Genomic DNA, 72,089 nt, shown 5'->3' with positions numbered 1-72,089 from the left:
CTCACTCATATATTCAGTCATGCACCTACTAAATCCTTCGTCCAGACACGTATACTTCCACTGTCATTTGAGATGTCATCAGTGATGTCATCAGTGATGTCACTGACCATGTCATGAATGATGTAATATGTGACATGATCAGCAGTGGATTGCGGGTGCGCGATATATAGTTAGTGCAACTAACTAACTATATATGGAATTTCAATGGTTTTGTGTGAGTAAAAAACGTTTTTTTAAATGCTAATTCCTAACTATATATGGTCTATAACCTATGGTTTTTTCAGTGAATATATATATATATAAATATAAATATATATATATATCTATATGCAAAGTGATCCGTGAGCAAGGCCGTGTAAGGCTGAAACGCGTTGGTGGGGTGAAAGTCTTGAAATAAATAAGGCTTAACAAAGACATCCTGATTGTGCCGCCTCCTTTGTTTTCCAAAAATATATATATATATATATATATATATATATATATATATATATATATATATATATATATATATATGGAAAAAAAGCTCCTCCTTAGCATGCTCTGCGCTCGCAGACACCGCTTCCACGCCAGCAAGTAGAGGGACGGACCAGCAAAGTCAGCAAGATGTTATTTATTTAACAAATCCCACAGAACCAGCGACGCGTTTCGGGCAAAGGTGCCCTTGTTCACGCTGCAACATAGTCAGAATTTGAATGCTTTTTTATATACTTTTGTTGAAGAATATCACCACCCCCTGGTGGTGACCTCCAGTGTCACGTGTAAACATACTATCCATGTAATTTAAAAGAAGCCCCAAATTACAATCAATAGTAAAACATATTCAGAGGCTAATGTTTGCCAGTCATCAAAGATCTGAATTTCTTTAAACTAGCAAAATATATAATGACAGTATAAATACAATAATCATGATCCTCTGAGCAACTAGAAGTTGAATAATTACCCCATCAGGTCATTTGTAGCATTTCTTTTAACATGTGCAAATCTGTGCATAAGCAGCGAAAGGTAAAGTGCAAAAAGTGTAAAAAAGTGCAAAGTGTAAGAGTCAGAAGTGCAAAGTGCAAGAATCAGCCGCATTACCATCCGAACGGAGATACCATCAAATTTCATACATACATAACTTCTCAAATTCCTAAGTTCATAAATAACTGTATGACTGAATTATTGGTTCCCTAAAATTACAAATGGGAAAAAAGTATCAAAAAGTTAAAAATGGGCATATGTAAAAATAGTACCATACCCCATAAATAAGTACATATCATGACACACTATAACTTAATCTAAAATACTCTAGAAAAAGTGGAAGAGATTTTATAATATTCCAATATAAACAGTCCATATGTAAACATCAAGGGAAATAAGTTAAAAACTTAAATACAATGATATATACAAAAATATAATATAAACCTAAAGAAATAGAAGTGTATATTACAAGAAAAACTTCACAATAAGATCTTTGTCTAATGTGATCACGTAATTTTACCACCCAAGGCTCACTACTCATGCTAACAGCTCCACTGGTGTTTAGATCTGGTTTCTCCTAATAGGGAACCTAACTAGGAGAAAAGGCACCAAGAGTGGAGAAACTGAACGGCCAATAGACAAACTCTGCAGTATCTAGATGTATAAATTCATATACTACAGGAAGTGGTGCATTTCTTCAATATTATTGATCCCGTTCGGCCAACGGCTATCGAGCTCTAAAATGAATTTGGTCTCCAATTTTCTGAGCTGAAGTTCACGATCACCCCCTCTTTTATGAAATGTGACTGCTCCAATCACAAAATAACTCAAGCACGTCAGGTCATTGTTGTGGACCCTTTTGAAATGACGGGCGACCGGATAGGCCGGGTCACTGTGTAATATTGCCCGTAAATGCTGCAATATCCGGACATGCACCTGGAGCTTAGTGCTGCCAACATATCTAAGCCCACAGGTGCATGTCAGGACGTAAACAGCATGGTCTGTTTTACAAGAGAAGTTACCCAAAATCGGTTTAGCAATAGTGCTAAACGGAGTGGAGTAATGCGAGATAGTGGTGCCAAATTTACAAGCACGGCAGCTTGAGCATCTAAAAAAAACCCGAGCAGGTCGTAGCCAAGGTATTTTAGATTTGAGCTCAGGGGCTGCTCTATCCAGGGAATTACCCATAGTTTTGGCGCGTCTGAAAGTAACAGTAGGGGAAGCAGGCAATCTGGCATTAAGTATATGGTCACTAAGGACGATGGGCCAGTTTTTATTAATTATGGACTTAAATTTCCTATCCTCTCTACTGTATGTAGTGATCAGGCGTGGGCATTCAACTTGAGGCTCTGTTACGATAGGGGTTTCTGCCACAGGAGTTATCATCGGAAAGAGACTTTCCCTGGACCGAGATAAAGATTTTTCAATGGCTGTCTTCAGGATGGTATCAGAATAACCCCTCGCCTTTAGCCGTATCATGAGTTCTGCTAGACAAGTTTCGTAATCAGAAGGAGAACTGCAAATCCTCTTTAGCCTTAAGATCTCGCCATAGGGAATTCCTGAGATGGTGTGTCTAGGGTGAATGCTAGTTGCGTGCAACGTGGCATTGCCCGCGGTAGGTTTTCTGTGAAGAGTGGTATTAAGTGTGCAGTTTGTAACATACACCTCAACATCTAAAAATTGGATTCTGTTTTTGTCAATGTGCGCAGTAAAGTTGAGATCAAGGGTATTGTTATTTATCTCTTGAATAAATAAAAGGGCTTCCTCTTTGGTACCTCTCCAAGCTATAAAAATATCGTCTATGTACCTCAAGAAACAACTCACATGGCCATCCATCCACGCTTTGTGGCGCACATTGAGGACCTGCTCCTCCCACCAGCCAACGTGCAAGCACGCATAGCTGGGAGAGAAGCAGGCCCCCATCGCCGTCCCTCTAAGTTGTCTGAAAATCTCTTTACCAAAAGAGAAAAAATTATTGTGGAGGCACCATTCCATGAGACACAAAATGACCTTATTATGTTCATAATATATGATCGATCGCTTGGAAAGGTAATGCTTCACTGCTGAAAGTCCTTGTTCATGATCAATGCTTGTATAAAGCGCCTCTACATCTAATGAGATGAGCCACATGTCATCATCCCATTCAATAGTTGCAATTTTGCTAATAAAATCACTAGTGTCACGTGTGAAGCTTGGTAGTTGTTTTACAAAGTCTTGGAGAAAAAAATCGATGTATTCCCCAACTTTTTCACCCACACTACCAATAGCAGACACAATAGGCCTGCCAGGTACCGGTTGCACAGCTTTGTGTACCTGGGATAAGGTAAAGAGATGGCAAAACAGGAAAATTAATACACATAAATTTGTACTCCTCTGATGAAATTAAGCCCTCTCTTTTCCATTGGCCCAACATCTTGTGTAATTTACACTTGGCGTTGTCATATTCTTTGTGTGAGGCTTTGACGTAACACAGGGGGTCGTCAAGTTGGCGTTTGGCCTCACTGATGTAATCCTGTTTGGGCCAAATTACTAGATTACCCCCTTTGTCCGATTTCTTGATCACGATTTCATGATTGTTTCCCAGTTTTTTCATCAACTTATCATAGGCGCGTTTGATATGTATCTCTTTTTTTCTGTGTTTGTTGTTGACTTTTGAATAAAGCTTTTTGATGTCGTTGGTAACGCAGTCGTGGAAGATGTCTATTGCATCTTTAGGCATTAGAGGGATATATTTGGATTTACTTCTAAATGGACTTAGGCCAGCACCCTTTTGAGAAATGGATATTTTGCTCAAGCGACTTTGTGTGGCCTCATCAGGATCCATTTCTGAATTGTTGGGAGAGTCAAGCAAGTCGTTTGCATCCAGAAAGGTGTGTGTGTCAGCGGCACATAGTTGGTTGATGTCGCTGGGTACATTTTCTACACCTAAAATGTCTGTTTTGTTAAGATCTTTAGCGGATTTCAAAGCGAAATGTTTTTTCAATTTTAGTTTCCTTATGAAACAAAATAAATGTATAGTAGGTAGGAACTCGCACAACCAGTTAAATCACGGAGTGGTAAGAAGTGTACAGTTGTAGTGTGCTGCTAGAGTAAAACACTGTCTGGCCAGGCAGTGCGAAATCCGAAGGAACTAATGCTTAGCTTTTTCAACGTGGAGAAAGCAACTCTGAGCACAACATAAAAGACCCGTAGGTCTAAATCCATCAATCCAAATGTAAATCACCAAATAGTGAATACCAAAGAGTTCATCCAGAGTTCAGGTTTTTATTCAACCATAGTTTATGGAGAAGTTGAATCATCCATCAAAACTAAATCATAATCCATAACGTGTATCCATCATTGAAAACACTCTTTAACGATGATCACACATCCCGATGCATTTCGGGCCACGCCCTTCCTCAGGGGATTACTCTACGAAAACAATCCAAAAATGAAAACTATTCAAATGCATGTAAATAGAATCTCTTGAATGTATATGATAAAAGGTGCTGAAATGAATTAAACCAGAAAGTGAAATGCCAAAGTGGAAAACGACCAACAGCCAAATTGACGACACCAGAAAAATCGTGTACAAATGGACATCGTAAAAACATATTGAAAACACGAAAACTGAATCGCTGATATAAGCGTGCAGAACCCAGAAGAAAATGGGAAAAGTACTGTGTGCCAAAAAAGTGAAAATACGTGTGGCGTAGGATACGCAAATCAATTACTGTGAAGGTAAAGAGAGAAAACACTGACCCCGGTTGGACGGTAATGCGATTCTGTGCTTAGGTGACGGCATTAGGTTTGCTCCTCAGCTCATCTTTGGTCCACTCGCAATAAATCCAACCGATCACATGGATTTATATTCATCTCTGTCATGCGCCTCCTCACTTACTGAAAACCATGATTTCAACAAAATGTTCTTACCCTCTCTTACTCTCCTTTCCTTTATTTGTTCCCCTGTGAAATGGATCCAAAAAAGAAAGAAAGACTTTGGCAGCAAATGTTATCTTTTTCTGACATTTTTCTATTCCGAAAGACAGCCGCGAGACGGAAAAAAAAAAAACATTCAAAGTACAACAAATAAAATAAAACAAAATAAAGCAAGTCAGAGTGGTCACAAAGTGGCCAGATTGGTTTTATTTACAACAGCACACATTAGCGCCACTTTGCAGAGTTTGCCAGTGAAGCGCTACTTTTGTTTTCTCATCTTTCTTTGAACAACATTGTTTTCCCTGGGTGGGGAAGTGCACCATTACTGGAGGTACTGCAATACCTGGTTGATGCGTAGAGTGGAAAACAATTAATGTGATCCTTATCTGCTTTTTTCCATATTTTAGTTTATAAAATGTGTACCGCAGCTTTGTGTTCAGGCATATGATCTTTTTAAACCATACTGCTTACGTTTTTGTATGGATATAAGCAATGGACACTGAAACGGGCCCAGTAGTCATGTCCTTAACTTTTCAGGCAAAAACACTCATTTATTTCTGAATACTAAGAGTGAAAGCATTAAGGTAACATGGTGTTCCTGCTTACCTTTCATATGCTTTACTTAATCTTGCATTCACTATGAATATTTGTGTTTTGCCAGGATGTTGTTACTTTTTTTTCAGCCAGCATATTACTCTTGTCTCCCCTCCCTCTCAACCTATTTTCCATTTTCTGGTTCTCCAGCACTTCAAGGTCATACGAATGGCAGTAGCGCTATTCAAATATCATCACTCCACTGCAAACAAATAAAACAAAAGCAGAAACAAAGTTATTTTCAACATCAAGAGTGCTAACTTTCACAAATGCAACACCAATTTAATTGCAAATGCTTGTTAATACATTTCAGTCACCCCTAGTGCTGGCCCCTATTTAAAAGGTGGACATGTATGATTAAGTTTTACATGTCCTGGTAATGAAAAACACTGACATTTGTTTTTCAATACTGCAAGCCCTACCTCTATCATAGGACAATATTGGAATTACCTTATTACATTTTTTAAGTGTAGTTTTTAAATTGGAACAGGTAAACCTTCGTATTTGTTTTCTCTAACGTCGCCATTTAAAATTCTAATTTATGGTGAAGTCAGATTATAAATACAATTCTAAAAATGCCACATCAAGAAAGTTGGCATTTTCTTTCCTTGGTGCTTGCAGCCTGAGTCACATAACAGGGCGTGGGTGACAGTTGATCTATATATATTCCTCCTAAACAACCATACACAATGGGGTGCTTAGGTGTGACTGGATGGGCCATCACTGGGAGGATGGGAGGTAGGAGCTGGCCCCAGCTCTACTTACACTAGAAAAGGCTGTGTCCACATAAAGGGCTGCATATCCCCTGTAGTCAGTCGGGATCCAGGGCCAGGAAGACAAGGGCACCTGTGCACTTCAAAGGCATGACACTAGATGCTCCTCTCCACTTCAAAGGCACAACTGCATATATGTACTGGACCTCAGACACAAAAACTTCAGTTCAGTTCTGGTCCATTGGATACTCTGTTAAGAAGAGGGATTGCTGCGCTGATACAAAAACTGCACTCTGCTGGACTGCTGCTCTGTCAGAACTGTTGACCTGCTGCCCTCTTGCCTGGGTGAGAAGGACTGGACATGCATCTCTTGATCCCAGAACCCATAGTGACTCCAAGGGCTAGTTGGCTGGCCTCCGAACCTGACGCCTCAGGGACACAACAAGCTTCCAACCACCTTGCACCTGCACTTGGACTCTGGCATCTGTGTGACCACCCTGTCAAGTGATACCACCCTAGTCATGGACCCTTTGAATTGGGCTTAAAGGACTCTGCCAACCTCTGTGGACCCAACAGAACCGGCATATCTTCTCTGCTGCAAGGCGCAAACCAGACAGAACTATCAAATCTCTGCTGCTGTGTGTATTGGACCCGTTGCAAAGACCTGCATAACTGTTGCAGTCCATCATAACTGCCACGGCGCGACACCTCTTTGGTGCAAGCCCTCACATCCCTTTTTGACAGCAGCCTCAATGATGAGCCTGGATTCTGCATCACAGCCTCACAGTTCTCCAGAAGTGATACATCACCCTGACTGCGCTGTGCATCCCTGACGCCAGACTGTGCATCACAAGCCCTGTTGATGGGTTCTTCCATGATGATGCAGGCCCTTACATTGCAGCCTAGCTACTACTTGGAACCGTACCATCACTTCGGCCTACCAACACATCTTCAACGCGGAACTTCGCAATGCTCCAAAAACCAGGATTTAAGGTACTTTGTTCAGCGTGCACCTCATTGCAGCAGCCTGAACTTGTGACGTTGTCCCGATCCAGCATAACCGGATATCCATAGTTGGCGTTTTGTGCTTTTTGGCACTATTTTTTCTAAATTCTTTAACATTGCATATCTCTGGTTCTACTATTTGGATTTTAGTTGTATTGATCTTCTTTTATTTATTAAAGCAAGTTCTATATTTCTAACTTAGTGTGTGATCCTTTTTGTGTGGTGTTTTCATTTAATTACTGTTTGAAGTGTTGTACAAATACTTTACACATTACCTCTAAGTTAAGTCTGACTGGGCTGTGCCAAGCTTCCAGAGGTTTGAGCACAGGCTAATTTGCTGTTGGCCTGTGATTCATCTTCACAAGTATTGTGGTTCCTGCTTGACCAGGGCTAACATCCCTGTCAACCCACTGCCCAATTTCTCACAGAGGAGAAATAGCTTAGTGGCTAAGTTGCTGATCTTTTTGCATGGGTGGTCCCCACGTTTTGCCTGATGCCTGATGTGATTTCGAACTGTAAGTGCAATGGGTCCCTGATAACCAGGTTCCAAGTGCCAGATCTCTTTCCCAAACCACTTTACCATGATTGGCACAGCTGCAGATACCCCTGTAAGTCCCTAGTAAGTGGTACCCCTGGTACCTTGAGCATGGGTACTGAAGAGGGTCCTCTGGGACTGCAGCACTAGTTGTGCCACCCCAGGTCTCCGTTACCAAGACTATTCACTCTGCCATTGCAGGCTGCATTTCTTGGTGCAGGAAAATCCGACGAGTCGACATGGCACGCAGCCCTGTGTGCCCTGCTTCCCATGCACTGCTTAAGATATATGCAAGTCACCCCTACTGCAGGCCATTAGCCCTAAGGCAGGGTGCACTATAGCCTTTGTGTGGGCATATCAGCATGGGTCGATATACCCCTAAAATGTCCATTCAGTTCTGTGATGTTGTAAATGAACAGGGAAACAATAAGGAGTACATGGGGTGAGTACTTGTCAACACGAGTTCCTAGCTCCATAATGGCTTCACTGATTTCTAAGATGTTTAGTACCAAACATCTTCTCTTCATGAATCCTCACTGATGTCAGTGATGGATTTATTAATAAATTCCCACAGGAGAACATTTTAGAGGGTCCCCTGAAACTTAACAAAACACTAGTGGGGTTTCTGGCCAGTTTTCACCAGTCTGCCACCACCAGACATGTTTCTGACCTCTAGGGTGAGAGCCAGTCCTCTCAGCGTACAGAAACAATACCTGCTCTGGAGGGGGTATTTTACACCTCCTCAAGAACAGGATGCTCTTCCCAGGCGGGAAGCTTCAAAGGCAGTGCCACCTTTCAAATACAACCGAGAAACCCCCAGATAGTGGGGGAGGTCATGCCCATTTATCTGCTCTACTTTTGGTATGAGGAAAGGTGGGGAAATTAGTTAGATGAGGAGAAGGGTTCCCTCTTAGTCTGTGCCATCCCTAGGTTGGGGCAGGCTCGGTGAACCCCTTTTTGAAATGTCACCATCTTCAGATGGTGAGAAACCTCCTATCGGGGCTAGGGTAGTACCCTTTCCCATACGAAATGGTCACTAAAAGGTGTAGACATCCTAAAAGTAGATTGCCTCTTGGCCATTACCTGTCTCCCCTTTTAATGCCCTTAAATTAATTATTTAGGTGGCTCCCCGAGACCTGAACCTCAGATTCATCGGACCAAAGAAGACCAGGACAAAGAAGATCCGCTGAACGAGAACTGAAGCCCTGTTGCAGAAGAAAAAGGCGGCAAACTTTTCCAGCTACTCCAGGGACCCGACAATCTCTGCCTTCTGTGTCGTCCTGAACCTGCAAGGACTTCAAGAACACCGGAGCACCTACAACCTTTGAGAAATTGCAGAGAAGCTCCCTTGAAGTGAAAGTATCACTCCCCTGCACATTACAAGCACCAATCCTTTGAAGTCCGGTTTGATGACTTGCTGCTCATCAACGACCTTGACACAGCACCAAAGCAATAAGAAGTACAACAGCCCTGGAGGGTCATATCTGCCTCGCCACCACGTTTGGGGGCACCAGGACTTACTGAAGCCACGGCGTACCAAACCCAGGGTACCAGCCTCCCACTTTAAAAACCAAGAAGAAGAGTCCACTCCAGACTCCTAAGTACCAGAAGCAAGCACCCATTGAGGGATGCCGAGACACCCAAAACCCACTTACTGAGTGGCCCAGCTGTCCCAAGATCGCTTCTCCAAGTTACTTCTCCTGACATAAAGACGCATGGCGCCCGGCTGACCTGTTCGCTCTGCACCCAGCCCCAGAACCAACCAACCAGCTAGGCTCCCATGGTCCTCAGGCCCTTGCAACCGGTAAGTACCCCTGTGCAATTCATTTTCAATTGACCCTCTTCATCATTGCACACCAGGTCCCAAGAACCTCAGCACTCTGCTCCTGCCTGATCCGGAATGCACCCAAACTTCTCCTGATGGAATTTGGCAACATTGACTTAAAACAAGAAAGCAAACTTTGTGAAAGCATTGCCTGATTTTATATGAATTTTTCCTCTTTTTCCTCTTGCAGTCCTGTGGTGCGTAATTGCGCAAAAAAGTTATATATTTTCCTAACTTTAAAATATCGTAACTCAGAAAGTACTTACCTTAGAACTGTGTTCTTGGTCTTAAAAATTGATAAAAAATGACTTTATTTTTATAAAGTGGTCTCCAATTTATTCTTCAGTGTGTGTCTCATTTATTAACTCTGTGAGTACAACAAATGCTTAGCACTACCCTCTGACAAGCCTAACTGCTCACTACACTCCCACAAATGGAGCATTAGAATTATTTGCTTTTACCTCTGTGTACCATTTGGGGATTCTCTGGACTCTCTGCACAGTGTACTTCCTTTTAGTACACTATAAAGAGAGCTAGCTTCCTACACCTATGTTCTCAAAACAGTTTTAGCATCTGAACAAAGCAATGAGTGTCTGGGTAAAACAGGTTCTACCAGTGAATTAGGATGTAAACATGGCTGATGTAATTACAACAGTATAATGTGCTTCCCCTTCAGATCCTTGTTTCTGCAATACATTGCCAACCAGAACCCAATAAGAGATAAAGTACCCTCTGTCATACATTATAAGGAAATTGCAAGTCCCCAAGGAGTTCTGCGACCATGTAGAGGAACAAGGCCTAGGGTCGAGTTCCATTATAAGGACATAGATAGAACTCTGAGGTGACTTTCAAAATACTTAGAATGTGTGGCAGAGGGTATTTTATTCTTTATCACACATGGGCACACCATCACCCAGCTCACAAACCACTTAAATCATTGACGTGTTATCTTGCTCTTTCATATGAGCGAGATGTTATGATCCTAGACAATATTAATGAAAGCCAAACGGAAACATATCCAAAAGCAGTTAGTAATTTGGTGCAAAAAGATATTAAAAATTCGTTTAACATAGCTCAAAAATAGTGAGGCTCACAACGTGTAGACAAATGTGAGATTCTACTTCCCTTTGTTGAACTTCAGGTACAAAGATCAAAATGTCGCCATAAATATCTCCCTTTCTGCTGATGACTGTTACTTTTTGAAAAAATAGATCAGAAGAACAAAAAACCAGTACTCTTTTGGTTTAAATTCCAGCTTAACAATGTTCCATGACCTGCTTTTCACCATGGCTACTGGCAGCAGACCTTATGATGTCACAATGCAACTGTAATAACTTATTACAGTTGTGTAGCTACATCATTTCATTGCTATCGGTGACTAGAGGCGATACAACAGCCAAGTAATAAGGCAATTTAGAGGCAGTCTTTTATACATGGATTGCAGACTCCCATGCATTATACAGTTCCATATACAGCACTTATTGTTTAATATGTACCCAAAAATGTTTTCTGTACATGTTTTAAAGCAGTTTGAACTAGGTATATCTTATTTCAAATATGCTAAGGCCCATATTGAGTACGCAAATCTTCTTAACTGTAAAGCATGTTCGCTCTGCCCCCATATCACCCATCTGACCTGTAATGGGCCAGATTTGTAAAGCCTGTGATCACCTTTTTTAATGTAGCATCCCAAAGTAAGCCTGCTCCGAGGGTTCTACACTTAATTTAATATCACAATAAAGCATTTGCATAATTTGATTAGATTATGTAAATTCTTTACTTTGTTATGAACCTTCTAAAATCATAATTTCATGGTCTAAATTATGCAAATATTGCACTGCTCTTCACAGCGGTGGTAAAAACACAGGCTGCATAAATATGTACCATGTGGTATCCCGCTGTTCTCTCTTAGCTCTTGGTTTACAAATGTGCTGCAGGACGAAAAAAATGCTAATGTTTATATTTCAAGTACTAAATGCTAGTAATTGCCTTCACTAATTTTAATGATATATTTCACATTTAAGAGTTACAATTTGAATCAGTTTTATCATACCATAAGTGTAATAAAATAGAGAATAGATAAAACTGAAACGAAACATTTTACGATGTTGAACTAAACAAACCAACAAATGGCCACACGTGACAATACATTCGCCCCAAGTGGGATGCATGAATGTAGTTGGTAAGTCAATAGAAATCATTGAACACAATTCGCGGCAATAGACCAGATATTTAAATAGTTATTTGCACTGCTGTTTAAAGTTCTGCTTGGGCAAGCCAAAAGGACGGATGTAGGCTAATTACATAGCATATACTTTAGTCTCACCTCCAGCATGTGTCATGTGTCTTCCATTTGAATTAGTCCCTATAGCAAATTACTATAAATCACACACATAACTGTATAAGCTATGGATGTCTCAGAAGTGTTGAGAACATCCTAGGCGGTAAACATCACTTACAACGAAACTTTTACAACGCACTACCATTACAACGCGGTCATTACAACGCAAACTATTACAACGCATTGCGCGGGGGGGCGCTCTAGGATAGGGAATAGGTTAATTTACTATCCAATAACCTTCCCTAGTGTCCACAGGGACTGGAGTTGGAATAGTAAATTAAACTATTCACTATCCAACACCCAAAAGCGCTATGCGTTGTAATGGTATGCGATGTAAAAACCGCGTTGTAAAGGCAGGCGTTGTAATAGCCTGCGTTGTAACGTCATGCATCCATCCTAGGCAGTAATCATTCGTTCTATCACAAGAATCTGTGTGATAAAAGAGGTATAAGGATTACAATGCCTGGAAGATCACCCTCCAGCACTATATTAGCTTGTACATTGAAGACCTCAGAACTGCTAAACGACACGGAAAGGAGATGGCAGACCAGCAAAAACATGACCTACAAGACTGCCTTCAACACAGCTCTCAACCTCTGCCACAGACAGTGGAGAGAATCGAAGAAAAGGCCTTAGCCTCACACATCAAATCAAGCTCCAGTAACAGCAAAGAACTCTTCAAAATCGTCAAAGAATTCTCCAACCCCTCAGCTGCAACAAACATTACCCCTTCACAGGAACTCTGCATTAACCTTCTTCTCCGACAATATCGCAAACATCTACTGAAACTTCAAACCCCAGCCCAGCGCCACCAACTTCTTTTAGCAACACAACAACCCCGCTACGATCACAGACATCTGACTAACTGAATGGAGCCAGGTCGTCCCACAGGATACTGCCTCTATCATGAACTAGGTCCACTCAGGGTCCCCAACTGACCCATTCCCACACCACATCTTCAACCTAGGTGAAGCCAGAATCAGCCACACACTCACCACCTTGTTCAACACCTCAGTTTCCACGGCCATCTTCCCAGAGGACTCTAAAACTGCAGAAGTCAACATCGTACTAAAGAAACCATTGTCAGACCCCAGCAAACTCAACAACTACCCACCAATCTCCCTGCTCCCGTTATTGGCAAAGTAATAAAAAATTAATAATAAATATATAAATTAATCTCCAGATAGCAGTGGATATCGAGATAGGTTGACGGCGGCGAGTTGCTGTGTATCTAATGACACGCAGCGTGAAGATGACGCCCCGCTGCTAATCTATGTGGCACACCCGATTCTCTGTGTGTTAACGGGCTCCTGGTGACTTCTAGGAGTTCACTGATACGGTGTAAAACCGTGAGTTTTTTAAAACAATTTTTTTTTCTAAATACATTTTTTTCACATATATATCCTCACGGAGTGGACGCGCCTTAGCGAGCACGGACCCCCCGGGGGATTTCACTTTATGGTCCTGAAGAAAGCTGAGCCGAAGGTGGCACGTAACAGCAGAAACATGTCGACCTTTTTTTAGGACACAGTGATTTCCAATAAAATCACTACATAGTCCACACCTGTTTTTAATGTGACCAGCTGGCCCATTAATAAAGTTTTTCTAGGTACTGCTGGGATCTTTTAAAAATTTTGCACTCACATCACTGAGCGCACTCTAATCGTTTCAAAACAAAACAGCTCCGCTGCAATTGCAGGCGTTGAGGCACACGGGGGGGGACAGTCGATCTCCCTCGTGGGAACCCTATGATGAAGCATGTCACCACTAGGGTGAGTGAGGGTTCTTTTTACCAATAGAGTTGTTCCTTTTACCAATAGAGTTGTCCTTTCATGTCTCCGTTCTTTCCTTTTCCCCTTGTTTTCGTATTTTGCACAGCACACTAACTGTTAGTCACTCTTTAGTTGTTGAATTAAAGTAATAAAAAAGCCATCAACCAACAACACTCATCACATCTGGAACCGAACCTCCTATTTGAGACAGTCCTCCTCACAGGTTCCAACGACATCCAAAACCTACTCGACTGAGCTCTGATCCTCCTAGACCTCCCGGTAGCCTTCAATATGGTCTCCCACCACACACTCATCACAAGGCTGCACAACATAGGTATCCCAGGAGCCACTTTCAAATGGATCAGCTCTTTCCTCACAGGAAGGATGCAAAAATTCCGCCTTCCCCCCTTCACCTCCGAACCCAAGTAAATCATCTGTGGAGTACCCAAACAATTCTCGCTCAGCCCCACCCTCTTCACCACTTATATGACATCTATGAACAGCATCGCCAAAACCCACCAACTCAACAACATATCCTATGTCAACGACACACAACTCATCCTTTCACAATACGAAGACACCACCAACCCCAAGACCAACTTCCACAACTGCATGATAGACGTCACCAACTTGATGAAGGACAACTGCCTGAAGATCAACATTGACAGGACAGAGGTACTGATTTTCGAAAACAAAATCTTTGTATGGAACGCATCCTGGTAGCCCTCAGAATTCAGACCTTCACCTCCTCCCCATTTACCATACTAGGAACGTAAGCATCATTCCGAACTACAAGCCAACCATGACAACTCAGGTCAACTCCGTCTCCTCCTCCTGCTTCTTCATCCTCAACGTGCTTCATAAGATACTCAAATGGCTATTCCAAAGCTCGAGAAGCACTATCACCCTGGCCTCATCTCCTGCCGACTAGACTATGGCAATGCTCTCTACTCAGGGATCACAGCTCACCTCCGACAACGACTACAGACCACACAGTATGCCACAGCCAGACTCATCTTGGAACTCTCTAGTCGAACCCACCTCACCCCTTCCTTCAAGTACCTCCATTAGCTCACTGTACAGAAAAGATGTCAGTTCAAACATCTGACCCATGCAAGGCCCTACACATCTGACCCATACAAAGACTGCGGAACCCGAAAATAACATCCACCTAAGAAACACTTTTTGGAGCAACAAAGTGAGAGCATGAGATTGCAAGCATGATAATCAAAACCTTTCCCAACACACAGTACATTTCAGAGGCAACTCATACAGGACCAATAGTAACAAGTGAGCAAGTAAAAAATTATCTCTTGGCTGAAAATGATGAGATAGCTCCTTGATTAACATAAGTGAGTAGAGTCCAAGCAAACATGAAAAAGAAGAAAAAAATATACATAGAAAATATAGGAACAACCCAAGCTAGCAATTGAAAAGGACTGCTACAGCAGCAGAGGACAGCACATTCAGACCCCAGAGGAAAGAACTCATGGCTGGACAGAAATCACCTTTTAAATAAGATACCCAGTAAAATGAGAATCCAAACTGAAGGAGGAACATTGTAAAATCTGTCTGTAAGAAGCAATACAAAAAAACATTGGCGCTGGCCACTGTTTGAACATTTCATTAAAATCCAATTAGAATTCCATCTTTAGATCAAATGAAAAAAATCAATGTAGAGCTCAGTGTGGGTCGCAAGCTCACCTAGCTTCTCAAGTGTATGGAGCTCCATGAAAAAAACTTCCTTTCAATACCATACAGTCCACTGGATGATTTCCCCTTTGAAAGGCACGATACAGTGTTAAAATAGCACTGCACCAAGGTAACCCTTATCTTGCTTCCGTCCGAGCCCAAGGTTTTAATCCTGACATTCTATCCCCAAGAAAGGGACAGCAATAACGCACCCTCAATCCTTGCCGCCAGAGAAAAGTAGAAGCACACCAATATCTGAAACCACCCTAATATCTAATAAGACAATTCATATCAAGTCATTCCAAAAACAGTTACTAGAACCCTATGCTGATGCAAAGCCAGAATTAAATTGCAATGCACTGTTTGATTAGTATTATAACCGATCATAATCAATGTATTACAAATCAAAATGTTTGAACTGACTCTACAATTGCATTCAATAGCACTTTTACCTATGTGAGGGTGTTTTCTGCCAAAAAACACGTAGGGTCCAAAATATTGCAAAACTGCAATCGTATCAAAAGTAATTGAGAAATCACAACATGTTGTGGCACAGGCTAGGGATGGTCCAGTGTGGCTTACACTGAGTTTGGTATAGATGTGCCTCTCTCTGCCACTGCATACGACCCTTGTTGTTCTTTTTCTTTGGCAAAGAAATAAACACACCTTTTGTCAGTCACGGTCACTCCTCGAATTTGCTCCTGGATTAGTTTAAATGCCACAACGTCTAGGCATTCTAGCAATGAGTTGACAGGCAGTTTTCTCTCGTGTGCCCTCTTGTCAAACAATCTTGGCACACCTGGTAGATTTACGTCGGCCCTTAGGCAGTACAGGTATTGTAGCTTATCATCTGAAGCGGAGGAAGCGGGCAGGGGTCTCATGATTTTCTCCCACATTTACCTGGAATGAACACATAAGGAACAGACAGACCAGTCAGAGGCCAATTCATTAGATTTTGTGTTACCCTAAACATTGTCCTCGAGTCAGCACACGTACAAGATATTTAGACTAGTAGAGGCTTTTATTGGAATACAAACAAGTACAGAATAAATGAAAAATATTGGTAGGAAATATCACACGCATTATGGCAGTAGGAAAAAATAAAGAACATACAGAACATGTAGAAAGCTGAGGTGATATGTGTACTTGTTCTGCCTTCAAAGCATCTCCTACTAATTGTGAACAGCTAAACACTCTGGGTCTCATTTATGAAAAGTGTTGCATCCCCATGTGAAAACAGCGATACAACACTTTTTAGTGCGCCCTCCTTACGACACCATGGATGCGCCGTTTTTACTGTAAAGCGCTCCATGTCGCAAAGATTTACAGATACGTCCGTATTCTGGACGTATCTGTAGGCGCAAAAGTGACACATTGCTGGGTTGTATCTGAAAACAGACGCTACTCCAGCAATGTGTCCTTTCACATGGGGCAATCTCCATGTGAAAGGGCCTGTGTCAGTCTTATACCTGCTGTGAGGGAGGTATAAGATTCTGACACAGTGTGTCACAGTGAAGTCTCACAGAGTTCACTGCAACACTTCTACAAGCCTTTTCTGCGGGGGAATGCCTACCCTGCATACATTATACCTCACACAGGTATAATGTAGTGCAGGGCTTTCTAAAGTGACGCATCTGTTTAGATGTGTCACTTTGTGAATATGGTGCAACGTGGTGCATTTTTACGCCGCTGCACCGTCACAAAAAGAGATGCAACAACGGCACAAAGGACTCATAAATAAGGCCCTCTGTTGTAAGGAGGGGATTACAGAAATCGCATGGTACAGAGCAGGAATATCGCCGCAAAAATATCGCCTAACATAAATATCGCCGCAAAAATATCTACAGGAAGAAATATCGATGACAAAAATATCGTCTGACCAAAATATCGACAGACAGGTAAGTAATATCGTTAACATTAATATAGTTGTAATAAATATCGTTTACAAAAACATAGTTTACAATAATATCGTTTTTTAAATCATTATAAGTAATGTAGTGTTTTTAATGATTATTTTTAGTCAAAGTACTATTTTTAGTAGTATATTATTATTTAATAATGTATTTTCAGTTGAATTTAGTATTAATAGTTCCGTAGTGGGTTGTGGGTTTATAGGGGAGTAGGGTGGGAAGTAATTTAAATATAATGAAATAATACATTAATTAATGTTTTAAATGAATATAAATAGTGTAATAAATAATAGTTAATTAATTTCAATTAGTTAATTGAATAATAATTATGTAATTAATTATGTTAATTTTTTAATTATTTTTAGGTGTGTGTACAGGATTTTTTTAGTGAAAATGTTTTTGGGTAAAGGGGTATTTTTAGGGTTCAGGGTCAGTTTTCAGTTTTTGGGTAAAGGGGTATTTTTAGGGTTCAGGGTCAGTTTTTAGTTTTTGGGTAAAGGGGTATTTTTAGGGTTCAGGGTCAGTTTTCAGTTTTTGGGTAAAGGGGTATTTTTAGGGTTCAGGGTCAGTTTTCAGTTTTTGGGTAAAGGGGTATTTTTAGGGTTCAGGGTCAGTTTTTAGTTTTTGGGTAAAGGGGTATTTTTAGGGTTCAGGGTCAGTTTTCAGTTTTTGGGTAAAGGGGTATTTTTAGGGTTCAGGGTCAGTTTTCAGTTTTTGGGTAAAGGGGTATTTTTAGGGTTCAGGGTCAGTTTTTAGTTTTTGGGTAAAGGGGTATTTTTAGGGTTCAGGGTCAGTTTTCAGTTTTTGGGTAAAGGGGTATTTTTAGGGTTCAGGGTCAGTTTTCAGTTTTTGGGTAAAGGGGTATTTTTAGGGTTCAGGGTCAGTTTTTAGTTTTTGGGTAAAGGGGTATTTTTTGGGTTCAGGGTCAGTTTTCAGTTTTTGGGTAAAGGGGTTTTTAAATATAATGAAATAATAGATTAATTAATGTTTTAAATAAATATAAATAGTGTAATAAATAATAGTTAATTAATTTTAATTAGTTAATTGAATAATAATTATGTCATTAATTATGTTAATTTTTTAATTAATTTTAGGTGTGTGTACAGGATTTTTTTAGTGAAAATGTTTTTGGGTAAAGGGGTATTTTTAGGGTTCAGGGTCAGTTTTGGGTTTTTGGGTAAAGGGGTATTTTAATTATATATATGTATTATTGTTGTTATATAAAGTAATGTGTAAAATTAATTTATATGTCCACATTTATTAATTTTATAATTAAAAAGTGTAGTAAATTTGTTTGAAATAGTTAAAAAATAAAAGTAATTTAATGTATTTTGTTAATAGTACTTATATTTATTTATTATTTAATGTAATTTTAATTATTTTAAAAAGTCGATATTTTTTACATCTATATTAATTACAACGATATTTTGGAGTCGATATTTATGTACTTACCTGTTTAAGTATAGGGTGTCGATATTTTTGTAAACGATATTTTTGCAACGATATTTATGTCAGCTATATTTTTGTTATCGATATTTTAACACCCTACCAAATCGCATACCTGATGCCTAACTAAAAAGGCCACAGCCTGTAGGAAGCCTTGTAAAGCAGACGTCCTTGGAGCTTCCTGGGGCAAATGATTTCCATCTTGGCCTGAACAGAGCATTCTATTTACAGTTTTTTTGCATGAGGAATATGAGAAGGTGTCTCTCCGATTTTGATGCATTGTAAAAAGAATATCATGGGAATTCAGACAGCCTATCAAAACCTGTATATGTATGTAAAGCAAAACTGTGGCACATTAGTTAAATGTATTTGCAAAATGTACACATATGATATTTATTCTATGTCAGTGAAGTGAAAATAAATGTGGCTTAATAACATGTTATTTGGAGGAACAAGTCTATTAATACATTTAAATATATGTATATTCACTGAAAAAACCACAGGTTTCAGGCACGTTATTGTTAGAAATTAGCATTTAAAAAACATTAGACATTCACTGAAAAAACCATAGGTTTCAGGGGTGTTATAGTTAGTTGGACATTTCACTCGTACAAAGCCATTGAAATTCCCCCGTTATAGTTAGTTCAGCTAACTACAACTCGCGCGCCGGCAATGCACTGCTGATGACATCACCTATTACATCACTCATGACATGGTCAGTGACATCACTGATGACATCTCAAATGACATCACTGATGACATCATCCAGTGAATATGTATTTCTCTGAAAATTAAATGTTTTATATATGTATATCACATGTTCGATGGAAGAATAAATGAGTATATAAGTGTCTAAATGGATGATTTGTTTGGAAAAATTGATTGTATAACTGACTAAGTGTATCTTAGTAAATACATGGGTTAGTGAGTAATGTTTAAATCTATAAATATCTGTATCAGTCTCTCGCTTTGTGTATAAGTGGCTGCATGGGTTGGTGAGTAGCTACGAGTGTCTATATAGGTTATTAGTTGTTTTTTTGAGTATCAGTCTGAGTGTCTGAGTGTCTGTATGGTTCGGTGGGGGGTATTACGTAGTGCATAGATGCGGATGAGCCCACTATTCGCAAACTGTTGATGACTTTGAAACCTTCCAATCACTACATCGACCCTCAGCCATCGAACCTGTTCCCGGAAGTGAGATCCACCTTACCATCACTCTGGATGATGATCGTCAATGCCTCTCTTATGCAAGGTGCTATTCCGGATTGCCTTAAATCAGGTCAGGTTACCCCGATCCTGCAGAAACCAAATGCGAATCCCACGGACATTCTTAACTTTCGCACAATCACGATCATCCCCACCTCAGCAAAACTCTTGGAGAAATGTGTGCTTGGCCAACTTTGTCATCACATCGACCATTTCCAACTCCTTGACCAATGCCAATCGGGTTTCGCCCAGGTCATAGCACAGAGTTAGCGCTAATGCACATCGTGGTTGATGCGCTTAGAATGCTGGATCACAATGAGTCATGCATACTGATACTTCTGGACCTTTCATCAGCATATGACACTGTCAAACATGATCACCAAATTTACCTCCTGGAACACAGGATGGGGCTGTCTGACCCGGTATTAAGCTGGTTCTCTTCGTTCCTTCAGAACAGATACCAATCTTTCAAGGTGGTCCAAACCCTGTCTCACCCTGCACCAGTCACCTTGGGGGTTCCTCAAGGTTCAGCATTGTCCTTCACACTGTTTAACCCGTACCTGGAGCCTCTGACAGAAATTCTAAAATCATCCAGCATTCGTTATCATATATATGTGGACCCAACTATACATGAAGATCACCTCCCCCGAAGACATTCAGTCCCTCAACTCAGTCCTGCTGGAAACACAAAACTGGCTGACATGCAATCACCTGAAGTTAATGCTCTTAAAACAGAATTCCTACTGCTCTCACCCCACAACCAATCCCTCGTCATGGAACAATGGTTAAACCAGCTGACTGCTCTTAACTGCAGACTGCACCTTATGGGCTCAGCATCATCTCTGGGTATCATTCTAGACAAAAGCCTGAACATGCAGAAGCACCTCAGTTTCCTCACCAAAGGAGCAAACTTCCAACTCAGGTTACTTAGGAAACCCAAACCCTTCCTCCCTGCTCAAGACCTTAAGGTTGCAGTACAAGCATTAGTGATCTCAAAGCTGGACTATAGTAGCGCAAAACACTCTGCGGCCTGCCCAGAGTGAGGAAGGCTCCTCTTAGAGCTATCCTCAATTCCGCTGCTAGGTTCTTAACTGGTGCAAAAAAATACCACCACATCTCCTCAGACTTTCGGGAACTAAATTGGCTTCCATATGAAGCTCAAAAGTAGCTAGAAATGGCATGCATGGCTTCCAAAGCCATCCACTTCAAGACCTCACTGTACTTCGTGCACAAACTTGAACTCTTGCACCATTTTGCTCGAACCTCAAAAATTCCAGAAAAAATAAATATAACAAGCCTTTTATGGGATGGCTCAGAGGATCTGGAATTCCCTTCCCCCCGAAGTCAAGGTGAACCCTTCTACTATCTTCTTCAAAAAAGAAGTCAGAGGGCTCCTGATGAAGAAATTTCTGCCTTAGCCTGGCACCGTCTTCTGATTCTGGGTCCATACCCGTTGACTCTGGTCCAGCCACCTAGTTCACGAATAGGTTGGACAATTCTAGACTTTGATTTTTGCATGACTGTGTGTTTGCTTCTCCCTCAAGAGATTGTTGGACAATTTTACACTCTGATTTTGTCACTTGTTTATTCTGTTTTGTATGCTTATACCCATGTGATGCATAATCTGTATTATTCCCTTGCGATGCATAATCTGTATAGCGTTCTGATACTCTCGGTGGTCATGTTCAGGCTATATAAAACTTTCTAAATAAATTGTGCTATCTTGCAGGACCTATAAATGTTCCATGACTCTGGGGAGCGTGGCCTGGTATCATGGCAGGCTAGACGTGCTTCAGTGGTGCTCCGGCCCCGCATGGTGATTATCCTTAAAAATCCTGGCATTATTGTGTCACTCCTGGTGCATACTGATACGAAAGCCTCCCCTACCTTGACGGTGTTTCCTGGAAGCAGCCTGCAGTGGAGAATCAGCAGTGCTGGCCGCGGCGACCCAGGGAATCCTGTCACACATAATGGCGGCAATTAGTAGACCCTGAGCAGGGGAATCCTGAGGGCAGCTGTGGCGTCCCCCGTCCCCAGGGGAGTCCGGATGTGAGGCGGATGCAGAGTTCCATCCCCAGGAGCGGGGACACGCACAGAAAGGTGGCGACAGAGAACGGAGACCGGTGGATGGATCTCCGCACGCAGACAGAGGGAAACTAACAGGAGGGTCCGTGGCGGTGAGGCCGACCTTCATATCGCAGACCGCGTCGGCCTGGTCGGACTTCTGGGCACAAAGGGTTGAAGGTCTCCTGGTGGCACGCAGCAACGGTCCTCGGGAGAGAGCAAAAGAGCCCGGGTGTCCCTGGTGAGCCCTGCTGCACGAATGCGCCCATAGTATAACTGCAGCTGCGGAGAAACTGTCCATGAGAGGGCGGAGGCGGCTGGAGCGACCTTACAGGCCGGCAGAAACACCTGCGCAAAGCCGCTGTGGTGCGGCCTGCATGTCATGGCGGACGGGCCTGAATAAGCCGAGGAGACCGCCTGGGGGCCCGGTGGCGGGCTGGAGGTGCTGGTGGGTTGAATTTACTGCCCGATTTATATGGAGTGTAACCCTAAGTGACTAACGATTGCCTGGACCCCCTGGATCCTTTGCATCAACAACTGGGAGGCCGGAGATAGTCCTCACCGGAAGCTGTGGGGACAAGGCGGGCCTACTTGCACTCCAGCAGGTTGGTTGGGAACGAGATCAGGCGACTAACTAACGGCTAAACAGTGGTCTCCTGTGCCAAGGACCGGGGGCAGTGCCCCAGGTGGTGAGCTGAGGGGTCCCCCTCCGTGTGGAATTACCCCCTTGGGTGTTGAGGCAGGCGTTCATTCCACTGTTCAGCGGAAGGCTGAGGGCGCTTGGGGGTGACACCAGGACTGTCCAGAGAGGCTGAAGGAAGGTGGCAGTAGGCCAAGTAACGGCGCCGAGTGACAGACGTGGGGCTTACTCGACACATACAGCGCTGCAGCTCCTGGGGGTGGTGGACTGTAGGAGGGAACCCCTTCCCTAGACAGTCGGCGGTACTGCTAGTTTTCTGGATGGTGGGGCCACAGCAGCAATCCCTAGGACGGCTTTGCAGAGAATGGGGAATGACCGTCCCCTAAGAGGTGCCCAAGCGAACAAAATCGTGCAATACACGGTCCCAGGGCCAACTGCGACGGACCGCCCTCGAGCAGACATGGAGCAGGGGGCCCACCAGGACTCAGCAGCTCGGAATAAAGCAGACATACTGGAAGCGATTTGAGACTCCAGGGTGGCACTCTAAACAAAACTGGATGGGATGGCCATAGATATTAATCATCTACGCTTGGATCTCCGGAAGGTGGCGGTAAGGGTTACTATTACCAAGGGGGACCTAAACGCTCTGCAGATGGAGGTCCGGCAGCTGCGGGAGACGGTGATGGCACTCCAGGACCATACGGCCAGGCTGGAAGACAGGGCGGAGGACGCGGACGGATGCTCTCGGAGGAACAATATCTGCTTTTTGGGATTCCCTGAAAAGGCGGAGGGTCTAGCAGCGGACCTGTTTCTGGAGGAATAGATTGGCGGAGCGTTCCCCCACCTTCGGTTATCCAAGATGTTGGTGGAAGAATGGGCACACAGATCGCTGGGGCCACCACCAAAACCAGGATGCCCGCCTAGAGCCTTGATAGCCCGGATGTTCAATTTCAGGGATCGGAACATGATCTTGCAGTATATCCGAACCAACGGCCCGCCTAGATTTGAAAACCATGACATTCACATATACCCCGACTATACTAAAAAAGTGCAAGACCTGCTAAATGACTTCCTGAGTGTTAAACGCTGGATGCCTAGCCACAATATTAAATACAGCCTGATGTTCCCGGCTAGGCTCCCAGTGCAGTATGCAGACAAAGTCCACTTCTTTGGTACCCCATCGGAGGCAGCAGATTGGATGGAGTCCCTGGGCCTGGCCGGCCTGGACCAAAAACAGGGATGGCAGAAGCAGAGGTGCAGAAGCCATCGACAGAGGAACCAGCAACGTTGGGAGCAGGGGCAACTGAGTCTGGAGCGAGACCGGATGGACGGGGGACGCATCCTGGTGCGACCGGACGGCACTCTGCCGGCAGGGCGAGAGGCGATCCCAACGCAGAGCCAGTTTTCTCTGCTTTGTCTCGTGCAGGAAACACAATCAGACTTGGACGGTGCCACGAGCCGGGCGGTAGAGGGCTCTGGAACCAAGTGAGTGGGGGGCCGGAGGTGGAGATTGGGAAGTGTTCCGCCATAGACACTGTGAGTACCGGGTTTAGCCCACGGGGCACTTGACTTTCCTATGGAACTCGTGTGAACGTGCATGGCGCCCAAAAGACGTGGAGGGGAGGGTTTCTGCTGGTTAGGTTTGCCGGTTGTGGAGTGTCGAGGTAGCCTGGCTAGACCTTGGTCGGACGGGGCTGCGTGGTGCCAGTCAGTCGGCTGTTTCACAGAGTCTAAGGGGAGAGAGGTTTAAACGAACTTGGGTGGGTAACCACAGGATTATTCGTGCTTTCAAGTTGAGAGAGGTGTTTTAGGGGGTGGGGGGAGCTTTGGGGCGGGGTTCGGAGTCCTCAAACCAGGACGGGTTACGAGAATGAAGGGCTACCGCCTGTGGGTGGGGGGAGTTGGGGTTTCCAGTTAGGGGTTTGTTGGGGTTGCTGTCGGGTCGGGTCCATGCTGGCATACCGGAGATTGAAGACGTCCTCCTTTTGAGGGGGCAAACAATGGCACTACAGGGGGGTCTTCACAACACGGACGGGGGACAGTGATACCACCAATTGTTTCCTCATGTCAGGGGATAACCAGAATTACAAACTGATTACATGGAATGTTCAGGGGCTCAATAAAGCAGATCCGAGTGGCATCATACCTTAGGCGCTATGGGGTCAGCATAGCTCTACTCCAGGAAACCCACTTATGGGGGAACTGTCTTAAATTCGTCCAGCGCAGGTGGAGAGGCCAGATGTTTGCTATATCCTACTCTGGGTTTGGCAGGGGAGCGCTCATTTGGGTGGCACCAGGGGTCCCCTTTAACCCCTTCGCTGCTAGGCCTTTTCCCCTCCTGTGCTGAGGCTTTTTTGGCGTTTTGGAGTAGTGCGCGCTTAGGCCCTTGTAACTTTTTGACCACATAAGGTATCCATGCCAAATTTGCGTCCTTTTCTTCCAACATCATGTGGATTCTAAAGGCGCTCAGGGTTTGTGGATTCCCTTGGAGGGGTCCCTGAAATTAACCAAAATATAGTGATTTTTTTGTTTTTTCAGAAAAATGGGAAAAACGGGCTGCAAATGAAAGCCTCTGGGTTTTTTCTTGAAAATGGTATCAAAAAAGGGTTTGTGGGGCTGAAATCTCCATTTTCTCAGCTTTTAGGGAATGACAGTCTTTTGTCAGAGAATCGACATTTTTCACTCAGTTTTGGCATTTTTCTGGGACATAGCCTATTTTTGCTATTTTTAGAGCTTTCCACCTCCTTCCAGTTAATGGTAGAAATAAGTTTGAAAGCAATAATGGATCCTGGAAAGCTTTACATTTTCGGAAAGTAAATTCTGAATTCAGAAAGGGGTCATTTGTCTAAATCCATGACGGTTTCGTTATAGAAACTAACAGTTAGATATTGGAATAATTGAAAATTTGTTGAAAAAAACAGCCTTTTGTCTCAACGTTTTCACCTATAACTTCTTCTAATTTTGACATCTCTTGGAAAGCAATATACCGTTACATCTGTTAGACCTTCCTGGTTGTGGGGATATATAGGACTTGTAGTTTCATCAAGAACCCCACGAACCCAGATCCAAAACCTGAGCAGCAACTTGCAATGGTATTTTTTCATTGACTGGGTATAGTGCACTTTGTCTTGGAAAATGTATACATGGAATAATCTGTATGAAAGACACCTATAAATTTCTGAATTGGGTACAAATTATAGAGTTCAGAAACAGTATATAATTGCACATTTTCAAAATTGGGAATACTCATACTAGCATGAGAATTATTGGTCATTTTTCAAAAAGATTTTTTTTTTACACAATGTCTTTCATTGAAAGGGAGAAATGCATGAAAGCTCAATAGGTAATAACAGTTGATTTACAAATCTGAATTACCCCAAGTGTCCCGATAAAAACGGTACCTCACTTGTGTGGGTCGGCCTTGTGCCTGCGACAGGAAACGGCGCAAAATGCAACGTGGTCACACCTAAATTTTGCAGTTACAAATTGACCCTTTTTTGGCAAAGTGTCTACCTGTAGTTTTTGCACCCTAGCTCTGCCGGCACCTATGGAAACCTAGCAAACCTATACATTTTTGAAAAGTAGACAACCAGGGGAATTCAGGATGGGGTGACTCGACTGCCTACCACCAGGTTTTGTTACCCAGAATTCCTTGCAAAGCTAAGATTTTGACAAAAAAAACACATTTTCCTCACATTTCTGTGGTGGAAAGTTCTGGAATCTGCGTGGATCAACAAGTTTCCACCCACCCAGTGTTCCCCCAGGTCTCCCGATAAAAACGGTACCTCACTTGTGTGGGTCGGCCTTGTGCCTACGACAGGAAACGGCACAAAATGCAACATGGTCGCACCTCAATTTCCCAGTGAAATCTTGCGCTCTTTGGACAAAGAGACTACCTTTTGTTTTTGAGCCCTAGCTCAGCCGGCACCTAGGGAAACCTAGCAAACCTATATATTTTATAAAAGTAGACACCCAGGGGAATTCAGGATGGGGTGACTCGACTGCCTTTCACCAGGTTTTGTTACCCAGAATCCCTTGCAAAGCTAAGAATTTGACCAAACAAAACACATTTTCCTCACATTTCTGTGGTGGAAAGTTCTGGAATCTGCGTGGAACAACTAATTTCCACCCACCCATCGTTCCCCCAAGTCTCCCGATAAAAACAGTACCTCACTTGCGTGGGTAGACATAGTGGCTGCGACACGAAACAGCGCACAACGCAACATGGTCGCACCTCAATTTCCCAGTGAAATTTAGCACGTTTTGGACAAAAAGACTACCTTTTGTTTTTGCGCCGTAGCTCTGCCAGCACCTAGGGAAACCTAGCAAACCTATACATTTTTGAAACCTAGACACCAAGGGGAATTCAGGATGGGGTGACTCGTCTGCCTACCCCCAGGTTTTGTTACCCAGAATCCCTTGCAAACATAAAAATTAGATAAAAAAACACATTTTCCTCACATTTCTGTGGTGGAAAGTTCTGGAATCTGTGTGGATCAACAAATTTCCACCCACCCAGCGTGTCCCCAGGTCTCCCGAAAAAAATGGTACCTCACTTGCGTGGGTAGGCATAGTGGCTACGACATGAAACAGCGCAAAACGCAGCATGGTCGCACCTTAATTTCCCAGTGAAATTTAGCACGTTTTGGACAAAAAGACTACCTTTTGTTTTAGCGCCGTAGCTCTGCCAGCACCTAGGGAAACCTAGCAAACCTATACATTTTTGAAAACTAGATACCAAGGGGAATTCAGGATGGGGTGGCTCGTCTGCCTACCCCCAGGTTTTTTTACCCAGAATCCCTTGCAAACATAAATATTTGACAAAAAAAACACATTTTCCTTACATTTCTGTGGTGGAAAGTTCTGGAATCTGCGTGGATCAACAAATTTCCACCCACCCAGCGTGCCCCCAGGTCTCCCGTAAAAAATGGTACCTCACTTGCGTGGGTAGGCATAGTGGCTGCGACATGAAACAGCGCAAAACGCAGCATGGTCGCACCTCAATTTCCCAGTAAAATTTAGGACGTTTTGGTCAAAAAGACTACCTTTTGTTTTTGCGCCGTAGCTCTGCCAGCACCTAGGGAAACCTAGCAAACCTGTACATTTTTGAAAACTAGACACCCAGGGGAATTCAGGATGGGGTGAGTCGTCTGCCTACCCCCAGGTTTTGTTACCCAGAATCCCTTGCAAACATAAACATTTGACCAAAAAAACACATTTTCCTCACATTTCTGTGGTGGAAAGTCTTGGAATCTGCGTGAATCAACAAATTTCTACCCACCCAGCGTGCCCCCAGGTGTCCCGAAAAAAATGGTACCTCACTTGCGTGGGTAGGCATAGTGGCTGCGACATGAAACAGCGCAAAACGCAGCATGGTCGCACCTCAATTTCCCAGTGAAATTTAGTACGTTTTGGACAAAAAGACTACCTTTTGTTTTTGCGCCGTACCTCTACCAGCACCTAGGGAAACCTAGCAAACCTATACATTTTTTTAAACTAGACACGCAGGGGAATTCAGGATGGGGTGACTCGACAGCCTACCCCCAGGTTTTGTTACCCAGAATCCCTTGCAAACATAAAAATTAGCTAAATAAACACATTTTCCTCACATTTCTGTGATGGAAGGTTCTGGAATCTGCGTGGATCAACAAATTTCTACCCACCCAGCGTGCCCCTAGGTCTCCCAAAAAAAATGGTACCTCACTTGCGTGGGTAGACATAGTGGCTGCGACATGAAACAGCGCAAAACGCAGCATGGTCGCACCTCAATTTCCCAGTGAAATTTAGCACGTTTTGGACAAAAAGACTACATTTTGTTTTTGCGCCGTAGCTCTGCCAGCACCTAGGGAAACCCAGCAAACCTATACATTGTTGAAAACTAGACACCCAGGGGAATTTAGGATGGGGTGACTCGTCTGCCTACCTCCAGGTTTTGTTACCCAGAATCCCTTGCAAACAGAAAAATTTGACCAAAAAACCACATTTTCCTCACATTTCTGTGGTGGAAAGTTCTGGAATCTGTGTGGATCAACAAATTTCCACCCACCCAGCGTGCCCCCAGGAGCCCGAAAAACATGGTACCTCACTTACGTGGGTAGGCATAGTGGCTGCGACATGAAACAGCGCAAAACACAGCATGGTCGCACCTCAATTTCCCAGTGAAATTTAGCACGTTTTGGACAAAAAGACTACCTTTTTTTTTGCGCCGCAGCTCTGCCAGCACCTAGGGAAACCTAGCAAACCTATACATTTTTGAAAACTAGACACCCAGGGGAATTTAGGATGGGGTGACTCGTCTGCCTACCCCCAGGTTTTGTTACCCAGAATCCCTTGCAAACATAAAAATTTGACAAAAAAAACACATTTTCCTCACATTTCTGTGGTGGAAAGTTCTGGAATCTGCGTGGATCAACAAATTTCCACCCACCCAGCGTGCCCCCAGGTCTCCCGAAAAAAATGGTACCTCACTTGCGTGGGTAGGCATAGTGGCTGCGACATGAAACAGCGCAAAATGCAGCATGGTCGCAACACAATTTCCCAGTGAAATTTAGCACGTTTTGGACAAAAAGACTACCTTTTGTTTTTGCGCCGTAGCTCTGCCAGCACCTAGGGAAACCTAGCAAACCTATACATTTTTGAAAACTAGACACCCAGGGAAATTTAGGATGAGGTGACTCGTCTGCCTACCTCCAGGTTTTGTTACCCAGAATCCCTTGCAAACATAAAAATTTGTCCAAAAAAACACATTTTCCTCACATTCCTGTGGTGGAAAGTTCTGGAATCTGCGTGGATCAACAAATTTCCACCCACCCAGCGTGCCCCCGGGTCTCCCGAAAAAAATGGTACCTCACTTGCGTCGGTAGGCATAGTGGCTGCGACATGAAACTGCGCGAAACGCAGCATGGTTGCACCTCAATTTCCCAGTGAAATTTAGCACGTTTTGGACAAAAAGACTACCTTTTGTTTTTGCGCCGTAGCTCTGCCAGCACCTAGGGAAACCTAGCAAACCTATACATTTGTGAAAACTAGACACCCAGGGGAATTCAGGATGGGGTGTCTCGTCTGCCTACCCCCAGGTTTTGTTACCCAGAATACCTTGCAAACATAAATATTTGACAAAAAAACACATTTTCCTCACATTTCTGTGGTGGAAAGTTCTGGAATCTGTGTGGATCAACAGATTTCCACCCACCCAGCGTGTCCCCAGGTCTCCCGAAAAAAATGGTACCTCACTTGCGTGGGTAGGCATAGTGTCTGCGACATGAAACAGCGCAAAATGCAGCATGGTCGCACCTCAATTTCCCAGTGAAATTTAGCACGTTTTGGACAAAAAGACTACCTTTGGTTTTTGCGCCGTAGCTCTGCCAGCACCTAGGGAAACCTAGCAAACCTGTACATTTTTGAAAACTAGACACCCAGGCAAATTCAGGATGGGGTGACTCGTCTGCCTACCCCCAGGTTTTGTTACCCAGAATCCCTTGCAAACATACAAATTTGACTAAAAAAACACTTTTTCCTCACATTTCTGTGGTGGAAAGTTCTGGAATCTGCGTGGATCAACAAATTTCCACCCACCCAGCGTGCCCCCAGGTCTCCCAAAACAAATGGTACCTCACTTGCGTGGATAGACATAGTGGCTGCAACAGGAAACGGTTAAAATCTTACGGTGGTGAATTTACATTACCTTATTGCAAAACTACCTTGATTTTGGGGGGGGCATCTGAGTTTGTGGCCCGGGGCTCGGTGGTATTCTTTGCAAAGTATTAAACCCAAACAGTTCTGAAAACTAGACACCCGGGGGAGTCCAGGGAGGTATGGCATGCGTGGGTCCCCCAATGTTTTCTTACCCAGAACTCCTTGCAAACCTTAAAATTAGGTAAAAATAGCACTTTTCCAAACTTTTTGGCGTGGGATCGCCGTGCCGGCAAAAAAGTCTTACAACCCTGCGTTCCCTTTGTTCTCCCGAGTAAAAGGATACATCACTTGTGTGGGTGCCCCAAAGCAGAACACGCCAAAAATGAATTTTGAAAAAAGTAGTTTTTTGTCATATTCAAGTTTTACAAACTAAGCCCCCCAGCCTGAGTCACATGCCTTTGGCCCACCCACACAAGTGAGGTATCATTTTACTCGGGAGAACAAGGGAAACTCTGGGTGGTAGGACATTTGTGCCGGCAGCGAGATCCCACCCAAAAAAGTACGGAAAAGTGGGTTTTTTGACCAAAATTTAAGGTTTGCAGGGGTTTCTGGGTAGGAAAACATTGGGGGACCCACGCATGCCATACCTCCCTGGACTCCCCCGGGTGTCTAGTTCTCAGAACTGTTTGGGTTGGGTAGTTTCCAAAGATACCCGCCAAGCCCCGGGCCAAAAGCTCAGGTGACCCCCTCAAAAAATAAGATTATTTGGCTAAAGGTAATTTTTGGGTCTCCACAGTATGAATTGGGCCTTTTCCTAAAGCAGCCACTATGCCTACCCACGCAAGTGAGGTACCATTTTTATCGGAAGACCTTGGGGAACGCTGGGTGGGAGGTAATTTGTGTGAGCGCAGTGATGCCACGCTTTCCCACACTAAACGTGTGAAAAAACTGATTTTTTCCAAGCAAAAAATGAGGTTTGCAAGGGATTCTGGGTAAAGGAACGTTGGAGGATCCACGCAAGCCATACCTCCTTGGAAGCCCTCGGGTGTCTACTTTTCAGAAATGTGTGGGTTTGGTAGGTTTCCCTAGATGGCTGTCTGGCACGGGGCCAAAAACCCAGGTAACCCCTCTTGCAAAAGCTGGTGGACTTGACATTGTCACCATTGTTAAATTCACCAGCTTTTGCAAGAGGGGTTACCTGGGTTTCTGGCCCCGTGCGAGACAGCCATCTATGGAAACCTACCAAACCCACACATTTCTGAAAAGTAGACACCCGGGGGCTTCCAAGGAGGTATGGCTTGCGTGGATCCTCCAACGTTCCTTTACCCAGAATCCCTTGCAAACCTCAATTTTAGCAGAAAAAAATTAATTTTTTCACACGTTGTAGTCTGGGAAAGCGTGGCATCACTGGGCTCACACAAATTACCTCCCACCCAGCGTTCCCCCAGGTCTCCCGATAAAAACGGTACCTCACTTGCGTGGGTAGCCATAGTGGCTGCAACAGGAAAAGGTCCAAATCGTACGGTGGTGAATTTAAAATACCCTGAAGCAATATAACTTTGATTTTGGGGGGGTGGCACCTGAGTTTTTGGCCCGGGGCTGGGTGGTATTCTTTGGAAAGTAGCAAACCCAAACAGTTCTGAAAACTAGACACCCGGGAGAGTTCAGGGAGGTATGGCATGCGTGGGTCCCCCAATGTTTTCCTACCCAGAACTCCTTGCAAACCTTTAAATTAGGTAAAAATAGCACTTTTCCAAACTTTTTGGCGTGGGATCGCCGTGCCGGCAAAAATGTCATACCACCCTGCGTTCCCCTTGTTCTCCCGAGTAAAAGGATACCACACCTTAACAGAGTTACTAAAAAGTCAAACATTCAAGCACGGCTATCTATTCCTAAAAAGACACACACATACAGGTTGGATTTGGCACGAGGGCGAGTGATGGTTCAGTACATAAAATTTTATTAACAAGATATTTCAAAAAAATGAAATGCTCTGTCAATAAATAAATGCATTTAAACCGAACCAGTGACTCGCAACTCGTGAGCTGTAAAGCCACGACAAGGCACCAACCGCTTTACAGGCCATTCACGCACCTTTCATACCTGATACAAACCAGACCATTGACACCATCCGAATGGAAAAGCAACACATTACAACAATCACAATAAGAGACAAGGTACACCCTACTGCAGAAAGAGAAAAAAAACAATTATTACTGCACACCCATCTAATCCGCAAGCACACACACATACTGGTTGGATTTGGCACGAGGGTGAGTGATGATTCAGTACATACAATTGAATACGCAAGTAATTTCATCAAAATTGAAATACACTGCGTATAATTGAAAGTATGATAAACTGAACCACTGACTCACAGCTCGTGAGCTGTAAAGCCACGTCAAGGCACCAACCTCTTTACAGGCCATTCATACACCTTTCGTACGCGAGACACATACAAAACATTCACACCGCCAGCCGCGGACCCATCACATTTCAACACTCACACCAGCAAACAGCGCCATTCAAGGGCCCATCACTTTCACACGCCCACATTTCTGACACTGCAACTACACAAAATGATGGACTGTGTGGAGTGTCACTCAACTAGCAGTGTGTGTAGTGACCAACAGAAAGTAACTACTCACACACCGCCTGCCGAGCGCCAGTCCACCCACACCACCATCCAAGCACCAGACCATGCACACCGCCAGCCAAACACCACTCAGCGCACACCGACAGCCAAGTACCACTCCACACACACCACCAGCCAAGCATCACTCCACGCACACCACCAGCCAAGCGCCACTCCACAAACACAACACCAGCCAAGCACCACACCACACACACCTCCAGCCAAGCACCACTCCACACACACCGCCAGCCAAGCACCACTCCACTCACACCGCCAGCCAAGCACCTAACCATGCAATCCGCCAGCCCAGCAAAAATCCACGCACCCCCAGCACAACTCCAATCCATACACTATGCCAGCCAAGCACCAGACCACGCACACCACCAGCCAAGCGCCATCCACTCACACCACTAGCCAAGCACCTAACCATGCACTCCGCCAGCCAAGCAAAAATCCACTCACCCCCCCAGCACAACTCCAATCCATGCACTATGCCAGCCAAGCACCAGACCACGCACACCACCAGCCAAGCGCCATCCACTCACACCACCAGCCAAGCACCTAACCATGCACTCCGCCAGCCAAGCAAAAATCCACTCACCCTCCCAGCACAACTCCAATCCATGCACTATGCCAGCCAAGCACCAGACCACGCACACCACCAGCCAAGCGCCAGTCCACACACACCAACAATCAAAGCACAATCCTGCACACACCACCATCGAAATTAGAATTTTTTAAAGAAATACCACAAATCAAATGAAGAAACCTACAAATCTGCTAACACACATTCAAAAACTAAATGCTTTGCACTAATACAAACCTTAAAGCAGACTAAAAAATATTACAGAAAACAGACCAGACAGTACACTTACAAGCTCAATGAAACTCCCAAAACTTCTTTTGTGTGTGGTACGATTTAAAACAAGCTGGCACACACAATCCAGGATTTGAAGGACAGTCAGGACAGTACACACGAGACTCCCTCCGCACTTCTCTTTGCCAACAGACTCTACATCTTTTAGTGGGATGGTCTTTTGCAGTTGTGGGAGGAATGTATTCTGGAAAGTGGCGATCTTTCAGTCTAGCCACTTCCTCCACCACTCCAAATCTTGGCACACTTGCCTGTTCCACTAGTACAAGGCTGCCTATTAAAGTCTCCTGAAACTTAACAAAAGGCATCTTTGACTCAGGACAAGATTTCTGGAAAACAACAAAAGCATTAAAGGATGCCAAGTGGAAAAGATGGATAGCCAACTTCTTGTACCAAACGTAAGCCTTTCGAAGAGCAGCATAAGGTTCCAACCTCTGATCTACTCTGTCAACACCACCCATGTACTTATTGTACTGTAAAATGCACACAGGTTTACGCACTTCAGCACTCTCACCCCGAACAGGCAGAGCTTCAGTGCTTTCGTCATGGATAGTAGTCAGCATGTACACATCTCTCCTGTCTGAAAACTTCACAGCTAGAAGCTTCCCACATCGCAATGCAGTAGACTGTCCCCACACAAGCCTTTTGCAAACAAGTTCTATTGGGAAACCTTTCCGGTTACTGCGTATCGTGCCACAAGCAACAGTGCCCACTTTGGCCAATTCCTTGAACAAACGCACACTAGTGTAGAAGTTATCTACATATAAATGGTGGCCTTTGTTAAATAATCGTCTACCTAGTTCCCACACAATTTTCTCAGTCACTCCAAAAGTGGACGGACAAGCAGAAGTGTTAATGCTGGAATCCTTACCGGTGTACACCCTGAAATTATAAACATATCCAGTATCACTGTCACACAGCATATACAGTTTGATTCCATAGCGTGCCCTCTTACTAGGAATGTATTGCCTAAAAACCAAGCGGCCCTTGAACAATACCAAAGACTGGTCCACAGCTATTTCTTTTCCAGGTGCAAAGATCTCAGGAAAACGATCAACAAAGTGATCAAGGACAGGTCGAATCTTAAAAAGACGGTCACAATCAGGGTGATCGCGTGGCAACGCTAAATCATTATCAACAAAATGCATCATGCGAAGAAGAAGCATATATCGATCACGAGTCATAACTGCTGGAAATATAGATGTTGCCATCAAGGGACTAGTGGACCAATAAGAAGACATTGATGGCTTCCTTAGCAAGCCCATCAAAAAAGTTAATCCCAAAAACTTCTTCATCTCTTCAACATATGTGGGAGACCAATGGGTAGCTCTAGAATGGGGCTTAAGGCTGGCACTGTGGTCCCTCAAATACTGCTCTGCATACAAATTAGTTTGCTCCACAATCTCTTGCAAAAACTCATCGTCAAAAAACAACTGAAAAAATTGAATTGGCAAAAAATTGTCAGTATTCACTCTACACCCTGGAACACCAGTGAAGTCTGGCAATTCCGGCTGCACCATGCCAGGGGCAACCCAGACGTCATCACTAACATCGGGAGAAGAAGCCACCCTAGCCTGCAGCCCAGATGCCTCTTGCTGCACTACATCAACGGGAACACTAGCATCCCCAGATGCCTCTTGCATCACTACACCAACAGGAATACTACCATCCCCAGATACATTTTGCATCTCTACACCAACAGGAGAACTCACATCTCCAGCTGCCTCTTGCATCTCAACATCAACAGAAGAACTCGCATCCCCAGATGCCACTTGCTGCTCAACAACAACAGAAAGACTAGCAGCACCAGATGCCTCATGCTGCTCTACACCAGGAAGACTAGCAGCACCAGATAACCCTCGGCGCACCACAGCAATGTGAAACCTTTTGGGCGCAGCCTTTACCACACTTGCCTCTTCCCGACGAGAAAAAAAGGGAAACCTTGAGGACCTAGGCTGCCGCTCAGATGGCTCTTGCCTCTCTACCGGCACATCAATGTCCCTCTCTACCACAGGCACTTCATCAGCACTAGAAGAAGAATCATCATCCGATGATACCATGCGAAGAGAAAACTCACTGCCTGAATCTTCTGCACCTACCTCATGCTCCGAATCGGAGTCAGTGTCTGGACCATGGTCAGAGGAAGACTCAAAAAGCAAACTAACAACCTGCTTAGCAGTCATCCCTCGAGCAGCCATTATCCTTACAAAGCAAGAAGACTACACACACAAGTGAACAACAACCTACACTGTGCAGAGTAAGAAGTAAACAAGGTAGAGTCTTCACACAAAAATCAATACACTCAAAAACAATTCAAATCTAACCAAATATAAGAACACTCACCAGCACCTACTCTGCTGAAACACAGCAAAAAGAAAGGAAATCCCACTGGAAAGAAAAAAAAAGTATAGATTAGACAAAGTACACATCAAGCAGCAATACAAAAAAAAAAGTTAACAATCAAGAAACACAAAGCCACACAAACAGCAATAACTACACTTTTCATAAAAACAAATTCATCTAGGGAAAGTAGTACAAAAAACATTTACTTACCAAGCACATGCAACTACACAAGCTGCAAAACCAGCATTAACTGAACCACAACCTACACCAATACAAACAGCAAAAGCCTGAATCAAAAACAAAGAAGAAAAAAAAAATTAATACTACATTTCACAAACAACATAACAAATGAATAAACAACACACAAATTTACCCCCAAAATCACATCCACACAGATGGGCCATCAAAAAGGGCAAAACGGACAAAAGTACCGGTTGATTTGCCCACCGGGGGGGCAGAAAATCTAAATTTAAAATCCGACCCACCTGGAAGCGACCCTTGCCCAAGGGGTCACTTCCTACAATCTAAAATAAAATCCCTGGTGCTAGTGGGGGCATTTCCACCGCACAATCGCAATGCTGTGCGCGACCGTGAGGCAGAAATGCCCTGCAAAGAGACATCAGGAGAGAGGAAATTCACTTGCCTCTCCCCTGATGCCTCTTTGCAGCCCCAAACCCCCCAAATATCTCAAAACCAACCTAACACCTCCAGGCGCAGGAAGCAAATGGCTTCCCGACCGCCTGGGAATCCCAGAAGATGTTGGCGCGTGCTGTGCGCGCTGACGTCATCAGGGATTCTCATGGGGAGGGGGGCAGCAGAATTACTGTGGATAACTGTGATGCTGGACAGAGGCACTTGCATCCTTGATTTTCACAAGCGCAATCCAAAAACAGTTCCTATGACCAGGAGCTTCTTTCTCCCCATCTGCTGCTCTCATCAGTCTCTGACCATTTATACACATAAGAGGCATGTGAACTCACACAGAAGACCCCCGTTTGGCCACGCCCACCAACTAGCGGAGTGCACCATCTTTCCTAAATTTACCCACTATGATGGACAGCTCACTCAAGGGACCTGTGCACACATCGGTGCGATGGCATAGTAACACACACGGTCACTAGAGACAAAGCAAGCGCTCGAGTTGCAGCACAAATTCAGGAAAACATTCATCAGCCCAAAAACATTTGTGACCTTCCCACTATGATGGACAGCTCACACAAGGGAGCCCTGCGCACATCTGTGCGATTGCATAGTAACGCACACATGGACACTGGAGACAAAGATGGCGCTCGAGTTGCAGCACAAATTCAGGAAAACAATCATCAGCCCAAAAACATTTGTGAGCTTCCCACTATGATGGACAGCTCACTCAAGGGACCCCTGCGCACATCGGTGCAATGGCATAATAACACACACAAAGGTCACTAGAGACAAAGCAGGTGATCGAGTTGCAGCACAAATTCAGGAAAACATTCATCAGCCCAAAAACATTTGTGACCTTTCCACTATGATGGACAGCTCACACAAAGGACCCTGCGCACATCTGTGCAATTGCATAGTAACGCACACATGGTCACTGGAGACAAAGATGGCGCTCGAGTTGCAGCACAAATTCAGGAAAACAATCATCAGCCCAAAAACATTTGTGAGCTTCCCACTATGATGGACAGCTCACTCAAGGGACCCATTCGCACATCGCTGCAATGGCATAGTAACACACACATGGTCACTGGAGACAAAGCATGTGTTCGAATTGCAGCACAAATACAAAAAAACATTCATCAGCCCAAAAACACTAGTGAGCTTTGCCTAGGCAGGACAGGTGTGTTTTTTAGCCACTTCAGATAAACACAAAGTAAAAGTAATGAAGGACAGAGGCACTTGCATCCTTGATTGAAATGAGCACTATAATTTCGTTTTCAAAATGACCCCCATCAGCTTTTTTTTTTTTAAACGCCCATTTGCAAACCTAAGAGGGACAAAAACACTTCAAAGATAATGTTCCCCCAAAAAGGGGAGCGACCCTTCCCCAAGGGGCCGCTCCCCGAACAACGAAATTGGAAAATAAAAATAAAAAAATTTAAAACCCCAGCATTCCAGCTGCACGATCGCACGATCGTGCAGCAGGAATGCTCTAAAGTTGAATCGAGGGGAAGGAAAAGCCTTTCCTTTCCCTCGATGAAAATTTCAAACCAATCCCCCCCGCCCCAGCCGCAAAACGAACCTCTTTTTGGAACGACGCGAAGGAAGCAAATAGCTTCCCTGCGCGTCGGTAAACAAAAGGAACCTCCAGTGACGTCAGCACGCCTCGCGCGCTGACGTCATTGATGACGCGGGCAGAAAAGAAGAAAATCGGGCAGACTCGGGGGGAGCGCTGGCGCTTCCCCCGAGGGTGGGGCTCATGACGAGCTGGGCTCGTCATCAGCGTGCGAGCGCCCTGCTCCATGACGAGCCCAGCTCGTCATCAGCCCCGAAGGGGTTAAGGCTATGCATGTTCAACAGGACCCTTATGGGAGGTTTGTGGTGGTAGAGGGGACCCTGGATGGGTGCAGTATCTGCATTGTAAATGTGTATGGCCCGAACAGTGACGATGGTGGGTTTTGAGCCGAGTTCTGGGACAGCTGGATCTGGACCCGGATACAGAATTGGTGGTGGCAGGGGACTTTAACTGTGCCTTGGATGGGGAGCTCGAACGATTCCCCCCAAAACTGGATGCCAAACCTAGAGTTAGAGAAGCGATGGGTCAAATGCTGCATAATTATGGCTTACTGGACGTGTGGCGCCACCGTAACCCTAGTCGTAGACTGTACCCGTGTCACACACCTCCTGCCAATACCTATAGTAGACTAGACTACTTCTTCATTCAAACGAAGGCGTTATACCGGGTGACAGAGATGCAATACCTAGATCGTTATCTGTCCAATCATTCCCAGCTCCTAATTGCTTATTCGCTGGCCCGGCCGAGATCTAAGGTACCGCTTTGGCGGCTTAATATTGAAGCCTTTGAAGACCCGATCTATAAAGACGCCATTGCAAATGGGTTGAGCGAATTTATGGAGGTCAACTGGGGCTGCGCTAGCACTAGGGCAACCGAGCGGGACGCCATGAAGGTGGTGGTTCGGGGGATATGTATGTCCACAGAGGTGGGGGTTAAAAAAATGCTGGAGCGTGATCTACGCCGGCAGGAGGAACGATTGGCGAATAGTGAGAGGTCGGCGGAGTGGGAAGACGTGAGGCGGCAGATAGGGGCCTTATGGGACTCACTAGGCAAATATGTTAGAACTGCGAGTAGGCGTCGCTGGTATACGGAAGGGGATAAGGCAGGGCGGCTGTGGCGCGCCTGATTAGGGCAGAGACTCAGCCTCACCCAATCCTGGCACTTAAAAATGACATTGGACAGATGGTGTATGCCCAACATGATATAAACAATGTATTTGTGGCCCATTTACGTAACATATACTCCGGGACACAGTCACCCACGACCTGAGGCTGTGGAAACCTATCTGGCGGGGGTGGCATTGCCTAGTATAGACGCGGACAGTCAGGAAGCTCTGGGGGGCCCCTTTAATGGGGAAGAAATAATGGTGGCTATCGCCCACCTAAAGACGGCAAAGTCCCCAGAAATGGATGGCATGGCCGCCGAGCTCTATAAGGAGTGTGGCAATGTGCTGGTCCCAAAGCTCTCAGAGATTACAGTGGAGACCGAGGAACGCGGCCTGCTCCCAGATTCCACGAGGGAAGCACTGATTGTGATGATCCCTAAACCTGGGAAGGACCCTCTCCTCCCAGACTCCTATAGGCCCATCTCTATGCTAAATGTCGATCTCAAAATTATCAGCCAGGTGTTGGCTTCTAGGCTCCCCTCCTATCTTCAATGATGACCAGCCCGGGTTCATACCGGGCAGGAATGCGCTGCGGAATATCCGCCGCCTGGCACACATTATGCAATCTTTGGAGGGACGGGCCCAACAGAGCATACTGGTGTTTCTAGATATCGAACAGGCTTTGATTCGATCTGATGGGATAACCTCTGGCAAGTCCTGCTGAAGATGGGCCTGGAGGAGGGGTTTGTAAACTGGATTAAACTATTATATGCTCGTCCGATGTCAAGGGTCCATACGGGCCGGTACGTGTCAGACGCATTTTCTATAGCGAGGGGGAAGCGGCAGGGATGCCCGCTTTCCCCCTTGTTGTTTGCTCTGGCAATGGAGCCGTTGGCCTGTCATGTGCCCAATATACTTATAGGAGAAGGCATACATGTGGGGGATTCGGAGCATGTGGGGTCAATGTACGCTGATGTTGCGCTAATATACCTGAATCGACCAACCCAGTCATTACCAACATTGCTAACGGCGCTGGCCCAATTCGCGGATGTCTCCGGGCTTTATATTACCAGAACAAAGTCACAGCTCTACGCGCTTGGAACGGAGATCAATTGGGGGGTAGGATCGACAGCCGGTGCAGGAGCTTCCTTGGGCGGAGGACACGGTCCGTTACCTAGGGATATGGGTCTCCAGGTCCGAGGCAGAGTTTTATCAGCGCAACATGGAGAGGATAATCCGGGGGCTGCAGGGTAGTATTTCCTTTTGGAACACCCTTAACCTCTCCTTGATGCGGAAGATTGTACTAATAAAAATGGTGGTCCTGCCCAGATGCCTCTATACTATGCAAGGCTCCTTCTTTGAAATTCCGCACCGGGTATTTAGGGAACTCGATACGCTGCTGGTCCAATTATTATGGAATGGAAAGCGTTGCAGGGTCAGTTTGGAAGTTTTGAAATGTAGTTGGAGTAAGGAGGGTTTAGAGCTCCCTGACTTGGAACTCTATTACTTTGCATCGCAATTGCAGTATGCCATAGCCTGCCTGGATGCGGATCCCTCTTGGGAGCGATCCCTGCTGGCAGGTACGTACGGGGACCGACACTCGGGGCGATGTTGAGGCATGTTGGGGGACTCTCAGTCCACGGTCCACCATTGGTGCGACTGGGGGCTTCAATTTGGAATCGAGTGGTCTGTAGAATAATTAAGGAGCGATCCTTCGTCCCGGAGGCGGACTTCTGGCAGATGCCGCATTTTGCGCAGGTTGACCGGGGGATGTCTACGGAGGCCTGGAAGGCGGGGGGCTGCCTGATGTTGTCGGATCTTTACCCGGACGGTGAATTTATCACTTATCTGGAGTTGGTCTCCGCCTTTGAGTTGGGAGCAGGGCAGTATTTACAATATGACAAAATAGCAGCAACGGCACAGCAATTATGGCCCACATATCCGGAGGCCCCAGGGCACACCCAAACCCTAGTCACTATGATCGCTATGGCGGGAGGGCAAAAGTGTGTCACGCACCTCTACAGGGCGTTGAGGGACGATAAAAAGAACGGCCCCCTAAAAATAGAAGAAAAATGGCAGGAGGTGTGTCTACAGGAGGTCACAACACGATATTGGAAAAAGATACACGAGAGTGTGCGCAAGGTGTTGGTGAACAATCGCTTCAAACAAATGCAGTACAACATAATTCATATGACATACCTCTCACCTAGGAGGCTGCACGCCATTGATAGCTCTAGAGACCCTCACTGCCCCAGATGTCGCAACGGTCCGGCAGATTTTCTGCATATGGTGTGGACGTGCCCAATGATTCAGACGTATTGGGGGGTGGTTCTTGAAGATCTGACCCGGATAACGGGATGGACAATAGCATTGGATCCGCGCGCTTGTCTCCTAGTCCTGATTCCTCGGGACCCGAAGCGCAAGATAAGCAGGTGATTCCTGATCCTGGGTCTAGTTATAGCCAAGAGGCGTATAGCAATCCACTGTTTAGCTCAGCAGGGACCGCTTTTGGCTAAATGGAGGTCGGATCTACGGGAATGGGCCCTAGCAGAGGAGGGGCACATGAGATGCACCAGGAGGGATGGCAAACTGCCCGAGGTGTTACTGGAATGGGGAGTGATGATGCAGGAGATAGCGGGACAGGCCTCCCAGATCACTATAGACAGCTCGGCTGGGACGCCCGATGTAGAGGGAGAGGCCCAGGTTAGGGGTGCGAGATTCAGAATGGCCCATATGATTATTGAAATACATGGACCTCGAGTTATATGGACCCAGCAGAGAGAGGGAGGGTACCAGGGGGCTGTTGGGGTGGGGGGGAGGGGTAGAGTTTTTCTACAATTGGGTTTGGTTTCGATTATGTTTACGAACAGACACACCAAACGATGCTATTGAAGATAGTAGACGCTCCACGGATGTGAACGTAGACATTATTGTTAACATGCATTTGAACTGTTTTGGTCCTCACCTCGGCTGAGGTGGACAAAATGTATACCTGTTGTTTTGCAGGAGAGCTGCCGAGATGGAGAAAACCTAATAAAGAAATATTTTTAAAAAAAGAAATATGTTCCATGACTCTAACTCCTGCAAAAAGGAACCTGCAGCTCACCTTTTTTTTTATAACAGATTTTATTGGCATATTTTTCAAATATGGAGCCAATCACTTTGTTACTGCGGAGTTTTGGAAATGTATACACTTATTACCAATCATATATTTGATATAAACATAACTTAACTGAATAACTCCAATGCAGTTGTATATGTCCATTACATATATGATAGATAGATATAAATCATAATTTCAAACATTTTCTCTTCAGCGTATGTGTCTTTTCTGTGCATCGTAACTGCATCTCATCTTTTGACTTCTGACTTTGCTCTTCCAGTTTCCGAGTGGTTTGAGAAAAGGTGGCCATCAAAAAGGAATTGGTGCCAACTTACCGTGCTCCTGTTCCGGGTCTTCAATGTACCCTAACTGTGATTTTGCCACCACTCCCAGGTTGTAAAGACAAGAGCTTTGTCTTCATTGAGCATGTCAAACTACCCCATGTGGCCAATACTTCATAGTATGCCATGGAATAGCAGTTCTTTCCCGCAAGACTTTTCTTTGCAGCCTGTGATCACCACCAATGTTGAAAGGGGAGTCCTCCACCGACAATTTCCCTGATATAATACCTACTTTTAATATAACGTCTTCTACAACAGATAACATTTATAATGATCCATCATTGGCGACTCCATCTGAGTTGGCCTCTATAAATCCTACTGCTGAGTCCCACCCTCCTGTTTTGCAGTTGAGTACCTCCGGGCACTATATGGATCAGGATAATTTTTCTTCCGACATATCTTCTGTTTTGTACACACCACCAGCATGAATTTGGGTTAAAATGCACTTATCTAGTCCCTCCTTGAATATAAGTCTGGATCATCCTCTCCTTGGTTTTCTTGTTCTTGTGGATTGGATTTCTGACTGTTGTTTTCCTACTAATTAACAGCCATTACCACCCGGAACGTTCTGGTACAAAACTGGTCAAGGGGGGTTGGCCCTCCGTTCTTCATCGCATATAATGAAAAGAGACTGCTCCTTCGTCAACATTTCAGCCATTCCAGTGACTGATGGAATTGTTTGGGCTCAAGTTCCCTTTGACATATTCGATCCAACGGAGATCCTGCAGCTACCATATGTGTTCAAAGTTTCTATGGGTGATGTAATAATACCGAGGTTGCAATCGGATGCTTGAGATGTTGATACTGTAAATTCCAGCTTCCTGAATTGTACTGTTTTAGAATCAGAATATCTATACCTTAGCTCTGCCAATTATGCTAAGATGTTCTGCTACCAATATTATGGACATCATTTTCTACACAGAACAGATAAACAGCTTCCCTATTTTAAACTATACCTAATTGGGAAATTGTCCTACTCCCTCTCCAGAAACTTCCAAAAAGCAAAAAGATCAATTTACTTATTTCACGGAATATGATACTTCAGAACCCATGTCATATTATTTTAAATTAACTCCAACACCACCAAAGAAATATATACTTATTCAAACTAAGCTTATATGTATATTACTACTTTTGTCAATCAATTCACCCTAAAAGGTTATGATTTCTGGAAAGCCACTAATGATATGAAATCTATTTGGGGCACAAAATCATGGCAGGTTCAGGGCAGGAAAAGCTTATTATGAGCCCATTTATTTCAAACACAAATGATTTTCCTGCAAACTACTTGTCTGGGCTGGGCTAAAATTAAAGAAATGAATGCCCCGACCATTCCCTCTTTTGCCCACTTTGATATTTGAAAAGGCTTTACTAATTACACCGAAGATCAATTAAATAGTATGATGCAAAACACTGTTTAATTCCTCCTTTTCGAGTCCTGGCGGGTGGTAATTGTGGCCAGTGGACATTAATGGTTGTCATGCTCATTTTCTCAATTCCTCACCTGGGTTTAAATCAAGTAGACCTGATCGTCAATACTTACAGTCAACACCCTCTGGTATTATTACCAGCTATTCTGTAGTGAGGTCATGTCAACAATGGTTGGAACATTCCACACTGTTGGCAGTAAAACAACATCTTTCTCTCCTGTCTGCAGACATGAATTTATCAGATTTTCTTTTGGGTCCATCAAGCGGTGGCCGAGAAAAACGGGGGGGGCCCAAAACGCGTTTTCCCTATTCATTTTCCAATGGGGATTTTGAACACTACTACAGCCCGAAGCACTGAACGGAATTACACAAAATTTGCCCAAAAGCTAGATATGGGTCCAGAAAGCATGCTTTTTGTGATTTGGCAGAAATCCATTCCGACCTTTTCAATATATTAAAGGAGAAACAATATAGATATATAGAGACGCAAATCCATTTCTTTAGACTCCCGTATCATCATTCCCCTTGCTGACATCTAATTGGCTGCTAACACATCTACCAGTAAGTATTGGCAGCCGTTTTGGGACTCGGCTTGAAGCAGAGTCCCCCCAAAAATTAAAAATTTTAAGAAAAGGGGCAGGGTAGGAATACTCTGACCCCTTAAGAGTGGTGGTGGGTTCCCACAGTGATGGAGTCGGGCATAAAAAAGAGATTTATTTTTTTCAATTTTGCAGCGATTTCGCGGAAGGATCCACAGATCTGTGGAAAATTGACAAAAAGGGCACAGGCTCCCGCACTTCTTTTAAAGGAAGACCCCGGGTGGGAAAAATCCCGGGGGCATATCAAAATAAAGGAGGGAGGCGCATGTGGCCCTCATCCTAGGGTTAATGAAACCCTGTGGTCCATTACGGTATAGAGTCAAAATATCGAGTTTTTAATATCGACTAGACATAATATCGAGTAAAAAATATAGAATGGACATAATATCGACTAGACATAAAATAGACTACCAAAATATCGACTAGAAAATTTTAATATCGAATAGAATGGACATAATGTCGAATCAAAAATATAGAATGGACATAATATCGACTAGACATAATATAGACAACAAAAATATCGAATTTAAGGTAAGTTAATATTAATTTTTATTTTTTGTGTAATATAATTCCTTAGCGGGTTGTGGGTTTATAGGGGAATAGGGTGGGAAGTAATTTAATTATAATTAATTAAATATGTTATTTCTTTCTTTATTGTTATTTATTTATAATTAATTGTTAATTAATTATTAATTGGTAATTAATTAAAACATAATTGGTAATTAATTTTAATTGATTAATTGATAAATATGTTAATTTTAGTAATTTATTTTCAGTAGCGGGTTGTGGGTTTATAGGGGAATAGGGTGAGAAGTAATTTAATTATAATTAATTAAATATGTTATTTTATTTATTGTTATTTATTTAGAATGAATTGTTAATTAATTATTAATTGGCAATTATTTTAAATATAATTGGTAATTAATTTTAATTGATTGATTGATAAATAAGTGAATTTTAGTAATTTATTTTCTGTAGCGGGTTTTCTGTAGCTACGCTATCCAATGCTTTCCCTACTGTTGCTCTCTCTGGAGTGGTAATAGTAATTTTTACCCTCTCACTATCCAACGCTTGCCCTACTGTTGCACTCTCTGGAGTTGGAATAGTTATTTTTACTCCTACGCTATCCAACGTTTTCCCTACTGTTGCACTCACTGGAGTGGGAATAGTAATTTTTACCCCTACGCTATCCAACGCTTTCCCTACTGTTGCGCTCACTGGAGTGGGAATAGTCATTTTTAACCTTACGCTATCCAACGCTTTCCCTACTGTTGCTCTCTCTGGAGTGGGAATAGTAATTTTTATCCCTACGCTATCCAACGCTTTCCCTACTGTTGCACTCTCTGGAGTGTGAATAGTAAATTTAAACCTCTCGCTATCCTATGGAAAAAATATTGTATATGTTTTGTTAATAATATATATATATATATATATATATATATATATATATATATATATATATATGTTTTAAAAGTATTTTTTTAAGTTACATTAATTATTTATTAATTTTAAGTTTATTTTAGTATTTTAAGTATCCGGTTTTTCGGTACCCCTAACTCTTTACTGAGCCCCTGCAAGAGCGAGTTTTATAATGTAGAGGGCTGTATAGTGCTCCATCATATTAATAGCATGGAAAATTATTATTATTTTTTCCCTTTTTTTAAATTTTTTTTATTTTTTATTTCCCCCCATTTTTTTCAATCACCCCTTTGTGCAAATTATGCAAATTAACTTAGTATGAGTGTTTAATCTTTCGGGTCCCCTTTTTTTTTTTTTTTTACTTTCCTTTTCTTCTCCTATCTTTACATTATCTTTCCATTATCTTTCCCCTTGCTTCTATACTTCTCCCATTTCCTTATTTCTTTTTCCTGTTCTCCTTATTGTATTCGCCTTCCACCATTGGTTTACTGAAGGAAGACACAAATTCTTCCACTTTTTTTTTTTTATGGGGAGTCATAGGATGAAGGAAAGGACAAGACACAACAAAAAAAGTATATAGTCTGGCTCTCGTTATTTTATCCCGAGCCGCCTTCAGCCCCCTTTGCGGCTCCAAAGGTCGTCAGTAGGTCATCTGCAGCCTGACTGTGTGGATATTAAACATCTTATTATTCATCATAATCTTCAGGGCTGCAGGAAATCTCAGCTGCACTGTAGCGCCTAGATTTCTAAATGCCTCCATCCTCCTACCCAATTCCCATTGTCTATTTAAGGTAGCCCTTGATAGATCCAATCTTATTTGAAAGTTAAAGCCATCTCCTGACAGGGATATTTGCTTAAGTGCTAGGTTCAGAATCTGGTCTTTTAAAGAATAGGTGTGGAAGTTTACCAGTACCTTGCGCGGTTTAGACCTCTGTGTACTCAATCTAAAGGGATCCCTGTGTATACGCTGTATATCTAGAGCTAGTTCCTCTTCTGAGTGATCCAAATTGAGAGATTTTTTTAAGAGTCGGACAATATATGCCTTGATATTTGAGCCTTCACTACCTTCCAGCACATTTAAGATACGAATATTAGAGCGCCTGGAGTTATTCTCCAAAATCTCCAGCCTATCAGCTAGGGCAGTATCCTCCCCTTTTAGTTTTGTGATCTCTTCTTTGGCATTGTCCAGTTTCAAGAGAGATCACAGCAACCGTCTCCTCAAGTGCTCCAGTTCTCGAAAATAGTCCATCTATCTTGCTGTCCAGGGACTCACAATAAGATCTAATTTCTTTCTGAATTTTTGCTGACTCGTCAAACCCCCGTTTTATGTCTGCTGACAAGTTTGAGAGCATGGGCAATAGAGATGAAACCGTGAGATCTGGGAAAGCGTCCATTCCAGAAACAAGAGGTCTAGGTGGCATAGCACTAGCGAAAGGTAGATTGGAATTTTCCTGTGAGGAAATATTCAAGTTCGAATATAGATTTAAATTGGGACCCTCCTCTGGGCACTGGGGTTGGTTTTGGATTACTAATGGGACTTCAAGCTCAACAGAATTGCTTGATACAGATGGAGTTTCAGGTAGTAAAAGAGAATCTGTTGAGGACCCTCCAATGCAGACGCCTTTACCGGCAGACATCTCTGCGTTCACCTCTACCTCTGCCTCTGCCGTAGATGCCATATAAGTGGGTGTACTAGGGGCACTACTGGGGGCACTATTGGCGTCTGCCAAAAGAAGGCTCTTTGTGGAGTCATTACAAGACATCTTATCGTTGTTAATCACAGAAGCGTTCTCATCCAAACAACCTGATTGTTCAGTCTCCATTTGCTGATCAAAGGGTATACTTGCAAGGGGTGAGATATTTTGTGCTAAGTCCAATACTTGAGGAATAGCCTTAAAATAGGAGCGGAGCGACGGTGTTATCTTAGAACTAGAGTCCAGGACAGTTTTTGCGGCCTTAGTTTTTTTTGCTCGCTTGGCTTTCACTTCATTAGAAAGGTAAGAAGATATTTTAGAGGGGGTTTTTGGGTTACTCGCTGTCTTAAACCATTCATTCCCCCCTTCAGCAATTACTGCGAGCGGACTCTTGATCTCTGGGCTGATTTTCGACTCCCCCCCTGCAGCTAGTGATGTAGTCCTGGCCCCCCTCCTGTTTTTCACTTTCCCCCCTCGGTTGTAGTGTTTGCCCAAACCCTTTCCTCTGTGCCCTTTATTAAGTACCTCTGAATGCACACAAACGCTAGGAATCCCCCTCCCACCGTTGGTTCCTGAGTCTAAGTCTAGGGGTACCTGAGCTAAATTGCCACCAACTTGCCCCCCTCCTCAGTGCTTCCCCTTCACCTGCTTTGTCGGCGTTAATTGCTGGGCTCCTGCTGCTGATGTGAAATCCGATGCTGTGGCCACTGCTGGTGCGAAGGGTGAGGCTGACGCTGTTAGGTCTGCAGCTCCTTCCTGTACATGCACTGCTTCTTCCACTCGGTCCCTACGAAGAGACCGCAAGTATTTTCCGCGGCGGAGCTCCAGGGCGGCCCTATGCCAAAGCCAGCAGCAGAACGGCGAAGATTGCAGAGGAGACCGGCCGAACGCCGAGTCAGATGAAAAAACGCCCTTCTCCCAACACATGGAGAGGGAAAGAGGACTGTACGCTAGCCACTTCACAAACAACAATCCTAAGGAGCCGATTCTTTTAGGAAGAGGAAAAAACTGCATTTCTTCGAGAAAATTAACCGATCTTTTCCTGAATTAAGGGGTAAAGATTAAGATTGTAGCTTTCCCCTTAGCTTTTCATGCGATGAAAGACGCCCTCATTCTTCATTGAATGTCAGTACAAAAAACACTCTGCAGGTTCTTCAGAGCGGAGTACCGTGACAGCCAGCCTGCTGCCGCCATGTTCCTCCCTGCCCACACTGACTCTGACGTTCCGGTAAGTTAGAACAAGGGTTCCTCAAGGGTGGTTGGAGGGGTTTCACTCGGGTGGTGGTGGGGGGGTGGGAGTAAAAAATAAAAAAATCCTCATTTCCTATTTAGTTGTGGACTGTCTCTTTTTTTGCTGTTCAGTATGGACAGGCTTTATATTCTTAGGCATAGTATTTCAGTTGTCAGCTAATGACCGCGTGATGGGTCGAATTAATCTCACTTGTCATGAGTACTCTTAGGATTCTCTCCTGGAATATTAATGGCTTACGTACCAAACCTAGGTCTAATAGGATCATTCAATATTTATGGGACTCGGAAGCGCATGTCATAATACTCCAGGAGACACACCTGGTTGAAGTCGCCCTGTTAGAAATAATAAAAAAGAACAAGTGGATAGATTTGTCTGTTTCAACTTCGCAAACAAGTACTACTAGAGGGGTCTCGATTTTCTTTAAAAAATCATTCACCACAAAAATCGTAAAGCAGAAGGTTGACTCCGCAGGCAGATGGGTCATTGCTGCAGTAGTTATAAATGGATCACAATTCACCATCGTAGGGTACTATGGTCCTAACCGGGATGACCCATCAGTCCTAGAGACATTATTCTCTGAATTATTGCACTTCCCAGAACCTGTCATAATGGCAGGGGATTTTAATATCGTGCTTAATCCTCTGATTGACAAGACTCCGTCTAGCCGGCAACAAACATTCTCTAAATCCAGAGCTTTTTTACTCAAATCTATGAATCAATATGGAATTCTAGATATCTGGAGAGTAAAAGCAGATCAGAAACCAGTTTACTCATTTCATAATTTTAAATATCACCACCAATCAAGGATTGACTTTATTCTAATTAGCAAAACTTTGCTTGACTCGGTAAAAAATATTGCCTATTTACCGTCACATTTGTCAGATCACAGTGCTGTTTCCCTGGAACTTGTCGGTTTGATCAGATCTCCGAACAGGACATGGACGTGCGATTGCTCACTTTTTTCATCTCCAGACGATCTCGCATATATTAAGGCAGAAGTACAGGAATTCTTTCGTCTCAATACTGGCTCTGCTACTCCCAGTATTGTCTGGGATGCTTTTAAATGCTTCCTACGGGGTGTTATTAAGAGCAAAACCACATTCCGAAGAAAGCAATACACCCAAGAAATTGAATCTATAGAAACCAACTTGTCATTGATCCAATCTGAGCTAGAGGCTTATAATAATGTCTCCGACTCAATTACATCGGATAAGCAGGGAAAACTACTAGAGCTTAAGGGGCAGTTGGCTTCTATCCTTAACCAGCGTATTCTCCAGAATTGGGAAGCCAGTAAGTTAGCCAATTTTTTATTCGGAGAAGGGGCTGGTAAATTAATAGCCTGGAAGTCCAGAACTGATCGTAGTCGGAACAATGTAGATTGTATTAAAACCAGGGCTGGGACCGTATCTTCAGATGCTGAAATAAGATCTGCCTTCAAGGATTTTTTCCAGAATATATATCAGGAGGACATGAATACCTCATCTGATAAAATAAAGGAATGGCTGGAAGGCATTTCTTTACCATCTCTTACCGTAGAACAAAGTTTATCTTTGGATAAGAGGATCAGGGAAGAAGAGGTGATAAGGGTAATAAAAAACAGCAAGGGAGGTAAAGCGGCGGGGCCCGACGGCTTGCCGTCTGAAATATATAAACATGTAATAACTGAAATCTCTCCTCTTCTTGTAGATATATTTAATCAAATTTTGCAAGAAGGAATGTTACCTCCTACCTCCTGGAATAATGCTTCTATTACAATTATCCTGAAACCAGGCAAGGTAGCTTCCGACTGCGGTTCATACCGTCCCATTTCAATACTTAACACGGACTATAAAATCTTTACATCCCTTTTAGCCAAGAGATTGAGCAAGGTGGCTCCAGAAGTTCTGCACTCCAATCAGAAGGGCTTCGTGAAGGGTCGCCAGCACTTTGAGCTGACGTATGACCTAATAGGAGCAATCGATATGGCAACAACTTCTTCTGCGCCATTGGTAATTCTCACGCTGGACGCCACCAAGGCCTTCGACAGGGTCAATTGGTTGTACCTGTCGGGGGTCTTGGAAAAGTTTGGCATGGGATGCTCTTTTTGTAGAGCAGTGGATCTTATATATCATAATCCGACGGCCTCCGTTTTGGTTAACGGTGGACTATCAGAGTCATTCTCCATCACAAGGGGCACACGTCAGGGGTGCCCCTTATCCCCTCTGCTTTTCGATCTCTATATTGAGCCCTTTGCGCAGAAAATCCGCCAGGCTAATAACATCAAGCCTTTTAAGTATAGAGATTGGGAAAAAAAGGTGTCACTGTATGCCGACGATGTCATGATTATGACGTCGGATATCAGCACTGCATTTCCAGCAGCTATAAACTTAGCACTCGAGTTCGGGGAAATTTCAGGGTACGAGGTGAACGCATCCAAGACGGAAACAATGGCTTGGAACAGTGATCTAACAGGTTTCAATGGCCAACTTAGCAGTAATCTCAATTATCTAGGTCTAAGAATCATCAAAGACATCAATCTGATTGCATCTACTAATTTTACAATAGTTGCGAAAAAATGCAGGAAACTAATGGAGTCTTGGATGCACCTACCTTTGACGGTTCTGCGACGTGCAAACTTGGTGAAAATGCCAATTTTACCTCAGTTAACTTTTATTTTTAACACTATACCATTATTTTTTGACACATCGTTAGTGGCGAAGATGCAAAGCAGTATTTCTTCATTTATATGGAAAAATAAAACTGTAAGAATCGCGTGGAAGAAATTAAGGCGACGTAGGGAGAAAGGTGGCTTAGCTGGTCCCGACCTTCAGATATATGCCTGGGCCTTTCAGATGACACATGCACGAATGTTGTTAAAAATTCCATCAGACCAAGGTATAGGGTTGATGTTCAAGGCATTGTTGCAGGGGGAACAAGTCAGGCAGTCAGGCTTCCTATTCAAGTTCGGCGACCCCAAATTTTTTAAGAAGATCAAACTAAAGGTGCTGCAGGGTCTTGCAAGAACTTGGTACAATATAAGATCTGCAACTAAATTAGGATAATATTCAAATAGATCTCCAATATGGGATCTACCCGCACCTCCTGGCTGGACAACTGATGCACTGGTAATCCCACTAAAAGATGCTGGAATTCTAACTTGGGGTGACTTATTCATGGATGGAGTCTTGCTGCCATGGGAACATCTTGCAAGAAAGACAGGTCCAGGACTGTCTAGATTAAAGTATCTGCAAATCTCAAGTTGGGCCCAAGCCCAAGTACAGCCAGATAGACTAGCTCGGCTTCACAATAGACCACTAGGTGAAGCAAACCATCTGGAAGACCTTATGCTAGACAAACCAACAGCAGCAAAGGAAGTCTCCCTATGGTATAATTTAATCTTGGAGGAGATTGACGGGGATTTTCATCTCCCGGTAAAATTATGGGGGTCCCTGATGCCATCCTTGAACTTGAACGACTTATGATCAATATCATGTAACGTTCTGTGGGGCCTGGTCAAACCAGCTTGGCTCTGTAGAAACCATCTTTTCACTATCCACAGGGCCTACTATTCGCCTCAGAGGCTTTCCAAATTTTCCCCAGGGGGTTCGGTCGCATGTGCGCGGTGCGGCCTAGTGACAGCCTCTGATGCACATATGTTTTTTGATTGCCCCCAACTCAGGTCTTTTTGGGATCAAATCAGTAACAAACTTACATCTTCCATCGGTTCCACGGTGTCCATCGATCTTAGTAATCTTCGGAGTAGCAGATCAGAAGCGAAGTGCAACCAAAAATCTCTTATTCTTCTCCATCCTGGTGGCCCGCAGAGAAATTTGTAAGAGATGGAAAGAGGTATCTCCCCCTTCCATACAAGACTGGCGTATTTCAATGCTACAAATATCTAAATTAGATCTAGCCAGAGCTGGGAAACCAGAAAAAATAGCTTTTTGGCACTTACTTGATTAATCTCGTTAGAGGAGTGGTTGGGTTTTTTTTTTCCCACGTCCGTTGATTACGAAGCCATGATATACTTTCTCTGCTGTGCAACCTCGCCTTCTTCCAGGGGTATAAAGGTTGATTCAAGCAATAAGGAAAATGGCTGATGGTTGAGCATCCGCACAATAAGTTGCTGGGGGTAGAATGTGCAGAGTGATTGACACAGCATCTGGGTTTTGGCAACTCTATTAATCGGTCGCAACCCTACCAGTACATACTGAGTTTGCGTGTCATATCCACTGCCTGTCTTTCTTACCTCCCAGTCCAGAGATTCGACGGATCACAGCCATGGTGGAGATGAGGACAAGAAAAAAAAAACTTTTTAAAACAAAAAAAAGTATTTTAAGTATGTTTAAATTAATTATATTTATTATTATATTACTTTAAAATTACTTTTAAGATATTTAAAAAATTTGATATTTTGACTGTCTATATGTTTTTCCTATCGATATTTTGGAGTCGATATTTTTGTACTTACCTCTTTGTAGATAGGAAGTCGATATTCTGGCATTCTATATTTTTACCTCGATATTTTGGCAAGTCGATATTTTGACTGTCAATATTCTGTCAGTGATCCGTCCACCACCTCCCCAGAGTATTTGTTATAAATTATGCGTGTGTGGCCGCATGGCAACCCAAGCCCTGGAGACCACCACCTCCCCAGGGCTCACTTACAAAAGGAGTAGGGGCCGCACTGACCACCTCGTCCCGGGGACCACCACAACCCTGGGGCAAGATTTTATCGAAAGAGAGAGGGGCCACGTTTTCCACCCCGGGGGGCCACCACCTCCCTGGGGCAGCCCATTAAAGTGAAAGGAGGGGGACCTCATGGCCCACTCCTGAAACCATACATGGCTCTGGGGCCCACTATCTCTCAGGGCCAGCTCCTGTTATGTCCTGGGGTGCCCACCCACAGGTCGTAGCTGTTTGCTCTGACTTGGCAGGAGCTTTGATAGCTCCCACCTAGTCAGAGCAAACACTCTGCTGTCAGCAAGTGGGAACAGCTGAGGTGTCGCTGTTTTCCTGCCCGCAAAGATGCAGGCAGGGAAACAGAGGACAATTGCTTTGACACACATGAGCTGCAGGTTTTGCAGCTCCCTGTGTGTCAAAACAATACTGGCTCCTGCAGGAGGCGGGGAGCCGGCAGGGACCGTGGGGGCATTCAGGCTCCACTGTGGTCCCCATTGGAGATGCGGGCCCCAGGGGATGGGGTTCCTGGGACCGAAGTCAGCCCAAGAGGGGGGCCACGTAGCCCACCTCCCCTTCATAACTGCAAATAAATTCAAGGCCAGGCCACGAGGATGGTGTTTCCAGGGGCTGAAATCGTCCCAGGGAGAGGGGCTGGCCAGCCACCCTTCCCCAAAATAAATAAAATACAAAAAAGGCCAGGTCCCAGGGGATGGGTTCCACAGGACTGAAATTGGCCTAGTAGGGAGGCTGCCAGACCCCCTTCCCCATTCCAAACAGGCCTGGCCCTGGGGTAAGGGGTTCCCAGGACCAAAATTGTCCTAGGGAATGCGGGCCACGTGGCCGCTCTTCCCTAATATAAGTAATAATCATGAAAAAAAGAGACGGCCTGGCAAGTGTCTGGAGGCCCCACCCCCTTTTTTCACTGCTCCTCAAACGCGCCGCCTGGTACACTACTGGTTGGGGAATGAAGTCCCCTTTGATTCTGGGGGCCCTTGGGGGCCAACAAGTCCCCCTGTTACCTTCAGTAAGTCCCAAACAGCAGGATTGCTGAGAGCTTGTTGGAAGCCATGTCTCCTTTCTCAACCTCTCTGTAAACGCGCCTCCTGTTGCACTACTGGTTGGGGAAAGAAGTTCCTTTGGCTGCTGAGGGCCCTTTGTGGTAGATCCTTAAACAACTTTGTCTGCATGCATACAGCTTAGACAGGACATGTTGATAAGTCCTTAGAAAGAAGGATATTACTATAGTACTGTAAGTCTACAAAATATTTTAAGGGTGATACTTCAAGTAACACAAATCTGTGGGTTCAAGGGACCAGACCTGCCAATCTTTAAATAAAATTCACCATGTGAGGAGGGAGTGAAACCTTGGAGGGGGCGGTGCCTTGTGCCAAGAGCAACCTAAGAGGCATTTCGCCCTCCACCAAGCCCACCACTCCATCCCAAAAAACACCATGGGATTGCTGAAGCTGTCGCAGAGGTCCTGGAATGTTTTCACACCCCTTAATGGACATTGGCTGCTTGCAGCCTAGAAGAATGAGTGGGAAATCCAACATATACAGTGGTTTCCAGCTCACCTTGCCTATCACCGTGTGATCTCGGCTCTTCACTGAGTTACTGTGTGAAGGGATCCAAAATCGTGTGACACGTGGTAGCATTATGTGAGTCGACTGCATGGCAACCGCTAAACCAATGCTTAATTTGTAAAAATGTAAGTGCCAGGGCCCTTCTTGGAAGGCCACTGTAGCCTGGATTAGCCATACCTTGCCAGTGCTGCTAATGGCAGTGCCAACATAACACCTATCCATGCACTCCTAGAAATGTGACAATTCAGACTATTTTAGTGCACTCAAAGTTATAATAACGGGATGAGAGGCTTGTATTATTAATTTTCAATACAATATATTGAAAATATATTGACTTCATAAACATGGTTGATGGGCTCTCTAAAAATTTAAAGACAGCTCCACCATGTGGTGGACTGTCACTATAGCCGGTGCTGACAGTAAAGTGCCGTTTCAGAGCACAGGTAACCACTGGCACAGATTAAGCGCTGCTCCAAACCCAAAATGTACTGGAAATCTGAACTTCAAGAGATGGAAAGTATATTTAAATCCATTGGTAACCCTCTCATAAAACAATGTGTATACACTGAACTCTGCCCCCATTGTACTGAAAATAGAGAATATGCAGAAATGCAATCTGGGGGCAGACAGAGATGATTGAGGGAGTATGAGGAAGCTTATAGATGCGGCAAACAGACCAAGGGGCAGCGAGGAGCCAATACATGGCTACAAATAGAGCAAGGCAAAGTGAAAAGTCATCATTTGGGGGAGAAACAGATGGGCTACTGATGCACTCCAGAATGTTAAACATCAAATGGGAAAACAACGTGCAAAAATGGTTCCTTGACATCAGCGGTGGAAGGAAACATACATCTTATCAAAGCGTGGTTAGACTTAAATGCTCCTCTGCTCAGGGAAAACACAAGCATTGAGAGAAAAGAATCAAACAGCTGTAAGGAGCTGAAGTAAACAAGTAAGCCATCCAATTGTGAGCAAGTTGCTGACACCAAGGGGAAATGGCCGAGAGTTCATGAGGGGGCGCGGAGGGTGAGCTCCAAATCGCGATATAAATGAATTCAATATAAAATAGTACATCAAGTATATTTAACCCCATACAGGCTAAGTAAAATGTATCCGTGATGTTTGGATGCTTGCTCTAGATGTGGAGAATTAGGCGCTCACTTCGTTCACATGATATGGGCATGCCAGAGTTTGAGTCTCTTCTGGGAGGGAGTGATAGGGACAATACATAATGCTATGGATTGGTCCATTCCTAGGACAATACAAACAGTGCTACTGGGCCTAACACCCAGTCAAAATAAGAAAAATCTAAGCTAGTGCTGGTTCTTGCAAAAAGAAGAGTGGCAATTTTTTGGCTAAGCCTGACTCCACTGCTCATAAGTAGCTGGCTAAGAGATTTAAATGAAATGGGCAACGGCTGAATTGACCTGGATGAAACAAATTAGGAATGATGAAAAACTTGAAGATGATGTACAAGCGTGCAGACCTAAGAGACCCAAAAGCTGCAGAAGTAGGAGAAGGGGACAATACACAACAAAACGGGGGAAACAAGAGGGGAAATGAAGGAAAGTTTGAATCTGAATAGAATGTACTGCAGGTATGATGGTTATTGAACTTAAGAAGAGATCACATATAAATGATACAAAGACATGAAGGGGGTGGGTGGGTGATGGGGAAGTTACTTTTTATTATAACTGGCATAGAAGTTAATATAAATGTGTTACATGAGAAGCATATCCTATTGAGAAAGAAATAATTGCTATGACTATGTATCCTGCATGTGAAACAGTGTGGGATTAACCTGTAAAATGCCAATAAAGATTGTTTAAGAAAAAAAGTTGCTGACCCCCGGTACTAATAAATAACAGTGTTGAATCCACTTCATGCCTCTTTAGTGTGCTACCAGACACACTCTGCCCAGACCATTTATCTCACTCACGTAGGTTACTGCTTTCTCCTCCTGTTACGGGTTTCCCGCCTTTCTCTTTCTCCTTTCCGCTACGTGTGATTTACCTCTCTTGCTTTCAGTAAATGTCTGATGAGGGAAAATAAGTATCAGTCCTCAAAAATGAGTGCCTTTAGGCCCCTCTTGCAACCATTAGCTCAAATGAAGCATCGAAAACCGAGGTTCTTCACTGCTCCTTGGATCGGCTTCCTCGCCCGCTGCCGGACAACTTTTGGCCAGCCTCTATCTTGGGTACGGTGACCGCGGCCAAGTCGGCTTGCAACTTAGGGGTCTTGTTTGAGCCTAGCCTGCAGCTTGACGCCTCTGTCAACAGGACCATAGTGACTTGTATGGGCTTGCTTCGAGCCTTACAAACAATCTTGCCGTTACTTCCTCTAGGAGCCAGGGCAGAAGTGGTGCGTAGTACCATCCTCAGTAGGTTAGACTACTGCAACGCACTGCTTCTGGGGGCTCCCAATATCCTGGTATCAAAGTTACAGAGGATTCAAAATATGGCAGCCAAATTGGCTTTATCTCGCCCACGTTCTGCATCGTCATTGACAGCACTCTCTGATCTCCACTGGCTACCTGTCCAGCAGCGGATTCTTTTTAAGGCCTCATGCCTTGTCTTCAGGGCTTTGCATGGACTGGGACCATCGCTGCTTCAAAATCTTTTCTCCTGGTACCAAGCCGCTAGACCCCTGAGGTCTTCTTCAGCGTTCTTGGTGATGGTCCCTAAGATTAACAGAGTGAGGATGGGCGGCCGTGCCTTCAGCTTTGCGGCCGCCAAATTGTGGAACACCTTACCTCTGTCGCTGAGGAGTAGGCAAGATCTGACTTCCTTCAAGAAGGATCTTAAAACCCACCTCTTTCCAAGAGCAATGTAGTGTATTACACCTGATGGATTGTATGGTCACAGCGCCAGGATACCCTTTGGGTGGCAGTTGCGCTTAACAAGTATACATACATACATACATACATACATACATACATTGGCCATCCCATCTTGTTTCAAAGGTTGGAACATGAACAAGTATTGAGAGATAATTTAAAAAAATGCGAAATAAATTAGTTTAAAAAAAATGACATGTGCAACCGTAACATGCAATTTAAAAGTGTGAAAAAATGAGTAAGTAGTCATACTTATTAGTACTAGGCCTCAAAATGTTTAAAAAACAGATTTGCTTTATAAATAACTCAACAGAGAAATGCTGCAATCGGCATGAAAACAGTTTAGAGGTTGACTTTTCTGTGACTATGCCTTTTGTTGAAAAGCTTCACATAACTCTGCAAATGTTTCTTATTATTAATAAAAAATAAAATAAAATATGAATAAAATAATAATATAAAATAATAATATATTTTTTTAATAAACTTTTAATGGAAATAAAAATCCTTGAAACTAATTAAAACTCTCATTATTGACTAAATTATTGACTTAACATTAGGCATTGTGATAATGATTTATGTGATGACTAGCTTCTGATTCTCATAAACAGTGGCCAATATCCACCACACACTTGAGATTAGGATAAAAAGAGAAAGGGAGTGATGATCAGCTTTGTGTGTAAGATGATGAACCATACATATTTTAAATTGATTTTAACTCTAGCAAAAGTAGCTTGTGAAGAGTAAAGAGCAGAGTGAAGCTTTACACCTTGAGAAGGAGCTAGAAAATACTGACCCACGTCACAACACCCAATGCCCAGAACTTGAAGACTGACAAGGTGCGATTTTCAAAGGAGATTACTGAATTGGAGCTGTGATTATTAATAGGATTATGCGTTATACATTGTGATTATTGTTGTCCTTATTGATTGAATTTGAGTATATGTGTTGTATGACTTGGTGATGTTTATATGTTTATTGTCAATATAGCAAGATTACTGAAAAAGAGGGTCCTTTGAGTTTTCCTAGATATGGTACTTTTGAACTTAGAATTATTGAAACACTTAAGGAGAATCTATACAAAATAAAGCCACCACCAAGACCCACACAATATGAAGCATTAAAGGTGGGAAAAGATAGTATGAGACAAAGAAAAAGAGATTCAGAAAAGACTAGGTGAGCAGTGCGTAATTATGCAGATGGGCGATGGCATGAAGATCAACAGAGATGGAGAAAAGCTATAGTCTAGGGAGCTAGACTATAGTCAGCTATAACTACTGAAACACCAGAGAAATCGAAAAAGAGTAAGACACAGGAAAAAGAAAATGAGAAAGATAAGAGGAAGATGGAGACAGTGATTCAGGGAATGAAATATTGGCATAAATGTTAGCCTCACTTCCTTCACCTTATGGGACCCCCATCACTAGCACAGATAAGAGAGCAACTCTAAGTGCTACAGTGGTAACTGCCCCAGTTAAACTGAGCGTACTTCAGATTGAGAGACCATTTCAGACATTATAAATTGCCCCACCACCAGTTGTTGAGACACCAACTGGAATTACACCTGGTGTGGCTGCTTTAATTGTGACTCTTCCGGTACTATTACCACAAGTTGCAACAGTGCCCATACCAAATGTGACTTCTCCAATTACTCTTGCCCCAACACCAGTAGCTTAAGGAGCTGTAGGAGATGTAACCTTGCCGGGTTTATCACAGAATCTTAAAATTCTCTGATTGTTGGATGGAAACCACCCCAAATAATTCAGTCTTTTAAAGAAGGAGTAATGACTGTGTTCCACAACACCAATAATCCAGGGAGAGGTACATTTATTTGAAATTGGAATTTTCCAACCATGGCTTGAGGAAGCAGCAGGACTTAGAAAGACAGAAAGCACAGATGAACAAGTTACCCCACAAACTGAGAGGGAGAGACCACTCAATGTTTCAAAACTGAAGATAGAATTAAAGGAAATTATTAGGGGATGTTCAGAACGTGAATATTTGAACTACTACCAGGCAAAATAATTGATTTCCTGAATAAGTAAATTACAAGACATGCAGCAATCACACATGATAAATTGACTAATTTGGCCTGAAAGTATGATGCAGACCTTTCAAAAAGTTTTCCTTTGCAAAGAGGTTATAGGGTTCAATTAGACGATGGAGAAATTGAGACAATGCGTTTTTCAGGAATGTGTTTGCACATAACCGAACTAGCAAAATGCATCAGTAAATGGAGCACATTTTAGAAATTAGAAAACAAATGGTCTAAGAAACATGAAAAGAAACAGTCAGAAGTAGATGAGGGAAATAAAAACTCTTCAACAGGTTCACAAGATGAGGAAAAAGCTTCAGCTTATCCATTGACTGAGCTAGGGGTGAAGTATATGTCCATGTACCATGAAGGAGGGGTGATCTTGCTGCATTCACAAACAATTTTCCAAAGTTGAGAGTCAAGCATGTGCAGATTTGTCAAAATTTCAAAAGTGCTGTGGATTGATTTGAATACTTTCTTTGACATTGTAGTGCCAAATAATTTGTGAGCTGAATGTAAGGTTGTTGTACAGTAGCTTCATGAAGAGCCAATAACAGAGGTTCGCACTAATACACTATCTCCTGTAGTCATGGAGAAATATGAAGCAGTGCTTACTTAACTGAAAGTCAAGGGGCCTCCGAAAGGTATTGATAGTGTAAAAATGAAAACAACTTCACAAGAACCCAAAGGGTCAGTGCATTATTACTATGAGCGATTGTTACAGTTGTTTCAACAACACAGAGGAAGATAGTTTCCCAAACCCAGTGATATGGGATTCTTTGTATCTTAGTTTGTTATTGGGTTAAGACTGGAAATTGAATGAATAAATGAAACACATTTGTTATAGTGCAAAATGGCTACTCAAAAGAGTGTCCAGGTGCTGACAGAAAGCGGTTAGGGAAGCTTTGGTACGCTGCTAAGTTTTGAAAAGCCATGTTTTCAGATGTTTTCGAAAGACTGAGATATCTGAAATGGACGTACGGCAACTGGGAGCCTGTTCCAAGCCTGGGCCCCCAAAAATCCAAAAGATCTGCCACCCATCCGGGATATTAGTGAGAGTTTCTAGAGTAGAATGAATGCCTTTTTAAATATACTGTTTACCAGAGCCCTTTTCCCTCTTCCATATCTGCTCCCAAGACTAAATTCTGAAGGCTTCATGCTGAATGCAGAAAACTGATTTATAATTATGGACTTATTGCTGACCACAGTTTGTTACTGCTTCTGCATGATTATCTGCTTTATTTGCTTGAGACTCTATTGAGTTTCATAAACATCTCTTCATGGGAAGTTCTACTTATATTGATTGATTGACTTCCAGCTTTATGATCTATCTCACTCTTCCTCTCGAACTTGAACTCTTTATGGGTTCTGACTAACACCAATTTCAGCCCCATTCTTAAAATAGGGACTTTTTAGAATGTACTTGATGCTTTATTATATGAACTACAATTATGATCTGACCATACTTTTTTTCTACCAATTCTGCTAATAGATTGAAATATTGAACTAATCGAATAAATAGGAAAAATAATTTACTAAATCCTTGGAAACTAATTCAAACTCTCATTATTGACTAAACTTTAACCAAAGGATTTGTGATTATGATTTATGTGATGACTAGCTCCTGATTCTCATAAACGACGCCCAAGATCCATCGCACACTTCAGAGTAGGATAAATAATAGTGATAAGGAGCGTGGATCAGATCTGAGCATGAGACGATGAACCATAAATATTTGAAATAGACTTTCACTCTAGCAGTATAAAACATAATGTTCTAACACGGATCAAATCATACCTTACTGATAGATCTATTTTTTCTTAATTGAATACACTAATAAAGTACTGCAGTCAAATGCACCAAATGTATACCCAGAGTTGCCACCCCTATCTTTTTTATTCCTTCCAGTGGCCTTATTATATAAAGTGTCCCAGGAAACAATGTGCTTTAGCACCTGCTTTGCACGCCCCTGGGACACTAAGAGGCTGCAGATGCTTGTGCGGCCCCCTTCTGTAATATTGATAGCGCTGGCGCACATAAAGCACCAGTGCTATCTGCAAGGGGTGTTCCCTCATTCGCATGGGGGAATGCCTCATGCAGATGAGGGAATCCCTTTCCCTCCGCGCCTGCAGAGACAAAGAAGGCCTCAGGAGGCGCACTGAGAGTGCGCCATCTAAAAGGTTGTGCACTGTCAGTGTGCCCCCTGATGGCAGCGATTTGGAGGGGGAAAGGGTGTCCCATGGACCCCCCAGACATCTCCTTGCAGACGGGTCACTGACTGCACCCACCTGCAAGTGGATCACCAAGACCCCCTCAAAATATATGCGGATTGCCGCCTGCACAGTGAAATATGGAGCGGCTCCATTTTTGGCAGTAATGTGCAGGACATTAATTTAATAGGGCGCATTTTCACAGTTTGTGCTCTGCACACCTTTTTAAAGCTGCGCTCAGCGCAAACAATGACCATGCACATTTACAGCCCCTGGCATCTATGCTGAACTACACATTATCATTAAAAACATAACGGAATCAACCATAGACATTTTAAACTTCCTCTAGCACATTCAGCACCCTATTAAAGCCACTAACATAGCTGTAACCGGTTTAAAATAGATGTTCTACTGTCCAGCAAACCTGTCCTCCTTTTTTTTGACCAGACAGTACTACAAGTACCGCCTTTAGGAGTATATAAAGTAAACAAGAATTGGCAACATCAATAGTTTAGGCTTTTGTACTTTTGCACATAAATATTTTTTCCAGCTTAAGTAATAAGACACAAGTAGCACAGGGTAGCAGTATCTGATGATTATTCCCCACATTTAGGAAAGCTTACTCAGCTGTTGTCGAACCGTACATGTGCTGTATAAAGCAGCTTGATGAATCATATTTCCTAGCCGCATTCTGGGACCACTAAAATCTTTCAAGGACTTACCAGGACTTTTGCTTTGCTGACAGCTCCCCAGTCGTGTTGCCGGTTTCCCCCCACTGCCGCTGCTACTGGTCATCTAGCGCAGCTGCCGAGTGGGGGAAACTTAATTTCCCAGGAGCCCTTGCTGCCCACGCCATCACGCGCCCGGTGGCGCTTAAAACATCACGAGCACTCCGGTGGAGCGGGTGCTTCCTAGCCGCATTCTGGGACCACTAAAATCTTTCAAGGACTTACCAGGACTTTTCCTTTGCTGACAGCTCCCCAGTCGTGTTGCCGGTTTCCCCCCGCTGCCGCTGCTACTAGTCAGCTAGCGCGGCCGCCAAGTGGGGGAAACTTAATTTCCCAGGAGCCCTTGCTGCCCACGCCCATGCCATCACGCGCCCGGTGGCGCTTAAAACATCACGAGCACTCCCGCGTCGCGGGACGTGCGCGGGAGAAGCCCGGGACAAGGGTGGGGCCGTCTATGGCTGTCAGAGGCCAGAGGAGGCTGGGCTGGGCCACCCCATTGACATCTTCATACCCGAACTGTAAGCACTACTTAATTTGGACTGTTGCATTTGGCTGCAGGGGGTTTGACAGTGGAATAATAGTATTCTCTTGAATTTTTCTTGACATGAGTAAAAGGAAAGTGGGGGACAGGGTGGTGGGTACTCTTGATGCCTTCCTCATCAGAGCTGAATCGGTTTTAATCCATGAGATCGAGGCCACCGAACGTAGACTGTCACTAGATCCTACCCTCTTAAGGGGGGGATCATTGCCATGTGCCCAGTTACCCGTCATCCAGTTAACACCAGAAGTAGCTGCAACAAATGTTCACTCCTCGCTCAGGTCACCAAGCTTGCTCCCCATTATCCCAGAACTGCCCTCTTCACAGTCTCAGAGTAATGTGGGTAGCCTGGCTATGGTAACGACAAGAGGGATGAAGGCTTTGGGTGGCATCAACAAAGAACCTCCAAATAAAAAATGGAAGGGGCAAGGTGCTAAGATACAAAAGTCTCCGTCAGGTACTTGTGGCCCAAGCGGGGTATTTGTCTTTGGCAACCCAAGCACTATAACTACTGACAACCCCCATATGGCTCCCACCAACCCTTCGATGAATAGAAGTGATCTTTGTACCATATTAAAGGAGCAACTAGCAGCTCTTCTTGAGCCGCTCCTAAAAAGATTACATTCTGTTGACTCCAGACTTTCCAAGATTGAAGAGGTACTGTCACGCCCACCCCAAGTGACCCTGGTACACACTTGTAATCAGGATTTAGCAGGGGCTATTCCAGTCAGAGTGGGGGAAATCAACAGGGATCAGGGTGGTGTGAAGGCGAATGCCCAGATACTGGTGGGAGGGGCACATTCAGTTGGGAGCGCCAGGAGCATACCATCTACTGGTGCTAGTAATGATAAGATCATGCCCAATCGTAGGCCTCTAGAGACAGAGGGGATACGGAGGCTGGATGATAATAGCAATGATGGCTGGCCAGAGAAGCACCCCTACCTCCATTAGCCATCTGAAGCAACCCCCTATACGGTCATTCTAGCGAATGTCCCCCCCCTACCTCTGGGCTCACGTGAGCATTGGTCGACCCTTAAAAACAAGGCCCTACATTTCTTGAATAAAAAGACCAGTATTGGGGACGGCTTATTTCAGGAATTTAAAATGGTAAGACGTGTTGAATGGATTGGCCACTCCACTAAAACCATGCCAGGAGACTGTGTGGTTTTGAGCTTCAGGTCACCTGCTTTGGTTCATTATATCCTTGAGATGGCTGGCCACGTCCCATTTAATAAGGCTGCCATTGGCATTCTCCCCCTTGGCTTTTTCTACAAACAGCATATGTTGCCTAGACCGAGGGATGCTCGAGTATCACAGGGTGATTGAACCGGCCCTGACTTTACCATCCAGCTCAATAATCGTTTTGAGTCCTTTTCCTCCGTCGAAGAAATTGACTGACTGGGGGTAGATGCACAAGGAGGACCAGCTAGAGGAGGCATGAAGGGGGGTGTAGGGGCCCCTACGACGAGCGGCTGCCTATCCCCAGCTGTATTGGAAGCACAATCTCCCACCCTTACTCCTGTGTCAATAGCGCCTGGAATATACTCATTGGTAACAGCAGCTGCTACTGGGCGTAACGACTCTGCACATCAGAGGAAACCTCTGGCTATCTCTTCATGGAATATAGCGGGTCTGGAATCAAAGGTTGTATCAGCCGATTGGTTATCCTATATCGAAGGTGTAGACATCTGGGCATTCCAAGAAACATGGTCAACAGATGCTGTGTTCCAAGCTGGTTACTTAAACTTCTCCAAACCACCAATAAGGGGCCCTAGGGGGAGATGAGTGGTTGGGTTAACTTGTTGGGTAAGGCAAGCCGAGGGGATAACTGTGGATGAGGTCTACTTAGATAGCCCTGATATTCTGGTCATAAGAGTTAGATCTACAAAAGGCCTTGATTTACTTTTGTTTAATGTATATGCCAGGGGTCAACCGGGTGGTAGCAGCTCACAGGTCATCACAGCTCTTGAGACTCACTTGACCCAAAGAGCACCCAATGCAAATCTAATCATTGCAGGAGATTTCAATACCGGCTTTGAGCCCTTGGACGCTGAAGACGGCAGGCTTAGTGATGAGGTAGATGCCCTTTGGGGTGTGCCACAATTGGACCTCCAGCCCATTAAAAAATGGACCGAGGCAGCCCTCCAAGTTAAAGGGTTGTGCTTGGAACGGGGTCTTAGGGCCGTTAATGGTAGGACCAAGTCCGAAGCCCTGGGTGCGGTGACTTTTGATAATGGGCGCTTCAAAAGCAGCTTAGACTACATTCTAGTGAATGTGGAGATATGGCCCCTAGTTCTAGACATGGAAGTCCAATGTCGCCCTGAAAGTGACCATAATCCCCTGGTCCTCACTCTGAACGATAGGAGCTTCGGGGGCACACCTTCAACGAAGGATGATACCTGTCCCAACCAAGTAATTTTGGCGAATGATTTGAGAAGGGTCCGATGGGCCAAGGTTGCCTTCGATGAAAGGAAGGCGTTAGAGATCAGGGCACTAGTATCAGGGTCGTTAAGAAAACTTATAGAATGTGGCTCACAAGAGGTCCTTAACGTTAAATTAGCTGGGATCCACAACAGCTTTTTAGTGGGCTGAAAAGGTTTTTTATTAATGCCAAACCAGCTAGGAAGATCACTAAGCTTAAACCCAACACATGGTATAATGACTCGTGTAGGCTCGCACATAAAGCCCTAGTGGTAGCCATTAAATCAAGGAATCATTCCAACATCCAAAAGTCTAGAACATCCTATAAGTAAATTTTAAGAAAGGCAAAGAGAGACTGGGATGAGGAGCGATGGCAGGACCTGCTGCTAGCATGCAAAGGCAGGAATATGACCCAATTCTGGGACCTAATAAAATGGGGGAATGGGCAGAGGTCGATTACCCCAAATAATAATGTAGATCCACAGCACTGGGTCGCCTTTTTCAAAGCCCAATTTCAGCTGGGCACGGAAAGTGAATCCCCTGCCCTGCATATTACTGTAGATGCCCCCTTGCTAATTAGCGCTAAAGAGGTTGAGGCAGTTTTGAAGATCATCCCATGTGGTAAGGCACCTGGGCCTGATTGTATCCCATCCAACCTATTCAAGCAGGACCCTGATCTTTGGATCCCATACATTACGCATTTAATTAATTCACAAGCAGGGGGAGCCCCAATCCCCGCATCTTGGTCCGGCGCGGAAATCATCCAGATTTACAAGAAGGGTGATCGTTGGGCTCCGGCAAACTATAGACCCATTAGTCTCATTGATGCACTGCAAAAAATCGTGAACAACACAAAGGAACACAGGGAGTCTAAAAGCCAACTCGTCTGGCGAAACTGTCAATCCGGACTATAAAAGTCATGAGGTGCCTAAGTCACCAAAAGACAGCCCATGAAGAAAAGAAGAAAAAAAAGAGCAACACCCAATTATCCAACAACACCAGACACCTATACATACACCAAAGGGCATTCACAAATTGGTTGACAGAATCCAAACCATCAGATAATGGGTTACCATCAAAATGACTTAGTGATCAGTCATATCATCTGGCTATCCCCGGTGTGAGTTGGCTTGTCCCCTGATCATTGGGACCGAAATGCCACCCCGTTAGTTGCTGGTCTTGGATGTGGTCCACTAACAATTCCGAACCGCCAACTGATAGCTGATCATTAATGGTTGTATAGAAAGTGCAGTGCAACAAAACAAAAAAGTGGTGAATTAAAATAGGATGATGTGTCCTCCATACATGAACCTTTATTCCTTAGCCGAACAACATCCCTAATTAAAACCAGAACAGTGCAAAGAAGACAGTAACTAATTCCTGTCTAATAAAGGGCCAACATGTTTCTGCCTAGCGGACAACCTGTCCCATGGCTTTCATCAGGGCCTCTGTTCAATGGTTGTTGCACTTGTTATTCAAAAACTAGTGATCAAACAAATATGAAATAATAAAGGTTGGAAACGATACAACCTGTACCAACCGATGTATACTAATCCTCCATATCAATTGGAAAATGTGATTCCGTCTTGACAAGGGAAAGGACCTCACCTCACCTGGACCATGCTCAGGTTCTACGAGGCCCCGCACTCTCCGTCGGTACCTCCAGCTCATTTCTGAGTCTAAGGGGAGGTGCTATTGGGTAGGATCCAGTGTTGGATGTCTGAAGAGAATATTCTAACTCCATTACAGGCAGGGTTTTGGGCTCACATGGGGACCCTGGATCAAGCCTTTAGATTTGTCTTGCTCTATTGGAAGGAGGTCCTTTTGGGCAGGGGAATGATCTTCGCTGCCTTCGTGGATTTAAAATCCGCGTTTGACCTAGTCCCAAGAGCCGAATTGTGGGAAGTTCTAGTAGGATTAGGGATGCCTAAGGAATTAGTCGCCTTTGTGGTAAGACTTTACAATTCCAACTATGCCCAGGTACGATGGGAGAAACCGGGTGAGGTCACTGAGAAATTTAAAGTGGGGAAGGGTGTTCGCCAAGGGTATGTGCTTGCTCCCACCCTATTCTCACTATTCATAAATGGGGTGGTGCAGTACTTCGATAATTACCCTACGGACGCGCCCATGCTAGCTGGCCAAAGGGTGCCCCTGCTCATGTTCGCAGACGACACCCTGATTTTATCCAAGACGAGACAGGGGCTACAGCTGGCTCTGTCTCGCTTTGAGTAGTTCTGCTGCGATCATGAACTTATGGTCAACGTAGAGAAGACTAAATTTATGGTACTCCATGGGGCCAGGTCTGTCAAAGCGAGAGTTTTCATGAGCGGAAAGCTCTTGGAGAAGACCAATGTCTTCACCTATTCAAAGTAATATATAGAGCAGCTTATTGGAACCTAATTAAAACAAGGAGGTATTCCACCCTGGCTAGTTCATCCTTGTTTAGAGACTACTGCGAGCTTAAAGACGAACCCTGTATGGAAAGCTATTGGGATCTAATAACGAAACCCCGAGATCGCAAGCTTTATCACCAGTTCCGAGTTGAGACACTCCCGCTTAGGAAGTTTACATGCAAATGGATACTAGGCACTGGTGATAAATGCCCATTCTGCCCGGACTGCATAGATGATATCGATCATCTTCTATACGTTTGCCCGGCCTATCAACAACCCCGAAGTACGTGGCTCAAACCATTATGTAGAACCTTGGGAACTAGCCCTGCTTTGATTGCTAAAAGGCTATTGAAAACTGGTTGCAATGTTACCGCAGTAATAGGGGAAGCTAAGTTCCTGAGTTGGGCTTGGGTCCTACGGGAGAAATACGGAGGGTCCTAATATCTAGTCACCGATATTGTTGGGTATGGTGCGTTATGAAATGAAATTGATTTCTAGATATGTGTAAAGTCTTGTGCGTGTGACATATTTAATCCTGTCTTAATGAATTGTATTTTTAAATTGTAAATATAGGTATTTATATTTTTATCTCTAATAGCAAATCTGTAACGACAGTTTTTATGGTGCAACAATGCTTGCGCCCAGCTGTAATTTGTATTTAATCGACTGTCTGTCTTTTAAGATGAATAATCGCAATAAAGACTTTTTTGAATTGAATTGAATCACATTTCACTATGCATTACCCAAAATGATAGACAACACATGGGATGGGGGCATGAGAGCAGTGCTAAAACAAAGTGGGCAGATGGCTGGTGCCGTGAAGATCAAGAACAGTGAAAGTACCGTACCACATGATCTAAAAGGGATGGGTAGCACAAGGTCAGTGGGCAGTGGTGGGTAGAAAAAAACAATAGAGCAGTGCAGGGTCAATGGAGAGAGCAGCACAATGTCTTGGAGACTGGAAAAACGTCAAGGGAGTAGAAGCAGCACAGATGAGGTGGAGAGGGAAAGCTTACCTTGATAGTGACAATGCAGTCCTAACCTTTTCATAAAAGGATGCAAATGAGTAGAGCTATGGTCACTCATAGATCATATATGAGTCTCCAATGCCTCTCATTCCTGCCTCAAAACTGCCATTTTACTCTACCCTAATTAACAGTTAAAAAAGTCACTAAACAAAGAGCATCATGCTGTGCCCTGGACCTACTTTTTAGTCATTAATATAAATGTTAATCATAGTGACCGCTTTTATCAAGTACATAAGTGTTGTCCAAGTTTGTTGTGCACTATTCACAAATCTAACAATCTTGTTACTCTATCAAATTATTGACGCCTTAAAAGCAAAACTACTACTAGCCATCAGCTATGTTCACCTGCATCTTTGCTGGATGAGTTCCTAAATACAACCCAAGATAAAGCATAGAAATCAGTGCTGCTCCACCTGCGAACTTCCATGCCAGGAACTCAAGGTTGAGATAGATTAGAGCTAGGTCTTCGGATGCCGGACTTGACATGGCAGGAGGATCTGATAAAGTTATACCTAATGATCTCGAGGGCGCCAGTGACCTCACTCAGATATCAGCTGAGATCTGCCTTTGAGGAAGCAGGGACAGCCTGGCATGCCAGCCTTAACCTTGCTATAAAAACAATGAGGATTGAGGCAGTAAGCTTCCAATTATCGGAAATCCCACTCCTCCAGCAATAAATAAGCAGGTATTGGAAACGTCCTTTGCCCAAGACACCAAAGCCTCTCGCACAAGCTCTATCCTAGAGCCACTGAACAAATCATACACGCTGGGTAGAGCCCAGCTGTATCTGAATGACATCTTGTCATCACAAGCCCACAGGAAAATTCTCCTCATGTGACCTATAACACTATGCATTAAGGATTTCAACCCAGCATGGGCACGCAAAGGGGTCAACGCTGAGTGGAGGCTTTGTTCCTTTCGCAACGAATCATGGCTGCATCTTTTGTGCTGCTGCTGCCGATATGTCTTATCAATGGGACAAAGTCCTGCAGTGAGGCCTCCGCCATATGCTTCACTAATTCAAAGACAAAGGATATAGCCAGACTGGAGAAATTCACGCATTTGGTCAGGATTGCCTTACATGAGGCACCAGAATACAATCTCACCCGTGTGACAGATACCCCGCTGAAGAATGCAGGAAGACCATGACTCCTGACAGGCACTGAAAGGTTTCCCCACCCAACCCAGGACTCTTTATGCACTAGCACTTTCACGTTCTACCATTATTTATTGTCTTAACTAAACATGGTAACTCAAGCAATACCAAGGAACCATACAATCCATTAAGGAGACAATGGCCTACTAGAAAATTACGGTCATGATGGGGGGTAGGGCATAGTAGGAATGGGGGAACTATCCTTTCAAAAATTCTCATTCATCCGTTTTAAAATTCTGGCTAACCGTTTTTTAAAATCTATTTATCTTTTCACTGTAATGATTTAAATTAATCTAACTGTTAATCAAATTCATTCATTCACTGGATTATATCCTATAATAACATTTATAAATAACATAAATAAAGGTTTGTAGCCAGGCAAGATTGTCGACAGGACGTGAATCCCTGCAGCTCCTGCCTGCCTGCCTGTAATCCTGTTAAATCCTGATGTCGCTGCAGTCTTGGAGGGGTGAAAAACTGGCTGCCGAGTCCCTGTAGTGATGCGCCTGGTTCTTGGGGCACTCATTGAGTGGCCATACAGGAAGCAGCAGCCCTGGAGCTGGAGTCCAGTGCGGCACGAGCTGGGCCTGGGCTGTGCTGCTAGTTGTGGGACACCCGAAGGGCGGAGGTGTCCCCACTTGCAATCGCGGTTTCTGAGGCCCTGGTGTGATAGCCCGACACAGGGAGTTCTAGCCAGGGCAGTGACTGCTCACGAGAGGAGGTAAACGGGGCCAGCAGAGGCCTGTCGACCAACTGGCTGAGAGGGGGCTGTCAAGCAGGCCCACATGGTGAGGGAGATCGCTACGGTCAGAGGGAATGTGGCACCAACAAGGGCCAAAGAGGAGAGATGGGGGCCCCTAGATTGAGCTGAGAGGTGCTGGGCTGTAACATAAAGACCCATGATGTGTCCTGGTAGACAGCGGGGTGCGATGCAGCCCCAGAGTTAGCGGTCTTAATGGACAGGCCTAGGCCTGCATAGCGGCATCAGCCGCAGCACTGCGCTGCCCATCGTGGGCCACTGAGAAAATGAAGCTGTGAGCCTCCATGTCTCCTACTTCTGAGGAAATAAACTGAGAGCCATGACATCATATGTCCCACAGCAACAACCTAACAGTGTGTAGGAGGACAGCATTGTGCTGAAGAACGCTGGGCCCCGGTGGATTGAGGCAACATTCGAGCCCTGCGGCTGGGCTAGGGTGAGGTTGAGCTCCCCCGTGTTGTGGGGTGTCGGGA

The sequence above is a fragment of the Lissotriton helveticus genome, chromosome 6, assembly GCF_964261635.1.
Source record: "Lissotriton helveticus chromosome 6, aLisHel1.1, whole genome shotgun sequence".
Taxonomy (NCBI): Eukaryota; Metazoa; Chordata; class Amphibia; order Caudata; family Salamandridae; genus Lissotriton; species Lissotriton helveticus.
This window is presented reverse-complemented; position numbering follows the sequence as displayed.